The following is a 72,089-nucleotide window of genomic DNA, read 5'->3' as shown; positions in this document are numbered from 1 at the left end:
GGCGCTATATTTCTCTTGTTCGCGAACGCTTTGACAAATCAATAGGGCATGCAATGGAGTAAACTGCAACTTTTAAATTGGCATCTCCCTTGGGTTTTGCATTATCGTGTCTTTATTTCTTGAACGATTTCAACGAATGAGGTCTTAAATTTGAGCTGCAGCTATTGCCTGTTGGTTCCAATTATGACATATTCTGTCTTTGTTCAGGATATACAGGAGGTAAACATAACTGGTACCTTAATTATTTGGCTTACTGTATTTATCTGGTGTCAAATCTTCGAATTGCATTATCTGGACATTTGTAAGGGGAACGGGGCTCAAACTCGGAGGCAACAAACCTCATGACGATGGAAAGAGTTTGAAACATTTTGCAGGGGTCAGGTCAAAGCAGATCTGGGGTCAAATCTTAGAATTGTATTATCTGGACATCTGTAAGGGGTACGATGCTCAAACTCAATGACAACAAATCTCATACCCGGGGGAACATTTCGGAACATTTAGCAGTCGTCAAGTCAAAGGCCATCTGGGGATAAATATTAGAACTGCATTTTTGGACATAGGCTGTAAAGAGTACGGGGCTCAAACTCGGTGACAACAAACCTCAGTGTTGGGTCAGGTCAAAGGTCATAAACTACAAAACACCAACACGTCCCAGCTAGGTTTGTGGTCTATGACCACTTCTTGCATCTAGTAATATACAGCCTGTCTCAAAAAAAATTATGCAATTGAAAAGCGACCTCTTTGGCAAAATATTATTGTGAAGTGATACTTACATCAACGTCAAGGGCGCAGTCTTAGTTCTCAAATTCGTTTGTTCTGTTCAATTTGCTTATTTTAATCTCGAGATATGTTTAGTTAACAACGAAAGGGTAAAATTACAATTGTGTCACTTTTACAAGAGAAGAGAGCTGTACATTGTAAATTTGTAAATCAATGATAGCATCAAGTTTATCAAACGAATGCATCGATTACACAACAATACAAAACACTTTTTACTGTTTTATCATGATACAGGTATAATAATTATGTTTTCCACTTGAAACAAATTTCAAACAAGGATAAATAAATATTTCACATTCTGCTGTACAATTAAATACATGTACTTGTCAATGATTTTATCATGGTAAATACTGTTCTCTTTGTCACTCAAGACATGTAAAAAGACAAAGAAATATTGCACATTCTGTCAACGAAATATTGCATATCGTATACGTTTGAAATTTTACTGAGAAATTGTTACATAATGATACAAATGAATGTTCTTTTATTAACTGTACTGTATATTACTTGGATATAACATTCCATTCAATATTCTAAAATGTGGTACAAAAGGGTTGGCATACATTTGTGTTTAGTGAAGCAGATCTCTGGATTGCCGAAACCAAAATGAATGACACGGACGGTATTTGAAAGCTACGTCTGCTCCCTTGACGTTGATGTAAGCACCATGTTACAATAGTATTTTCTAATCCCCCCCCATATTTATCTTGCCACCCAACCCCACTTTTGAGGCAAAAACACCAACATGACGTTTTGCCCCCCCTGCAATTCACTCTGCCCCCCCCCGCAAAAAACTTCCTGGTTCCGCACTGTATTATATTATATTCAGCTATCTCTTGCAGCGAGCGATTGTGTCTAAATATTGTTGTGCAGGATATGCGTAACCCCATTATCCTACTTTAATAAGACAAGCATCTATGCAATTTAACACTCATCCTGTTTGACACTATCACTATAACAAATATTCTGTCTTGTTACATATTTGATGTACAAAAAAGCACTTAAAAACAGGAAATGCTATTCCCATGCTAATCAAGTTGCAATCATGCAAACTCAATGTTTGAACCTTAAAGTTATAAACTATTTTTAAAATGTTTATTAGTGTATCTCTTAGTTATCAATTTTAGAAACTCAACAAGCCGTCACAATATTGACATTTGCATGTATTTACACAGCATACAATTGGGACAGCAGAATCTACTTGACGGCTTCAGATGAACACTGCACAGTATTAAACACGATGCAAATAAAATGAAGAAAAACACAAACGGAGTTGTGACTGTATATACAATCATATATACATGTATAAGCACACCAACTCTGTACTCCAGAGACAGCATTTTATGTCATGGCACTGGCTATCTAATGGATTACATTAATCAGTTCTGAGGGTAGTATTCACAGGTATTATTTATCTAAGAATTTTGATTAGTGCGTCTGCCCTTATTCTCCGAACTGACAGGTCGTATGGCCCTCAAAGTTGCGGCAAAGTTGGTGGGTAAGCGGATGCAACTTGGTCCGAGCCAGGGGAAGTTAATAATTTTGCATTTGTTAGGTCATCCAATAGCAAAAGCAGTAGCGTAGCCAGCAGGGGGGGCAGGGGGCAGAGTGCCCCCTGACAAAAAAAAATTAAAGAAGAAGTGCCCTCTGACAAAAAATGAAAGAGAAAATCAGGAGGGCAAAGTAAAAGAAAAAGGGCAAGAAGCCCCTTTTCTAGCAAAATTCAGGGCCAAAATAGTGTAAAATACAAAATTTTTCCGCGCTACGCGCGCACAATAAAGCCCTTTTTTAGCTGGATAATGGGCGAAAATAGTGTAAAATACCATTTTTTTCTCGCTACGCGCGCACATCATCCCAATAAGGCCCTTTTTGGGAAGCTCGAAGACATACAGTGTCTATGTATTGTATGATGTAACTGCAATTTTTTTTCGTCTGTGCCCCCAAAATTTTATTTTGCCCCCCCCCTGACCAAGAAAGCTGGCTACGCCCCTGAGCAAAAGTCAGGTCAAAGGTCATATGACGTCAAAGGTCAAGTCAAATTCAAAGTTGCTCAGATTGGGCTCTAACTTATACAAGTATTATAGCTGTATTTATAATTAGACAGTCGTTGACGGAGTCACGACTGTATATTGTTTCTTTCAAATTTATGCATTACTTCTTATTGCCAATATACTTCTGCCACAAACAACATAGCAGGGTGATGCCACTTGCACACATGCATTGTTATTACCATGTGTCTTTAGGGTGTTCACAGATTTGGGGTCACAGGTCATTAAAGGGGAACTTCCGGTCCGGGACGAAATACCTTCAAAATGCTTTTTCTACCACAAACAACAAGTGACGCCACTTGCAAATATGTATTAAAATTAGCCAGTGTCTCTAGGGTATTCAAAGCTTTGGTGTCAAAGGTCATTAAGGGGTCACTTACGGTCCAAGACGAAATATCTCCAAAATGTCTCTTCAAGCTGCATCGAACAACATAGCAGAGTGATACCCCTTCCACACATACATTAGTCAGTGTCTATTGGGTGTTCTGACTGCCGATTCTTGGTCTTCATAATATAAGCGACTAATCAGGTCCACAAGATGACTTGGGAAACCCGACTTTTTCATAGTTCCCCACATCTTAAAGATGGCTAACACAGTCAAAATCTATGAAGCACATGTAAAGAGGAATCCTATGATCTCTGCGATCTAATCCCCTACCTTCACGATATCCTATATGTTCATCAGATATTTCTTCCTCCATTTTGTTCTTCATTCTCTTGATGATGATCTTCAGTAGCACTTTACTTGCATGACAAATCAGGCTGATGGTCCGGCGATTGACGCACTCTTTCCCTTATTCGGCAGTGGAATAAATACTGCCCTGCATCAGTCTCTCGGCCATTTCTTCTTTTTCCAGATGATACAACATAGAAGCCACATTAGGTTTATCCCTTCTTTCCCAGTTGCCTTCTCAGAAGCTACATTATCAATGCCAGGTGACTTAGCATTTTTCATTTGTTCCATAGCAAGCTCAACTTCAGATCTCAATTGTGCGGAGGTTCTTCCTCAATCGTTTCACAATGTACATACACCTTGTCATCTTGTGCCTCAAACAACTGGGAACTATACTAAACTCACCGCCTCTTGATGTCTTTGCTTTCGGTAAGAGTGTTACCTTTCTCATCATTTATAACATCCATCCTGGGGTCCACTTCTTAGTAAGTTCTTTGGCGAAACCAAAAGCTATTTTTGAGTCACCCCTATATCTTTCCATTTCCTTTCGATGTAGTTTTCTTTTTGTCTTCCTTAACACTGTTGGAGACCTCTTTCTATAAGCGTGCCCATTCTTCCTTTCCTCCATTTGCCTTTGCTCTCTTCCTTTCATTATTTAAGTTTAAGGTCTGCTGAGAGATTCAAGACTGTTTCTTCTTTCTGGGGATGTACTTCTTTGCTGTGCTCTGGACTGCTTCTTTCAAGTCTTCCCACAATTCATTGGGGTCTGATGCTGGTGCATAAACTTTTGTGATAGAAACTTTTAAGGATGTCCTTGCAATCTTACAGTCATCACTCTCTCATTTATTGGATGATATCCCAAAACACACTTGGCAGTGATGGTTCTTTCTATTATGAAACCAACGTCTCCTCGTTTCCTTCCACTATCTTTTCCAGAGTAGATGTACGTGAACATACATACATCATCTGTAGTGAACCTCCCTTGTCCAAGCCACCACAACTCTGTTACTCCTAGGATCTTAATATTATTTGTAACCATCTCACTCTCCACAACTTTAATCTTTCCTCCTGACATACTGCGTACATTCCATGTATCATCATTATTGGCTTCCTTAATGGGGTGCTGTTCCTTTCCTTCCTGGGACCGTCAAAAACATGACTTCCTGTAGCAGGCTTTAATCCTGATCTATCATCACCAACAGGTGTACTCTGAGCAGCATCTTTCTCTTCCCCAGTAGCCCTCCCAGTAGCCATTAGCGTATCTTATGGCCTGCGGGTCGCACCTTCCGATACTCTCGTTTTCTTTTGACTTTGTACTCATGTTTACAATCGAGGCCAAATAGTACGGTGGGTGACCAGGTGTTTCCGTACCAACACTCCAGGAGAGGGCCATACTTGAGATTTTATAGTACTAGCCTCTTCTTGATACAAACCATCTCCCTGGATGCCAGATAATAAGCTTTGTGTAATTGTGTTTTGTCGTTGACCATACCGTTGATTCTTTCGGCGCTACACTTACACCAATGCTGTTGATATACAAGGGGTGACCATAAATGGTACCTTAATTCTTTGGCTTACTGTAGTATCCCCGGATAGTATCCTAGGCAAACCATGTATTGAAAAAAATTGCAACAAACCAAGGTAAATGTTGGCTTACCTGTCCTATAGCAAACTGGCTTCCGAAAAAGAAGAACAAATAAAATTAGCGTAAGTAAAGTGATAAAAAGGAGTGAAGAAGGAAATTGAGCTAAGGAGGTATTATTAGTATTAGTATTATTATTATTATTATTATTATTATTATTATTATTATTATTATTATTATTATTATTATTATTATTATTGTTATTATTATTATTATTTATATAGCGCCTCTTCAATAGATCGAGGCGCTTTTACAGAATAATATAAAATACGATGCAAATATGGTATAGTAAAATTACACATAAATAAATGCATCAATTCAATATTACCGAATCAAGCATTAATTACAATCATTTATTACACTAAAGCAAAAATATTTAAAAACATTATATTCAAAGAAAGCTACTCTTTGGGGAAAAGATGAGTTTTTAATAACTTTTTGAATTTGTTTACACTGGGAGCCTGACGGATCTTAATGGGAAGCTGATTCCAAAGCTTGGGTCCAAGAACACAGAAAGCGCTATCGCTAATGACGCGTTTAGTAGATGGAACTTCAAGGCGCAAAGTATCTTATAGATGATCTAAGGCCAGCTCGACCAGGCTTATAATAACGAAGAAGGTCTTGGAGATACATAGGTGCTAATTTATGCACACAGTTATAAGGTAGAGGAAGCTAACATCCTCACTCTGGTAAGGAACCAGCCCTCATATGGGGTCAACGGTCAACTCTCATTACATACTGACCAGTGGTCAGTGACGCAGAAAGCTAATAATTGTGGCAATACCCATGATTTATGACAGTAGAGGGTCCATAACACTGTTTCTAATTTGTAACTAATGCTCTTTAGCAGTTATCTTCAATTTCAACTACCTGACATTTCAAATGTACTTTGCTTAATTTTCTGGTCATTTATCCAATTATATATACTTCATAAACGTTGCTTTTGAAAGCAAGAGATACAAATTGGGCTGCAAAGGCTATACATAATGCGAAGGTGTAGGAGTTTCATAACATGACTGCCATCTTCAATTTCAAAATGATTGGCCTATTTCAAACCCCGGTTTGAAACATTACATTACTTACTACAATGTATACTTATTGACACTGCCTTTGTTACCATTTCTGTGTACAGATATCGTATTTAACACAATATACAAAGGAATTAATTAAATCTAAGAATTAAAACTTACTTATAAGAAGTATTTATCATCTTCATTCTCATTACTGTCTGAAATACAGGCTCGGTGCTGGTGTTGCAACGTACTCACACGCATTATATTTGCAGAGTTCGGTACATTTCAAATTGCAAATGTTTTGCAAGTGCACCTCGTAACACAGTCATGATCTTATCGCAGTTACCTAACTTTTTTTGACGAGTTGTCAGGCATTTTCATATTTTCATTTCAAGTACAGCGAAATTAATTGAGCAGTTGGGTTCATTAACAAACAAAAAGAGAAGATTGGGGTGGTTACCATATCTAAATTTGCTAGTTGCCTAACTTGCATTTGACAAGGGCTGCAACTAATTCAGATGTTGCCTCCGGGTGTGTTAAGGGGCTATGCAATAATCATAATTTGTAAGCGCTATTTAGCAAAGTCATGAGTTTCATTGAATTTTCAAGCGTATGACAAAACAGGCGAAAATAGTAAATTTGTGCACAAGATTTGCAATTTAAAGAGAATTGGTCATTGCTCATTCTAATGACGCTAGTATATGGACAATATAAGTGTGCTTTTTCATTTAATGACATAAAATTTGAAAAATATTGTAAGGAACACTTGAGGTTTTTACTTTTAAAACCTACATTTTGGTCAAAAAATGCGCTTGGATATGTAGTTGTCAACAGATGTACCTCATTCGCCTTGCCATAACATTGAATTGCGTTATCAGTTAGGGGGAAGTGTTAGCTTTCGTTTGATATAAAAAATAAATTCTGATTGGATGAAGGGAACACTTTAGGTTTCGACAAAAACCAATCACAGAGGCCCATTTTCCAGCTAGAAGCTCCACAGCTCTTACGATGCTATGCATTCAACCGTGTAATGTTATCAAAGACTGTGTGGAGACAATTCACTGCTTGCTTGGCAGCGCTTTGACGAAAATGTGTGCTCAGGTGTATCGAGGTGGAAACTGTGCATAGATGCCCTCATTTCAAATATTTACCTAGGTGGGTTTACACCCACCTAGGTATTGAATCAGTCGTGTATTGTTCTTCCGCTGGCAACAGAGACTCATTTATCAGGGCACAGTTCTTGAACCCCAATATATTTGTATATTCATTGAATAACCTTTGACAAATTTGGGTACAAAAGAACTCATACTCTGTAACAAATTCAAAATGCTATGTCACTTGCACATATAATCATGGAAGTTAACTATATAGTGAGCATGGTCAGAACAGAGATCAAAAGTAGAATCACATATTATATATAGTACAATGATGTCATTTGCATATATGCATCGGCTATACCACACACCTATAACTTGCATACAGAATTGGGGTCAAAGGTCATTAAGGGGGTAAAATTGTATTATCTGGATATCTGTAAGGGGTATGGGGCTCAAACTTGGTGACGACAAATTTCATGACCAGGGGAACGTTTTGCAGGGGTCAGGTCAAAGGTCATGCAGAGGTGAAATTTTAGAAATGCATTTCCTGTACATCTGTAAGGAGTATGGGGCTCAAACTTGGTGACAACAAACTTAATGATCAGGGGAACATTTTGGAACACTTTGCAGGGGTCGGTCAAAGGTTATCTGGGGTTAAATCTTAGAATTCACTTTCTGGATACCTGTAAGGGGTATGGGGCTCAAATTCAGTGACAACAAATCTCATGACCAGGGGAACATTTTGCAGGGGTCAGGTCAAAGGTCATATAGAGGTCAAATCTTAAAATGTCTTTTCTGTACATCTGTAAGGGGTACGGGACTCACACTCGGTAACAACAAACTTGATGACCACGGAAACATTTTTGAACATTTTGCAGGGGTCAGGTCAAAGGTCATCTGGGGTCAAATTTTAAAATTGCATTTTCTGGACATCCGTAAGGAGAAAGGGACTCAAACTCGGTGACAACAAACGTCATGACCAGGGGAACATTTTTGGAACATTTTGCAGGGGTCAGATACCTCCACAACACCAACACGCCCCACCTAGGTTTGTGGTCTATGACCATCATTTGCAACTAGTTAGTTTTGGTTTCTCTTTTGTTCAGAAACCAAAAATCAAGGGATTAAAAAGTAGAGCTGATCTGGTCTGCAATCATAACACTATTATGCTGGGAGGACACAGTATAGGGGATATAACCAGAAGTATACAAAATCCTATTGTGCTAACATAATTATTATCATGATTGATATCGGAAATCTATCCTGCGGACGACAGTTGATGCTCTCTGTCGAAGGTAGGTGGCATATTACACTCACGAGTTCTAGGCCTAAAAATCATATACATGCGCGTATATTGAAGGATGGGGCGGGGGGGGGGATTTGTTTGTTTGTATGAAACATAAACGATGCATGGAGATGATTTGATTATGAATTAGTTTATTATCCCCGGGAAGCACAACCCATACCTCTTTAAGAGGGGCTCCCCTCCCTATATAACCACCTCTTCCCTAAATTACCCCCTTTCCCCCTCCTCCTCCCCTACATTCAATATCTTCATCTCGAGCTCTCCTCCCCTTTCTCTTTCACTTCCAATGCTCTCTCTCATCTGTTTCTCTCTCTCCCCGGCCCATATCCCCTTGCCCTCCAACCACCCCCCCACCACCACCACCACCACACACACACACACACACCCCCACACACACACCACACAATCTCTTTTCCCTCTATCTTCTACTTTTGCTGTAAAAATTGCTTCAGTAAAAGTCATTAGGTTATTAGAGGTCATATAATGGCCTTCCATCGATTCTGGTACATGGGATTATCGATTAAGGACATGAATCGATTTTGTTTATAGCACCTATACAATTACAATAGTGGCCCCTTTTGTAATGTCGAATGCAAATATTTCGATGGTCTATATTTTTTCACAGGTGAATTAGGCTAGGCTTATTCGGTTTTGTAAACCACGTCTTTCAATGTAGATTACCATGCTCGATTTCTCTCCTCGTGAATATTGCACTGCGAAATTTAAACATTTCTTTTGTATACTTAGAGTAGGTAACTTCAAATCAAATAATTTTACGATTCACACCACTTATAAGAAACTGAAACCAAAACCGAAACTGACTGACACAAATGTTCGGTTTTAAACAAAAGGTAGAAACAATGAGTTGGATATCTTATGATTCAAGTGGTTAGGCAGGACAATAGGAAACCACGTGACCAAAACCAAAACCAAAACTAAAACTAAATATTTGAAATGAAGCATGGTTTACAAGAGAATCGTTTTGTATAGAAAGCTTTCCATAATTATGAATGTGTACCCCTGGCCAATTCTCAAAATGGTTTGCCAAAAATTGCTTCCCCCCCCCCTTGGCCGTGTTTAAAATCTTTGCCACCCCCCTTTTTTTTATGTGCCAAAAATCTTTGCCCCCTCCCTTTACACACGCAAGATTTTAGGGAGCCCAAATTTAAAACCTTAAAATTGTCTTATATAAGAAAGGTAAAGGAGTCGAACCTGGACGGAGTGCCCATCTCTCTTTCGTTAGCGATAGTCAGGCTCCACCATGAGATGTTGCTGTGGGGGGATCGCCACACCTCCTCCACAGCGAGTCTGTTACCTTCCCAGCATTTAAGAATGCCGGTACCCATTTATACGCTTGGGTGGAGAAGAGTAATCAAGATAAAGTGCCTTACTCAATGGCACAACACAATGCCGGGGCTCGAACCCGCAACCTTCCGATTATGAGTCGGAGCCCGTTCCGCTCGGCCACCGTGCTCCCTTAATTATATAATGCGAGCGCAGGGAGCAGGAAATTTTGCATATTTGAAGGTGTTCCTAACGTTTACCTACACCTTTTTAGGGTATAATATAGAAACGGTGCCCAAAATATCTGTGCCAAAAGTCGCTTGCCCACTCCCATTCCACGTGCCAAAAAATCGCTTGACCCCCCTCTCAACAGGCAAAAAAAAAAATCTTTTCCCTTTTGACTTGCCAAAACAACTCCCCCTCCTATAATAATTCAGCACCCCTGGGTACATATAATTATAGTACCACCCCTAAAACAGGTAGGCCTACTAATATGTCGTTCCTTGGTGTTGACATTCCACCCAAAGTTTACAAGGATCTTTGGATATCTATCGGCAAATGTGTTGCCGAATAGCTCCGGATGTATTCTATTGCATTATCAACTGCTGCCATTAGTTTCTCTGGTGCAGTTTTCTTGCCTATTCCATTTATTCCTCCAGTTGTGTCGCACCGGGTTTATGGCATGAAAACCATGCCATGTCCCTCGATGGTCCAAGATGATCATAATATAGGTTTCACTACAGGCAAACTGCTGTCTGGTTTTGACTTGTACCTGTGATTATGTGCGAATTGAAACCTACTTCTGGCAACCTCCTCAAATTAGCACCCACTAATCAGTAGATTGAGTGAAGAAATCTACTTCATTACTAGAGTTGGCCATTTGAAGAACACGAACAAGTTCTTCTTGAGTGCTTAACCTGTAGTACATTAGAGATCTGTGTTCGTCAAAACATCCCTTCGTGTAACCATGCAATGTGCTTGGCAAAATGGCTTCACCCCGGCCTGCCAAAAAATGCTTGCCCCATAGGCTAGATTATTTGTGAATTTAAACTGACAAAATATCAAATGAAAATAGACGTTTCCGAGCTGTGAAATCACGTCGAATTGTCTGCATTGACAAGATTCATTAAAACACATGTTGTGCTCTGAAGTTGGAAATAAGTACCGTACCATATTTCTTTAAGTTGGAGTTTTTAACAAACCAATGCCAAAAAAATAGGAAATCGGCCCACGGGAAATTTATGAAATCGCGTCTGCAAAAAAAGTGCGTGCGCTGAAATGCAACATCACATACTAGTACGAGCCTATTTACATGCTCATCCGGACGATTGTAGAAATTATCAAAATTCAGATTGGTACCTTTGTCATTGTCATAGATGACAGCTGTGTATAAAGATAAAATGTGAGTACTGGATGTTTCAAGAAAGTTTCTTTGATAATAGTAAAGAAATCAAATAAAGTTCTTCTGTTAGCCAAGATGTTACTGATTTCATTGCATCATACGTTGTTACCGTGATCTCCGGTTACTTTTTTCTAAAATGCGAAATTCCCTTCATTTAGAGACGCTAAAAGTATATGAATTGATAAGTATGTCATAGATGGAGGTGAAAAGTTCATAAGTGATTCATAACTTGGATTTTGCTAAAATAGGTGGGTAAATAGTTGTGGATGAAATAGGAGATATAAGAATTGATAATTAAAAACTTTAATTCTTAAGGAGGCTGGAGTCAGTAGTCCCTTCAATTAGAGACACTAAAAGTAAGACAAAGAAGTATGTCATAGATGGAGGTGAAAAGTTATAAGTGATTCATAGATTGGATTAAATAATATGGTATTGGAAAATTGAAATAGTATCAAATATAAAAAAATGTGTAAAAGTGAATGAAATAGGAGATATAAGAATTAATAATAAAAAAGGCACTACCGGTTTCGATCCTATTTAATAGCTATCTCGTCAGGTGTAAGGTTTAATACCGAATCTCTCTAATTTAAGATTTGTGTTATGAATTGAGTGTTAGAGTCATTCAGTTTGAAGTTCCATAAGAAATTTAGAAAGCTTTTTTTGGTCAAAACGGTTCACTGGGGAGAAGAAAGAAGTCCACTTTGCACAAAATTGCCCGACCCCTTGCAAAAAAAAAAAAATCCATTTTTTTTCTCCAAAATCAGCACCAAACCCACCCCCCCCACACACACACACACACACACACATAAAATCCTGGCTACGGGCCTGAGTATTTGTAAAACAGTGAGCCTGCTAGCTCCTGCTGATTCGTAGGCCTACATAACCGCTCACTTCCCTAAACGAAGCTAAACGAATTACCGCACACTTGGCTTGCCATAGCTTGGTGTGGTGCTCCGTGCAAAGAGGAATGCAATTGCATGGTAACTTACATCGAAGAAAACATGGCAGGATCTATTGCTGGTTTTAATGGTAAGAGCATGAATTTCCATGAAAGATATTTCTTTGTTCTTTTGTGCAATTGATTTAGTCATCTAATGGCCCAAAGATCAATGTCGGATAATTAGTGAAGACTGCGGTTCGAAGTCTAGTTCGGGGCAAGAAAATAATAAGCTTACCATTGGCATTGCCAATGCATGTTCACAAAATTTTCAAGTAGGATATTTCACATGGAAATTATTTTGTTTAAAAAGGTGATTATTTAACTTAAAAAATGAGGGGTCAACCATGTCTGTAGGTCAAAAATTAGCGAAGTTATGGGCAAATGTCTGTTTTTAAAAAAAAACATGTAAGGCTATTGAAACTTGATGTTGAGTTTAGCGTCCCATTTTTTCAGCTCATAATGAGGCAACTATTTCATTATTCATTATTCATTATTTTCAAGGTTTCATTATCAGCGGCCTTTTACCAATGCTTATGCACTTTTGTTCACTCTAATTGGGTATCGCCAGTCGCAATATAGTGTCACAAACACACATAAACATTTATAAAAGTATAATTATCTTGCTTTTTGTTTTTCAAGTTTTAAAACAAACTAAATGTATTCCAAAGTATACCATGCCAGTCTTCTTCACTCCAATTTGTACTAACCTCTCCGTATACATTTGAGGATAGGTGGAAAATGGGGGGGGTATTGACTCAATACACAAATAACAATCATGTGCAGAACATTATGAAATAAATTTTTGGCACCAATTTGTAAAAACTAGGTCTTTCCTAGTTAAATTATTTACAACATCAACAATCTGGTAAAAACATTTTGGCTAGGTTAAGTTCACTTCTAGTCTACCCTGGTATCCCAAAGGTATAATTGAAATAATTGGATAGAGCAAGGGTCAAAAACCTGTATATTTTTAATGCTAAAATATTTAGATGGATTCATCGAATAGTTCTCAAGGCTTTCTATAGTTTTTGAAGGGTTCAAATACAAAAAGAGGGGTTTAAAAATTTTGCAGAACAAATTTTCTTTCTGGTTTAGTAGTAATTTGCAAAATAATGAATTATTTTCAGATTTTACATCTCAAACGCGGCACAAAATTCATAACGCGGGCGGGGGACGCTAAACTCAGCATCAAGTTTCAAGTGCCTAATGCATCATTTTTCACCACGGCACGGCGATCCATTTTTACACAAAGGCGATTTTATTTTATGAAATCTAACTTTCACTGCATGCTGACTTCTGTATCAAGGATAAAGTACCGGCACATTTTAGACTACGTCGTCAAGTTTCTGGTGTCCAAATTTCAAATTTTTGTATTTCCCTTTTTGGATTGAATGTCGCCCTCTATAATAAGGAATGTGGACATGTCAAAAAAAAAAACAGCATTGTGATTGTCAAGACTCGCTTGGAATGGATTGGTAAGCTTATTCTCAGGGCTGTCAACTTTTTGGAATTGCTTGGCGTGAGACGGAGGCGTACCGGGATTTGCCGATTCCAATGTTCATTTTGTACCATGATTATTTGACTTTTGAGCCACGGCGCTCGAGAATGTGAAAAGCGGGGGGGGGGGTTGGGTGGGGAGCAACAAATTATTCATGACAATACGTGAGATTGTACTCATTTTCCAGCTTTTTGCGTGAGATTTATTACATACATGTAGGCGTGAGATAATACTACCTTGGCGTGAGACCGTGAGAAAGTGACCCAATGGGCCCAATGCGTGAGACTCACAGCCAATGCGTGAGAGTTGACAGCCCTGTTAGTGTTATTTTTTTTATTACTTCCGTGGTCTGGGTACGCGATGGTAAATTGCAATCGTGTAGAAGTGACAAGGTCGCCTACTACGCGCCGCGCCGACGACCAATGCAATGGGTCAACCAACGCCGCTTGTAGCCTTGTTGGCAAGTGCGTTGTCTGTGATCAGCCAATCAGTGTGATTGTTTATTTCTTCTGTGTGTACGCTCGTCTACGCTTAGCGCCAAGCTTGGACCACCGAAGTAATAAAAAATTAACTTTAGTCTTTGCAAGGCCAAGTTTACTGTACGCACAATCCAGGCCACTGATAATGGACGATGGATATGAGCATGTGAGGATATAGAACCAGGCCCCTGCCTGACAGTAAATGCTTAGCATGTGCAAATATAGGTTAGTGTATGTGCGACGTCCATAATTCGGAAGTCACATGAAGTAGGTATGCCAGGCAAACCTTAGTTAACACATTTGCTAGTCAGCCAAATCGCCGACAATGTCAATGCATATTTACATACAAATTTAAAACAACTGGCCGAAGAAGGAAACCTACATAAATATTAGTCCGAATAATCAGACCCAGAACAAAATATTAATTTCTGACATGATCCTGTTCTGGGTCTGAACTGTTTCCATATGAAATCTTGATGGCAAATAGGACAAAAGAAGCACATGGTTCTACTTGACAGCTTTTTAATCCCTATTCATGTTACGTGAATCACGCTATTGTGGACCATCCTTCTGATACTTGAGTGTTTGGACAAGCGGAACGGTCTTTTGTCTACCTCTCTGTTTGTAAACAAACCAGGAGGTCGAAATCATCCTCCTCGCCGAATACGAAAATCAGCGTAACAGTACGGCACTGCATAAATATGTTTTCTATACTTCACTTGACCCAAATATATGATTTTTTATGGTGATAAGACAATCGCACATGGAATTTTAGAGGGATTTTGATAGCAGTTCCATTAAAAAAAGCTGCTAAATAGTGCTATCATAATGAGACTAAGATCTAGAAACACCCCCGAAATGCCATTTTGGGGAATTTTGCTAGTTGAATCTTTTTGATGAAAGTCTATCTTTGACAAGATGTAACTTTGCTACGGAAAGTGCTATGAAAAAAAGGTTTTCAGTTTTGGCTTTGTTTACTCAAGGGCTTTAATTTGATATATAAAATGATGCAGTTTGATGGCAAATTTGAATTCACCTAGCATACAGGTCTACGTAAAGCTGTTGGTCCCGTGTACAGGAAGAGTCAAACACTGTGCCCAGGGGGGTCACTCCTATTGTGGCCTGTACACCATCCGCGATAATAAGAATGTGTAAAAGGGTAGTTTTTGTGGGTAGGCACGATACGCGCGTATCGTGTTTTTAATAGTTGTAGTCCTTGCCCCTATAATAAACATATCTTACTTGTCACCAATGCGCTATAATTTTTGAGAAAAATGCAAAAATAGGCACAAAATTTAACTTAAACATAATTATCATTTTATTTTGATTTCAGTGCTCCCTATAAGGCTCAACAGAAAGAGTCAATCTGGTCATGTTTTGTATTATAAGGAACATAACATCAGAGGAGACAGTGCTAGTTTACCACCAGATAGGACTATCTTTGTACTCAATGTACCTCCATACTGTAACAAGGTCAGTACAAATCTATCTTTGTGTGTGCTAGAGTGCTAGACATAGGCTTCAACATAAAAATTTGAGATTTGAGATATTTTCTCAAAATATCGAGAGCCAACTTAACAACCACTAAACCAATAGTAGGCTTGTTTGTACTCATGTTGATGTAGTTTTCATGCTGATTCCAAATATGGTCATGAGGATTTCCAGTTCTGAAATTTTTTAATTAAAACTTGTCGTCTGCAGTTGACACATGTGTGCAGATGGTTAACAAGATGGATTTGAGCTTGGGGACTGATTTCACTGAAAAAAAAGGCACTTTTCTATGGTGAGTTCTCGCCAAAAAAAGTAGACTTTTCATGAGCCAACACTAAAAAGTGGTACCAACCATACATGTGGTACCATATGTACATTGTATATGTTTTGGGTACAGCAAATCCAAAAAGGTGGACTTGCTGAATTGTCCAACTTACTCCATTTTGGCAAACCATTTTTTTTCTCCAATTGAACAACTCAGAGGCACCCCCTTGCTAAGTCCCTGAATGTTGGTAAAATGATTTAGAAATATGACCTAAAGAACTATTGAAGTTCTTCTGTGATACGGTTCTTACAAATTGGGTCAGGCATGGCCTGGCTAGCACTTGTTCAGTGCATAGGGGACCATGACAAACCCTCTCTGACATTACCGAAACCCGGTGCAAGTGCCTCATTGGCCACAGTGTGCATTACCTTGACTTACACGCAGTATGTAAAATAAGGCTGGCCCTCATGCCCAAACCCTTAGAAAATCACAGCCAATATGCTTCCTTGGGGCCAGGCAATACGCTACCTTGGGCCCATGAAATTTTGTCATGAAATCTACAATTTACAGACTAAATGCTAGGCTTCAGTCTCCAGGGCTGAAGGCTGACTTCAACATCAATCCTTGGCATTACGTGGCATTGATTTACAAGTAATGCAAGCAGCATGTTTGGAAAGCTAGTCTTTTCAACATACATGTATGGCACAATTTTGAATTTGAGTCCTGTGAAAATAGATTTCATACCCAAGCTCCCAAATATAAATTGACCACTTAATTTATATTTGTCTATTATACAGGGTGTCCCAGAATGATTTATACCGAGAAAGATGGAATTTTTTGGGTATGAACGGCATTTCTATTGGTCATATTGTTTTCCATTTTTAAGTTCTACATATATTTAGCTTTCTCAGATTTTTAGATTTTAAAATTGGACGTTTCTAGTAGAAGTTAGAGAATTATGTAAAAATAGTGAATTCCAAGTTTTGACAAAGCAACCTATTTTGAAAATCTGTTAAATTACTAACCTTTCAGCACAAAGTAATGTTATGCAGTATATTGTTGTGTCCTGTTCTTACTTCAACTAAATAGTCGATATCTATCGCTTTATTTATGATATTACGAAGCAATCATTGTATGGAATAAAGGATCTGCTACGCTTGAGTGACCTATAACTATTCTTTCTTTGGCGGCAGTTTTGAAGAAAATTATTGAGGTGTGCGAGTTTCATCATTTAAAATGCCGGCAGAGGTGGATTTTTCTTAAAAGTATAGAGAAGGTTCGTCCTTAGAGTCATAGCATGTATTTATGTCCACAGTATATGGGCAAACCCCAGCTACGTAATCGAAGAAGATTAAAATTTACTGCGGAGGATCCTTGAGGAAGTTATATCCTCGGTAATAATGATATTTTTGGGTAAAAATTGTGGTACAAATCACATAAAAAGTATGTTTTTCAACCTAAATATCTGATGTCATATTGAAATGTTTCACTTAATCCCATATCAAGCATTATTTAGCATTGTAAGCTCTACATCTGTGCCAAATTTGGTGTATTTCCTATCAAAGAATGTAGGGTTTCGCCAATATATTGCACAGTGCGGTTGGACGATGGTGATAAAGGATCCATGTTTTGTGATGCCTTTGCACTCTAAATTACACACATGCAGTTTTTGTCCATTTTCAGTAATAGCAATGTCACGCCAAAATGAATCAAGCTATTTCCATGAAAGTCACAGAATAAGTAGGAGACATGTGTGGCATAGTATTGCACTTATTAAAATTAGATACACTGTTGACTATATATTTTTGATATTTTATTCAAACACGGTATAAATCATTCTGGGACACCCTGTACAAAATTTGAATTATCAGGTGTTTTTGTGCTCAAGTGTGATTGTTTTTATTTGATTTATTTTTACCAACAGGAATGTTTTGTGAGACTATTTAGTGACTGTGATTGTTTTTATTCGATTTATTTTTACCAACAGGACTGTTTTGTGAGACTATTTAGTGACTGTGGCCGAGTGGATTCTGTTTACTTACAAGAGAAACCTACATCAGAGCTGCTGCCAAAATCAACCACAAAGTACTTCTCACATGAAAACATATCTCAGGTGAATTTGCATGTACATTTTATAATAAGTTCTATAATGTTGTTGGGCAGGAAAAACCTACTTGTGGCCCTTGAACATGTTTAACGCAAAACTACCAAGAGTTTACGCCTTAAACATGTTCAGGAGACAACGATACATACAGGGTGTCCCAAAAAAAAGAGGCTCGTTATTGCGCCCTCTTTTTCGCCTATTTCTGAAAAGTTGATCAAATATATTTTGATATGTAAAGAAACCTTTAATTGTTAGCTTTAATAAACCAAAACAATTATTTCAATCGGCTCACAACTTTTGAAGATATGCCCTTTTAAAGACAAGTACCCGTTTTTAACTCTGTCCACGGATAGCAAACAGAGTGTTTGGGATGGGTCATGCTGTGGATTCAAGATTCAAGATTCAACTTTATTTAGCCACGGTGGGCCCACTTCAACCCTAGGTTGTTCTTCCTTGGGGCCGTGGATACAAACTACAGTACAAACAAATATTTAACAAAACATGTTTACAAGAGATATGTTATACAAAATATCAAATGAATTGTTAAAAGATACAAAAGATCATATAAACTTACAATGTATATATAGGTTACCTTGTAAAACTGTTTACAAGCGACACTTCATAAAAATATCAAATGAATTGTTAAGCGATACAAAACATCATAAATAAACTTACATACAAGGGGAAAAAATGAAAGAATTTATAAACTTATAAACAAAACTGAAAAGAATTAAAATGAAACATCTTTCAGCATATTTTTGAAAGTAAATAAATTAGGTGAATTTGTGACCCTATCATCAAGACTGTTCCATAAGATTGCACCTCTATATGATAAGCTACGTTTTTTGAAATCAGTTTTAGGCTGTGGGATGAAAACATTATTTTTACTTTGCGAAAATTGTATTTATTATTAGAAAACGAGGAAACAGTTGAAAGGTAAGGAGGTGCTAAGTTATTTAAAATTTTATAAATCCAAATTGAGGTATTATACTGATGTCTATGAGAAAGTGGCTTCCAATTGAGCTGATCTAGGACAATAGCACTGGAGGTATCCCATGGAGCTCCACAAATAATGCGAAAGCAGCTCTGTTTTGGATAATTTGTAATCTCTTTGCTATAGACATACCACAATTTCCCCAAACAACATTACAATATTCAAGGTGAGGAAGTACAATTGCATTATAAACCATATTCAAAATATCTGTAGAAATAAAATTAGATTTGCATTTCTTCAACATAAACATACCTTTAAGAGATTTCTTACGAACTTGATCAATTTGCTGATTCCATGTCAATGTGTCATCAATGATGACACCTAAATGTTTACATTCATTAACTTGTTTAATATTAGCACCATTTATAGTTACAGAAACATTGTGAATATCATCTTTAACAGATTGCAAACGTTGCCTAGATCCTATGAGCATGAATTCAGATTTATCAGTGTTAAGACTAAGTTTGTTGCTTTTCAGCCAATTACTTATTATATCAAGATCCTCATTTATACAATTCATGATTTCCTTAGTTGAGTTAGAAGCATAATAGATTACAGTATCATCAGCATACATATTAACCTTACAGTGTGTGACATAATTTGGCAAATCATTAATATAAATAAGAAAAGCAAGTGGGCCATCGATTGACCCTTGTGGCATTCCACATGTTATTTCACATGTATCAGATAGAGTACCATTAACAGTAGTACATTGAGAACGTCCTGTTAGATAACTTTCAAACCACTGAATACAATGTTTACCAATACCATATAATTTAAGTTTATCTAAGAAAATTTCATGGTTTACTGTATCAAAAGCCTTCTTTAGATCAAGTGAACAAAGACCAATTAGATTTCCCTTATCTATTTCATTATACCAATCTTCAGTAATGTTAATTAGGGCAGAACTGGTGGAGTGAGATGGACGGAAACCTGATTGATTAATGTTGATTAATTTGTTATCATTTAAGTAATTATATAACTGATCAAAAACAGCCCTTTCAGCAATTTTAGAAATAACAACAAGAATTGAAATTGGCCTATAGTTGCTAGGGTCACTAGGATCCCCAGCCTTAAAAACAGGAATTATTTTAGCTCTTTTCCAACAACTTGGGAATTTACATGTTGTGAAAGAGTGATTAATTAGATGAGTGATTATTGGTGTAATGACAGGAGCAGCTAATTTAAGTAGTTTAGATGGTATATTGTCCAAGCCAGTGGCTTTGTCATCAGATAATTTTGTTAATTGATTGAATACATAATCATCATTCACATGAACTAAGTTAAAGGTAGGTTTCTTAATATTACTAGTTTTCTTATAATCACAAAAATCATTTTCATCAATATTATCAGCAAGTTTTGAACCTATTTCTGAAAAGAATTTATTTAATTCATCAGCTTTGTCTTTAGATTCAGTTACAGGACCATCTTTAGTATTAATGGAGGAATTTTGGTATCTTTATTTTTAGATGGAACAACATGTCTAAGGTGTTCCCATGTCTTTTTAATGTTATTTTTATGTTTATTGAAACCTTGATTTAAGAATTCTTTCTTTTTACTCTTTACAATCTTATTAGTATTATTTCTAGCTTTCTTGTAATTTTCCCAACAAGAGTGATCATTACCTGATTTAATAGCTATAACCTTCAGTCTGTCTCGCTCGCGCATCATATCAAGAACCTCATTAGTCATCCATGATGAAGTTTTCTTACGAATTTTACTCTTTTTAAACGGTACATGTTTGTCAATAACATCTAAGAATATTTCCCCAAAAAGTTCAGCAGATACTTCAACATCACCAGTATTAATTACAGGATTCCAATCAGTTAGAGCTAAATCTTGCAAGAAGTCTTGCTCATTAAAATTCTTATAAGAACGAGATATTTTATAATTATGATCATGCTTATTACTACTGTCTATATTTACTTTACTACCAACACTATTTTTAATTTTACCAAGAATTGCATATGTAACTGAATGATCACTTATACCAGCATGTATAACACCTGACTTACAAACTTTGGAGGCATTAGAACAGTAAATTACATCAAGAAGTGTTTCACTAGTTTCAGTTATCCTGGTAGGTTCTGTTATAATTTGTTTGAGATTAAAACTTTCACTGATATAATTAAGTCTTTTAGTATAACAGTGGGGTGTGGTTGTCAAAAGATCGCAATTAAGGTCACCCATTAGGATATAATCCTTTCCTTCAGATTCAATAACTTGAAGAAGTTGTTGAAGATGATCAAATAAATCAATACATGAACCAGGCACTCTATACCATAATACAACAATAGTGGGTTTCCTTTTCAAAGGCATTAATTCAATAGTTAACAGCTCAAGTTTCTCAGAACTTAAATCATCTCTTACAACATGCGTACAATACTTATTTACATAAAATGCTACACCACCTCTGTGATTAGTATTGCACTTTCTATCCTTCCTATAAACATAAAAGTTATCAACATTAATATAATTATCAGTAACATTATCAGACAGGAATGTTTCATTAAGTCCAAAAACATCAAAAGAGTTGGAACTTAAAATATGCTTCAACTCATCAAAGTGTTCAATCAAGCTACAAATATTGAGTTGTCCAATAATTAGACCAGTACTTAAATCACGAAGAACCTTGTATGCATCTTGGATATTAATGGTTGAAACAGGATTATGGGATACATTTTGAGAACTATTTGTTGTATTGTCAGCACTTATCTGTTTACCAAAGTCATGTGAGTCAACAGAAATAACAGTATCTACATGTACATCAATACTACCAGTATATTGGTTGGATACACTATCAATATCACTTGTATTGCTATCACTGTAATTATCAATATCATTATTTATTAAGTTAGTGGCCTGCAAGATCACCAGACCTCACACCACTTGATTTCTTCATTTGATCCAAGATCTTTGCAAACGTATTACTGCTATATTCGTAAGTATCCGGCGCACGAGGTTGGTACGCAACGCAATTGATGCAATGAGGACTAGGGCTGAAACCTGTATTTGTCAAGGAGGCAACCAGTTAGAGGGCAGAGCAGCACAGTAAACACACTTCAAAAGAACCAAAGACAAACTAAACAGCCCTTTTCAGGGCTACCTTTTATTCCAAAAAGAGAAATGACTTATGTTGTCAATAAAAAGAAAGCAAGAAACAATAAAGTAAGAAACATAATAAAACAAAAAGGCATAAAATAACCGAGAAAAACATAAGTAATTGCAAGTATAGCAAAAGAAGTCCCATCCCACATCAATTTCGCCCAAATTAATGACACTTAACAAAATCCATAACCCATAAGGCCACCAGTAAAGCCTGTTCCCTAAAATAAAGTTTTTATTTTATAAAGTTATCATCGAGGATTCAAGGAATGTTTTATATTCATGCATGGTACATGTATATGCACTTGTCAATCTTTGAAGTAGCCAAACCTCCTCCATGGACAGAGTGAAAAACGGATACATTTCTTTAAAAGGGCATATCTTCAAAAGTTATGAGCCGATTGAAATAATTGTTTCGGTTTATTAAAGCTAACGGATATAGGCTTCTTTACATACCAACATATACTTGATCAACTTTTCTGAAATAGGAGAAAAAGAGGGGGCAATGAGGGGCCTCTTTTTTTTGGGAGACGCCCTGTAGGAGGTTATTTTGTGAACAGATATTTTTGTGATTTGTAACACACAAGAATTTTCAAGTTGAATTGGGGTTGGGGTTCATTATTTTATACTCCCCTGTATATGGCTTTACCTACATGTATATCTTCTACAACTGGTGTAAGTATTTAAAATGGAATTTACCCAGTTGTCTATTCTATTTGAAAACTGAATCTTCCACAGAGTGAGTGAGGATTTCAAATGGAATTGCCCGTTGCCTCTACTCATTCTCTATATTATGTTCAAGTGTCTTAATTGTGCCAATTGATTAATTTTCATGAAAAAGTGAGACAAGATTTTTATATCCATCCTTACAGGGTTTCAAAGTTGCCTATGTTGTCTTCAAAAGTCCTTCAGCTGTAGAGAAGGCCATGAATCGCAAGCATTCAGAGCCATACATATTAATATCTGATGATCAACCAGCATTAGAAGCAGGATACAAAAGTAAGTACCGCTTCACATCTTTTTGTATATAATCTATGTTCCCTTGGGGTATCCAGGGTACCAAATTATAGCATGAAGTGAACTCATTGCAGTTTGTGCCCCTGTTATCTTGTAATTGATAAGTGAGAACATTACAAATATTGCTCCCATGTAATGGCCTACTTTCCTGCCTGAAAACGCCAAATAGATTGGGCACAAAGATTACTGGACTCAAAAGAGGCTTATGTGTCATGCTATGGGACATACTCCAAACAATCACCACATGTCAGGGCTGTAGCAAGCGGGGTGGCCGGGGATGCCATGGCTGCCCCACTTTTTGAAAATTTCATTATGTTTTTCTTAATCTTTATTTCAATTTGGGCATATATATTTGTAATTTGGCCGCCCCACATTTGTGATGGCCGCCCCACATTTTTCAACCTTGCTACGGCCCTGCCACATGTATATAGGCCGATTTGATTGTAACATTTATTTATATTCTTTCTATCTTTATTCTGGTAAGCTCTTTCAGTACATAAGTGCTGATCTCCCAAGAGGTACAGATTAGATTAGCATAATAAAACAACCCGCTCTAATGTGTAAATTACTATCTGTGTCTAAACAAGGGAAGAGGCTTACGCATCATACACTGGAACATGGGAACATTACAAACTAGCACACAAGATCAAATTAATGATGCTTAGCTGTTATTCTTAATATATCAATATTACAGGGGAAAGAAGAATTACGCATCGCACACTAACACATTTATACATTAATTTACAAATGTAAATTATCTTTAGTAATTTATGTGTGTCTACTGCTAGCAATAAGAAAAAAAAGTATGAACATACTTTTATTCCGTCTTCATTTTGATGTCCGATTTTGACTTTAACAAATTGCTTTCATGTTTATCTTAAGTCTGCTTCAGTATAACATGTCTATACTTGTTCTAAAAAATGCACAATTTGGATGAATATTACAAGTGTCCTAGTTCAACAAATTGCTGCATATATGTATTCTTTTACACTGTATGTTAGTTAGTTGGATTGTTAAATAAATATGTATATGCTAATGTATTTATATTTGTACAGAATGGTGCACAGAATACAAATCTGAGAGACCAAACTTGAAAGATTTACAGAAAGAAATAGATGAATTTATGCAAACGTATGACCAGAAAGTATCTGAGGTAGGTGTATCAGAGAAGGTATCCAAAGGCAGTTTTCATAGCATGGCTAATGGTCAGGCTTACTAAGCCATCAGGCTTAGCCTAATTAGTCCTCTTTATAGTTCTTACAATTTCACATTCTACATCACCTATATCCACATTGGTAGGGCTAGCCTGCTGGATTAGGAAACCTAACCACTAGCCTAGCTTCGAGAAATCGGACCTAGGTGTATTAACACCTATGAACCTGAAATCGGACCTAGGTGTATTAACACCTATGAACCTGAAATCGGACCTAGGTGTATTAACACCTATGAACCTGAAATCGGACCTAGGTGTATTAACACCTATGAACCTGAAATTGGACCTAGGTGTATTAACACCTATGAACCTGAAATCGGACCTTGGTGTATTTACACCTATGAACCTGAAATCGGACCTAGGTGTATTTACACCTATGAACCTGAAATCGGACCTAGGTGTATTAACACCTATGAACCTGAAATCGGACCTAGGTGTATTAACACCTATAAACCTGAAATCGGACCTAGGTGTATTAACACCTATGAACCTGAAATCGGACCTAGGTGTATTAACACCTATGAACCTGAAATCGGACCTAGGTGTATTAACACCTATGAACCTGAAATCGGACCTTGGTGTATTAACACCTATGAACCTGAAATCGGACCTAGGTGTATTAACACCTATGAACCTGAAATCGGACCTAGGTGTATTAACACCTATGAACCTGAAATCGGACCTAGGTGTATTAACACCTATGAACCTGAAATCGGACCTAGGTGTATTTACACCTATGAACCTGAAATCGGACCTAGGTGTATTAACACCTATGAACCTGAAATCGGACCTAGGTGTATTAACACCTATGAACCTGAAATCGGACCTAGGTGTATTAACACCTATGAACCTGAAATCGGACCTAGGTGTATTAACACCTATGAACCTGAAATCGGACCTAGGTGTATTAACACCTATGAACCTGAAATTGGACCTAGGTGTATTAACACCTATGAACCTGAAATCGGACCTAGGTGTATTAACACCTATGAACCTGAAATCGGACCTAGGTGTATTAACACCTATGAACCTGAAATCGGACCTAGGTGTATTAACACCTATGAACCTGAAATTGGACCTAGGTGTATTAACACCTATGAACCTGAAATCGGACCTAGGTGTATTAACACCTATGAACCTGAAATCGGACCTAGGTGTATTAACACCTATGAACCTGAAATCGGACCTAGGTGTATTAACACCTATGAACCTGAAATCGGACCTAGTGTATTTACACCTATGAACCTGTGCATTGGCACCGGTCAATGCACAGGTTCATAGTTCTGATCAATATGAACAGACTTTAGCACTGGTTGCCAAGCAACAAACATCATACTGGCAAATCACACATAACGCTCATTCTACAAAATCCGGTGCCAATCCACTATAAAAATTGAAAAAATAAAAGTTGTTCAAAAAGACCTGCTTTTTGTGTTTTTTAAGAGTAAATGTATCACTACTTTCAGATGTAAAAAATTGCCAACACCACTTGCATATTTTTCCTTCAGGAAGTCATGATGTTTTTTAACACTAAAACTCAATGTAATGTGAGCTACGTTACCGACTACAAAATGGGCTGGTTTTACTCAATCCAAGGTCATAAAAAGCAAACTTAAGATCACTTGAGTGAATTGTAAAACAGATTTAACCATTTCATAGAAGTTTTGAAGATGCGTAAATGAGTGTGTAACGTAGCTCACAGTAACATAGTTCACTGGTTTTTAATGTTTTTGATGTGATTTGCGAACGTTAGAACGTTATGTCGGTTAATTCTAATATAAATGGGGTTCGACCACTGGTAGCTTTCACATATTATTAGGAAGTACATCTAATACAAGTGCCTACTATAGAATCCTGGTAACGTAGCTCACCAATCTTAACATGGTCGGTCCAAATTTCAATGTTTACAACATTTCTATGCCAAAAATGCTACAGCATCACGATTTTTACTGTGATTTTTAAAAACCTTTATTTTAGAATTACACAAAGACGTTTTAATCACTAAAAAATAATGTTGATAAACAATATGATGGTGCGTTATCTAATTAAAAAACAACAAATATGTAAAGAAATCGCATTTATTCAAAGAAAATATTCAGGGTTAGATGTGACACTTGAGCAGTGGAAATGCATTTTAGCAATTTTTGAGCCTTTGCAAGGGTTAATCAGGCTGAAGAAAGCATTTAAAGTATGGAAAACTATATATGTCCAGGCCCGTACGCAGGGGTCCACTTTTCACAAAATTGCCCCCTCCCCTGGAAAAAGGTCCACTTTTTCAAAATCAGCACCCCCCAAATGAAATCCTAAATGCGGGCTCAGAGTATGTCCGTGTAGATCTCGCTGAGTTCTACCAGAAAAACAACATATTTGATGCCCTAAATGCTCGACAAAGTGTTTGTGGACCAAAGAATGGAAAAAAGGCTATTGGCACCGGATTTTGTAGAATGAGCGATATGAGCCATGGAGATTGCTGGGAGATGCTCAAAGTGTGCTGAGGCTTGCGGATCAATGTCTAGGCGTTGTGCCTGTGCGTAGCGCACTATAAATCACTGCGCTTTTCTTCTTTTAACAATGCAGAAAATAGGTGAAATCACTTATCTCACAGGCATTGATGATAAGTCCAGTGCAATGTTCCACACGTTAGGGAACTGAAAGTAGCATGAGCAGACACAATCTTCTACACAGGGAGTGGGAATTTCAAATGGGGCCACCCATTCAGTGTCGTCTGCTCCAAAATGGGTTATTCCAGTTGAAATCCATACACCCCCTATAGAAGACTCAACCTTGATCTTCTACACAGGGAGTGTGAATTTCAAATGGAGCTACCTGAATGGGTGATTCCATTTGAAATTTACACCCCCTGTGTGGGATTAAGATTAAGTCTTCCATGGGTATGCGTATTTCAGCTGGAATAACCCATTTCATGGTAAACAGTGGACTAATAGAGCCAAGAGCCTGCTACGTTTCCCTTGATTGATGCCTAAACAAATAGAACGCATTTCTGCTGACACAGTCTTATAGGGGCCTAAAACTTTGCTGGTTATTCCAGGCTGTTTATACTCCCTGCCTGGAATTCATGAAATGACAGTATCAATACCTGAATGTGGAATGATTAAAGACATAATATTCTCTATAACCACTTATTATTAGACCTAAGAGAGTCAACAATGATATTAAAACTGAGTGATTTGGAAGTAAAACTGACATTGTTTACTACATCAGATGGGCAGGTGTGCGTAATTAATACTTAAGTTATCTACAAACATTTTATCACTTGAAAAGTGAGAAGTCCCATATCAGTGTGGAACACCTTGATCAGAATTCTACTGGGACCGGGTAAACTAGATGAAACTGGATGTGTTAACCCCCATGAGTACTTTACCAATCAGTAAAGCTGTAAGAAAGGCAGTGGATGTCAAGGGGTTAAGAGAAGAGAATTGAACTTATATTTAGAAGCTGTATTTAGATTGGTTACTCAGATGAATAATTATAACTAACCAATCAGAAACACTGTACGATGTAATATCAAAAATGCTGTAAGAAAAGCAGAGTGTTTTTGGTTGTAAATATTTAGAAGCAGTATGTATTTTGATTGGCTACTCAGAAGAACATCACATGTAATTAACCAATCAGAAACACTGTAAGAAATAAAATGCTGCAAGAAAGGCAGTTTTTTTGGTCTTCAATATCTAGAAGCTGTATTTTGATTGGTCACTCAGATGAATAATTCACATAATTGATCAATCCACAAGGCAGTACTCAGGGGGTTAACCTTCACTTACATCAAATCAGAAATAAGTTTCAATAGAATTCCTTGCATAAAATAAACACAAGTCAAAATAGAAAAGAAAAATAATATGTGATGCGATCAGGCAAAATCAGTCAGAACTCGGAAATATTTATTTTGAGATATAGCCAAACAAAGATAATTTCCTTTTGTTTCCTGTTGTTTTAGAAACTGTTTAATTGCTCATATCTTTGGAATTGGTTGTTCAATTTTAATGGAGTTTTCTGCAAAATACAGCTTTGTAAATGCTTTTTACTATCATCTAAGAAACTGAAAATGTAATATTTCCGAGTTCTGATTGATTTTGCTTGATCGCATCACACATATGTCAATACCCTAGATAGAATGGGAAGCTTCTGGTTTGAAGTACTGTATTTGTTCCATTAACCGCCCAGGGTGCTTAACAAAGTCACTTTGGGTGGGCGCTTATTTTTTTACATTGTTTACATAATTGCATACATACAAAATGGAAATATTCATCCATCGACTGCAGTGTGCCATATTTTTCAGACCATGATCCAGATTTGCATGAATTAATAATATCACAGTTTACTTGTTGTAAAGTCACTGGGTGAGCACTTACATGGGCGTGGGCAGATAATAGAATGAATATGGTACTAAATGGGTCTTTAATATGTTCAGCCTTGTTGTATAGTTTGACCTCCACACAAAACAAGAATTATCTCTTGTGTTTTGAATTCCATGAGATTGCATTCCTGTGATCCTCTATGATATCAGTATGAGTTACCTGATAATATAGTGCATTTCAGGTCATTAAGATAGATATCCAGCATTGCAATGGAGATTTTTTATTTACCATGGAAAGACAAATTGTGATGGACTGTCAGAATGTTTACTAGTTTTTAGTGAACATTATTTCTAGGAATGCATAGTTCAGGGATGGGGTATGAACGTTTGGACAGTATTTATTATGGGACATTAGAGCACATCAGACATATCGAATTGCATTCTGAATACGAAGAATGTCCTTCTGATATCAAATAATTTTTTTTAATTCGCAATGTAATACCCATTTTATGGCAAATGATTAAAAATTGATATTTTCTATATTTAACAGTACTCGAAGTAAACTTTATAAATCTGATGATTTATACTTAAAGTGTATGTAGGTGGGATGAAAAGCCGACGATCAATTGAAAATTTTGACCTTTCGCATTGAAGATAGGGATTTTTTTCCCAAAAAAAATTGGGTCTTTTGGGGAAAAATCCATATCTTCAATATGAAAGGTCAAAATTTTCAATTGATCGTCGGCTTTTCCTCCCAGCTACATACACTTTAAGAATATATCATTAGATTTATAAAATTTACTTCGAGGACTGTTGTATATCAAAAATGTGAAAAATATTATTTGATATCAGAAAGACATTCTTCGTATTCAGAATGCAATTCGATATGTCTGATGTGCTCTCATGTCAAACAAAAAATACTGTTGAAACACTCAAAACGCTCATTCCAGATCCCTTAAGATGATCAACACATTGTGGTAGAAACAAATTGAAACTTTAGATAGCAAGTGAAATCATCTTTTTAATGAGTGTCCACCATTTTTTATATGTCAGTTTTTTGCCCACCTGCAACAATATTTTGGGATGGGATTATTTTATCATGTACATTGAAGGTTGGTCATATCATGTTTGTCATGATGGATGAATGGCTGGGTTAATGGATAAATAGATGGATAATCATATAAGCTCATATATGAGGTGAAAAATTGTTAATCCAATCTACAGCTTCAGGGCAGCAGCCAATGAAATTTGGTAGGGTGATAGGGAACGTGGTGTCAAGTTTTCTCTTTATTTATTATTTTAAGGCCCATGTCAATATTCATATCTTGTGTCTTGTTTTATCTTGGGTCCAACTCGTAATTTTGGGGTATTTTTCAAATTAAATATCTCACAAACTAATGAATGACCCTTGGGGTGGAGTTAAATCAAAGACAAAAAAACAAAGAATACAATTTAAAAAAACAAACAGTAGTTACGTTCCTAGTGGTTATAAGTTGTACCTCTTTTTGGGTATTTTCCAAATGAAATGTCTCAAAAAATAATAACGGTGTGTCTCTCCCATGTCAAATGAAAAAAGCAAAATAAATATCTACAAAATTACAAGAGATGTGATCCAGATGGTGTCAGATGAAAGAGAAATAAAATCATTTAAAAAAGCGAGCGTTCTTCTCCCAAATGTTTATAAGTTGCGCATATTGGAGTATTTTTCAAATTAAATATTTCAAAAACAAATTTACAGTTGAATGCTGTAGTGTATGTACTTTGTTGAGTAAAGCCTTTCCTTTTGTCTCGATGTGCATGAAAACAAAAAATGGGGTATTGTGGCTGGAAAAATTGAGTAAGCTTGAAATTCCCCTGAACTTAATGCTACATCTCATTGTAACCCGTACCAAACTCTGGCAACTCTGGCTGCGAAGGTCAATTGTGGAATGACTAGAATGTGCGCTTCTGAGCAACAAAGACGCTGAGTTGTTGTTAAATGGTTTATGGAATGGTATGGGGCCGTAGTGGTCAGAGACAACTTGTAAAGTGTGCTGAGGCTTGTGGATCAACATCTAGGCGTTGTGCCTATGCTTAGTGCACTATAAATCATCAGGTTTTTTGATCGCATTTTATGTTTTTTACACAGGATATTCAGAAAGCCAAAGAAGAAGAAGGCACACCAGATGATGAAGGGTGGATAACAGTGACAAGGAAAGGCTCCAAGAAGCAGAAACCAGTAGCTAGAAAAGAACATATTGAAAAGCAGCTGAAAGCCAAGGAGAAGAAAAAACGTGAAGACAAAGAACTGGTTAATTTTTACACGTTCCAAGTGAGAGAGACAAAACGAGAACGTAAGTTGGGATATTTAATGTCAGTGTGATGATAACCATCCTGATGGTTATAATTTTGTTTCCCTTTCAAGCTTCCTACAAATATAATGGTCCAAAAAAGGAAATAAAATTGTATGGTTTGTACCTCTGCTGGTAAGCTGTCAACAAGGGCTCATAAGTGTGACCACTAACTCAACATTAATCATTCTTGAGGCAATGAGCAATTGTTGACCAATACCAGGACCAGTGATCAATAAATGTGACAGTGCAGAGTGGTCACCATCAAGTGGCATGTGTCTAATGGAATAATTTTGATCACATTTTAACTATATATCAATTCCTATAGATGAGGTGACTTTTGGTACACCCTCTGTTGGCCTGAGATAAAAACAAAATACAGGGCAAAAGACCCTATAGTCTACATGGAGGAAGGATTTGTTTTGCATTATCTTTGGTTTCAAAGTATATTTTACCAAAACTGTTATCAAACTTGCTTACAGGTGCTACACGCTATAGCTAAAAAATAAGGTTTTGCAAGTTGGGTTTTGAAAAGCTTTTATAGGCAAGGTTGTATCATTTTGCCTTTAGTGAAACAGGGCATCCTCCTGGAAGTATAATAGAGGCCGTCAGCCTTTTCCGCGGGATCTGCCATCTTGTGGGTACTGCCGTTCTGCATGTCACGTGTTATACATTACGCCCCCGATAACGCGGAAGTCGCAGCGCGTGACGCACCTTTTCAGTCAAGCGTCAATGCAGTGATCTTAGCAACAAGTCACTCCGTACCCACAAGATGGCGGCGTTGACGTCACAATGACTACCTCTATTCTCCAGGGAGTGTGAAATGGGGTTACCTGAATGGGTGACTCCATTTGAAATGTACACTCCCTGTGTGGGAGATTAAGGTCATGTCTTCCATAGGGGGTGTATGGAATTTAACTGGAATAGCCCAATATGGTATAAAACCTGGTAGGAACTATACCAGTGCCATCCGGAAAATCATTATCAAACTAATAATTGCTTTTTTATTTCATTGTTCTCTCACAGATATAGCTGAGTTGAGACGCAAGTTTGAAGAAGATAAGCACAGGATAGCACAGTTGAGAGCAGCAAGAAAATTCAAACCTTATTGACACCTTATTGGACAATCTTAGACCTAATGTTTGTCTGTGGGTGTAATTGACTTTTGAATTCAATGTTGAAACTATTTAAACCATACAAACCTGTTGCATTATCAACAGATACACATGTGAAAATTTACTGAGGTGTTAGTTATTTAACAGTAGCTCTGAGCTGAAATGAATGGCTTGACTTCAATAGAATAATGTAAAATTCTTTTCCACTGCCCTCAATACAAGAGATTGATGGTGTTTCACATGATGGGGCTATTCCAAACTGGAACAAGATAACACATCCAACACCAACCACCTGTGCATTGATGTGGGAATGCAATACTGCCCTCGCTGTATTGTAGATGAAATACTACAGTGGAAACTCATTATAACGAAGTTGTCAGGGACAGAGAAATTAGTTCTTTATATCCAAATTTCATTATATCAGGGTTGTAAAAACAATAAATAACAAAAGAATTTTGTATCTTGGTCCCGGGGGCACTCAAATATGACAGTGTACGCATGCGTGACCAAATTTTTTCAAAAACCCCTAAACGAGTTTTACCCTACCAGCAAATTTAGCCCTTAATAAGGTAATTTAGTGAGAATTTACCCCCTAATGAGTTTTTGGCTGGTGAAAATGCAACAAATGTACCTTTTTTGGACTCATAATTTACCAAAAATTTGAAAAGGTACCCTAAACAAGTTGTCCAGTTTCAGAAAACTACCCTTATTCTTGAAAATCACTGTTTTTAGACCCTAAACGCGTCACGCATGTAACTTGCCTTGCCTAAAAAAAACACCCCTTTACTTGTTTTTTGGTCACGCATGCGTACAGACCATTTATGTGAGTGATCCCCCCGGGATCTTGGTTCTGGAAAAATACTTCTTTATAACAGGGTTTTTCTTGTATCCGATTTCGTTATAATGAGGTTTTACTGTACTTTATTTGCTTCCAGTTTATGGTTTGCCGTTGCTCATAATCACTTGGTATGAGTATGAGAAATCTTGAATGCCTACCTAGTTATTGACTTGATTACTTAAAAATTAAGAAATAAATGTAATGGAATTTCAATATGTGTGCTGTTCGTGCTTGCTATCTACTTCCATTTCTACTCAGGCCTTGGGCCAGACCCCATATGTGACCCGGCAGCACAAATAAGCCGTAAATTCCCTAAATTGTATTCCGAGTTACGGTGTAAATTGTGTACGAAGGTCATATTCATCGGTAACTTCAGCTGGCCCGACATCCGTCTCATTTCGATAGTCAAAAACTAATCAATAATCCTATTGTTGAAGTGGATAATAAGCTTCTACCTTCGATGGCTATAGAACTTTTAATAGCTCTGGTCTTTGTTTGCTTATATTGCTAAATCCTGTTCAAGTGGTGGGTTACCAGGCATTGTATTTTGTACAGGTATGCATAACCAACAATTAACAATGAGAGAACTTTCTTAAAACCTCGTTGACTTGGGGATGATTTGAAATGACCGCCAATTATGACTGATATTTATTGCCAACAATGTGGAAAAAGAGACACAAGCTATAATATTGTTGAAGGAGCAAAGTTTAACAAACCATAACCCCGCTTCTGGATATCGTTTGAAGTCAAATGATATACCATTTTTATGTTTATGATGTTTATTTTTTAAACACGAAATAAAACAAAATTGACCGGGGGAGGAATTTACGGCTCATTCGCCGTGGACGGTCACATATACAGCTTAGCACATGCAGATATTTAAGGTAGTGTATTTCAGAAGTCATATAAAGCTGTTGGTCCTGTGGACGCTAAGTGTCTGAGCTATTCGAAAAAGAAGGGGGACCATTCCCAGTTTTGATATCTGCAATCAATCTAAAGTTCCAGGATAATGCATTATAAATGAGCACATAAAGCAGTTATGATACATGTAATCCTCAAACATTGAGGCACAGCAAGTATATAGGAATTGAATATTGACATTTTTTTTAGTGGTGCTAGGTGGAATCTCTGTTACTAGTCCGAGCCTGGTCTGAGCAATCTCGGACTAGTAAAAGAGATGCACTTGACTTTCCTAAAAAAAAACCTGAAAAAACTTTAAACGCCACTTGAAATTAGGCACATAGTACCACAACCAAGTTGAAATTAAATAAAGTTGCATAAATTTTGACTAAAAAATCCCTGAGAATTCTCATGCCTGTCAGACTGATATTCTCCATAATTTGGACGTCGTATGGAGTGGAGAAGGCTAGAGAAACTCAGCTACTCTAGTATTCTCATTTTTTTTAAATCTTATTTTCATCACAAAATGTGAGGCAGATGCTTAGTTTGACATCTGTTTCACTGCTTTGTTTCCACAGACCCATGCATCAACATCTGGTTGTTTACTGGACTTATTTGATGGGAAAATACATTGACAAACAGGTGAAACTTGAAAAAGAAATTAGAGTTGTATTAAATATTTCCTGGGGGTATGGGTGGCCTTGGATTTTTGAGAAATAAAGTATTACCAATCACTTAACCCAAATGATGTTGTGATGACAATTATGTATTGTGCTTCAAGATTATTCAACATGACTCCTTAAAAATCCACAAACATTTAAGGCAGCGATCTCTGAACCCTTATTTAAGTTCATTATTCATACAGCACTGACAGCTTCCTCCAACACTGGTCTTATACAGCCTGGTTGCATAGTGGGCTCAATCATGAACTACAAATTTGTGTTAGCCCAGATCTTTAATGATCATAGCCCACCAAATCCTCTGAAGATCCAATGACCAGCAGATAATATAGGGGTGTGAAATCTCCTCTTTTAAGCTGAATAAGCCAAATCGCTATTGTAACTTCCGGTTTTTTTTAGGACACTTTGCCCTTTGACCTATCTGGAAAATTCGGGTTTTGTGCGTACAAAATATAATTTAAAACTTGTTACTAGAATAAAAACAAACTTATATAACATTATGACAATAATAAATAAATTATTAATAATTACAGCAATTTTCCCGATAGGTCAAAGGACAAAGTGTCCTAAAACTGCAAAAACTGTCCCACAATGCATTGCAAACTTCCAATGCCGATTGGGCTTATTCTTCTTTTTGGAAATTTCTTTGAGGCAAAATTTTAGCTTTTTCTTTCATTTTCAGCCCATTTTGAGCATATTTCAGTGCTATTCCTCTTTTTTCAATAGAGGTCATTCGCACCCCTGATAATAGCCTTTCTCATGACCAGCAGGGGCAGAAAGTTTCCCATACAATGTACCCTGTAGAAACACAGATGGAAGCACATGATCCGCGCCCCATGAAAAGGACGTCTTGCAACCATTCTTACATTTGAGTTGGGCAAAAAAAATATGTTTGGTTGCCCTCAGAGACCAACAAAAAAATTGGAAATCTTGGGTCAGGTTTTTTTTCAATCAGTTTTTTAGAATAAAACTTAAATTTGGACAGAATCAAGCATATTTTGTTATTCACTCATTTTTATTTATTTTAATAAAAGCATATTTGATGTATTTCCATTTAAATCCAAAAATGCACAATTTTCAAATAGTAGGGAAAATGGAGGAAGAGCCCATAAAAAAAAAAAAGGATTGACCTACCGACCCAAATTTTTGTCTTGGAAGGGCAACTAAACAATTTTTTTTGGGGGCCTTATCTTGTTTTAAAATTTGTTTATCAAAATTAACTCAGGTATCCTACATATTATAGCTAAAAGATGGGGTACTCACAAATGTAAACACTAAAACACATTTTTCAATATCACCACATGTATTGGCTCACAATTTTTATGGGATACCTGACAGTATATCATTACAAATTTGACAGAGTGTCAAATCAAGAATTTGACCAAATGAATTAATAAATAATAATAAACATGATAAATGGTTCTTTTAAGGTGCAAAATCTTCCGAGAACTCTGAGCCTGCAAAAACATGACAAACAAAAAAAAAGCAATTGATTTTGTGATTCTGGAAAAGCTTGACGAAAGAAATAGGTTTTAAGCTTATTTTTTTCCAACTCAGATTTTGCGTATTCGGTACGCTGTTGAACTCATGACGATATATTGACACTATGACGATAGCACTGATCTTCCAGGACCTGTGGTATGAGCAAAGCAATTTAGAGCAATAAAGTGCTTCTTTTTTTCATTATGTTTAAATGTGATGTGCAATGTGATGAGAGGAATTGGTACATGAATTGGCCTTGGTTGCCAGTTGTCAAGGTTAGTAGCAGCTGCAGGGGAGTATGATCTAGTTGTCATAGCATAGGTCATCATGCAAAGCAAATAGGGGAATACACAAGGGGGGCTTCAACAGCGTGGTAGTTCCGATTTGATAATAAATAGGCATGTCAGTAGGGTTATAGGTCCAGAAACATTTGTATGTTATATAATTTAAAACACTGCCACAGGGGTTGCAGTGGAAGCAGAACTAGATCTGGAAATGGTTAGGCAAATCGCAGTACTGTTTTTAACTTTTTTATTGTTTTTTAAGGGTCTGTCAAAATGAGCCAGGTTGTATGACACTTTTCATTTGGCATATTAGTAATCATCTCTGTATGACTGCATCATTTGACGTGGGGGTGGATGGAAGTTGAGGTGGAGGCACCGTTTTTGTTTTTTCAAAAAACAGTGTTTGGGGCCGAAATAGGGTAAAATAGCAAAGGACACATTCATTTGGGGCTGAATTAGTCTGAAATTGAAAAATAAGTCCCTTGCACTAGGGTCCACTTTTTGAGTGAAATTTGTGCTTGAAATGTTAGCCAAAATCAAACAACTACCTACAGAATCAATTCTCAGTAATACACAGAGCCATCAAGTTTTCAAGAATGTTTTTGGAATGTTATTAAAACGCTTTTATACCCTTTATTATATAACCCCACATTTAAAAGTGGAAATATTGGGTCTGTGCTCAATAATTCAAACCAGCCAGGGTCTGTCAGCAAACCAGCTGTCATCAGGCTGACACTGGCCTGTATATCACATTGCCATGATAATTTTGCTTCTGGGGGGCAAGTGTGATTGACAAAAGGTGAAAGGTCTAGCAAAGTTTCTGGGGGTGGATTGGGAGGAAACTCCTGACCACTGAATTATTTTATGGCATTTTGATGCAAATAATAATATTAATAAAACAGTATTTATATAGCGCATTGTGAATCTCAGATTCCTCAATGCGCTTTACAGATTTAAAAACTACCGAACTTAATTTACAATGATAAGTCATTTTTGATGATAAGTCTAGAAGAAAGGGGGGTAATGATAAGTCATTTTTGATGATAAGTCTAGAAGAAAGGGGGGTTATTGGGTATAGCCAAACTTTAAAAAAAGGGGTCATCGGTCATCAGGTATAGTCAACTTCAGAATATTGACAGACCCATACCTGTCCCTAGCTGCAAGAAGCTTGTGTTGTTCATTTATAGTGTGTCAAGGTTTGTCTGTTCTAACTTCTAAGTATATTTTGCATTGCATTTCATAGCACACTGCCAAATACACCTAAATAACCATCCTATACTAGCCTCATTTGGGGGTAAGTAGACAACCTGATTTATGTGAATGTTCATAATAGAATATTTCCACTTCAAAACAATACTATAAACAACACAAATCACCTGGAAAGAAAAAAACATAGCATTTATTTGTTAACGGACAAATTGTGTGCCCTGGGGAAAGAAACAAACAAATGGGATATAATTCAGTAGTATACTATAGGACTGAATAGCTCTGAATCAAATGCCAGATGTGACATCTGTTTGGAGTTTTATTCCACTTCTTAATACTATGTACAGCTTCAGGCTGAAGGGATATGTGAGTGGTCAACTAGAGCATATTAATGTCATTGGCCAGGCAGCCAGGGGGTTCTTCATTTTGGATTGTGTAGGAATGTGCAGCTGGGATTCAGAAAACCCTCAAATAAAGACAAAATTTGATGATAAAGAAGCCCTATACATCCCAGGCTAAAAATGTACTACTTCTCTATTTACCTGTTCAAAATTACATGCGATAAATTTGCCTCTATTATTCCGGATCAAAATTTTAATAAATTTGCCCAATTCTTGACAATGTTTGCAAATTTTGCCAAAAAAAATAATGAAGAATCATCACTTTTTCCAGATTTTTTGGAGAAAATTGTGAAATAACAGCCCATCTCTGAACATCAGCAGCAGAACCGGAGAGGGGGTGGGGCTGGGCTTCGCACTAAAATTGTACACAATAATACTGTAGTACCAAAATAGTCCACCAAATGGCTTCAATTGGGCCTTCATTTTGCAAAAAGTTTCTTACTTGTGAGTGGGCACATCCCCACAGACATCCACCTGCATTCGGGCTGCGTTCACATCCACTAACTGTCCCCCTTCTTCAAAATGGTTCCGCCACCGCTGACTCTGAACCAGTTGAGGCCTACTTGTTTTATTTTAACCCAACTGCCATGCCTCTCTGCTTTTTGCCTTAGAAGTGGAAGGAACAGGGATGAGATTTCTCCTCAGATAGGAGAAATTCCTCATAATTTAAATTTTCATCTCTGTACAAAAGTAAAGGAGATCATTTATTTTCCTCTTTTTTTTTACCTTTTCCTCCTTTTCAGCAAACTGCTGTCTCATTACCAGGGAAAACAACTTTTCTCATCATCTTCCTTCCTTTTTGCCGTTGAGGCAAAAAACAGAGGGAGTTAGGGTTAAAGAAAGGAGGAATAGGTATACAAATGGTAAAATGAGACTGGTGTATTAACCACAAGGGGTGGCAACTGGCAACTTTCACTAAGAGGGCAAAATTTGACAAAAATTGGCAGCAGAGACCTAAAAATCTAAAATAGCCTGGGGAAAAGATGTCTTCCTCAGAACCACTGACTTTCACACTGAAAAACGATATACATTTCACATGTTATAACAAAGTACTTGTTCATTTATTCATTATCATACACATGATAAAAATACTTCCAGTACTGTAAAAGTGGAAATATTCATGGGGTACATTAATTTTTATTGCGTAACACAGCTACCATGAAAATAAAAAACACACCAAATATGTTCTTTTAATGTATATAGGACTATGAAAGAAAACTGAAAATCACAAAAAACAAGCAATGTAAACTGGCCTCAAAAAGAAACTTATAATTTTTCACAAGGTCATATCTTAAAATCCTCTCCATAAAATGAACAAAAATTGCACACAGGATTACTTCAATACTCTACTCTAAACACTGGTCAGTAACCAAACAGTTGTCCAACTGACACAACAGCAAAATGCACTGACATGGAACACCTTCCTGGACCACATTAACAGCCCAACAGACTGCTTTTGCTGGGTTCCAATTATTCACCTGTACATGAACAAAAATTACACACAGAACAGCTACCGGGACCGCATTCACAGGCGATTAATTGGAACCCAGCCAAAGAAATCTGTTGAGCTGTGAATGTGGTCCAGGAAGGTGTTCCATGTCAGTGCATTTTGTTGTTGTGACAGTTGGACAACTGCTTGGTTACTGACATGTGTTTAGAGTAGAGTATTGAAGTAATCCTGTGTGTAATTTTTGTTCATTTTTATAGACAGGATTTTAAGATTTGACCTTGTGACAAATTATAAGTTTCTTTTTGAAAATTAGTTTGATAGTACAAAATCGCCAAAAATTATGTGTGAAAATTACCACTTTACCAGTATCTTTACAAATTAACATCAGTGTTACATCCAACTAGTCTGTATTCAACATCTACTATAGCTTACTATCACAGACAATATCTTACACTTCCCATAATGCATTTCTCCCAATTCAATTTTCTGTTCCAATGGAACCTATACAAAGTAATGGGAGTGTTCATTTGATAAAATCAGGTTATATATCATGTTGAAAAGGATTCTGGGAAGGGTATGATACCTTCTCTGATACACTTATATAACTATATTTACTATAAAAACTGTTGAATTAGTCTCAAACATGGTATACCACAGTTAATTCAATAGTTTTTTGATGATTTCTTCTGAAATATACTGATTTGGAACACCTCATTTCAGTATGTTAAATGTTAAAATATGAGCTTTCACCTGATACCAAAATCTGCATTTTGATGGGGTAAATTGGAGGCATGAGGCCGTCAATCATGTTACCCACACTTTAAAATGGAAAGCTGAGGCATATTTGGCAAATCTGCACTGATCACTTAACCAACTTGTAGCATAGCTCCTGGGGCAATCTTTCCATTATCTTTGTGGTGCAAAACAAGATGCAACAACCTGCAAAAAATGCACAGAACATGTTTATGGTAAGCAGAAAATTAGAGCATTTCCAGACAAATTGTACTACTTCTATTTGGGCCACACTCATTAACCAGACAATACATTGTTTACAAAATTATGAGCAGTTTGAAATGTTTTATTATTCTCAATTTTTAAATACAAAGCTTATTTAAAAAATACTGTTTTGAATGAAAAATCTTTGCAAGGCGATGAAACAAAACCTATTCTGCTGGCCCAACCGGCACAGATTTTATGTTTTTGAGATTTTCTGTTGCATGTAAAAAGCACTCATTTTGTGATTTTTAATATAAAAAAGCAGTTGAAGATTTTAGTGATTTTTAAGGGTTTTTTAATACATGTAGCATCATTTTGCAAATAATAATTAAAACACTGACTGACCATAGGTTAGTCCATCCCCCTGTAGAACAAGGGTGTTGTTTGTGATTTTGATATAAATGTACACAATACAAACTTATCTTTAATACCAAAATTATATATGAATACTTTTCAAGATAAGATTACTAGTATTTTGTAAAAATGATACCAGGATATTTTGTCCTCATTTCTTTTCCGAGAAATGGTCAATTACTAGTTTTCTGCTTTACACAAGAATGAGCAGGGATTTGCCATAGTTCAACTGTTAATTATTGATTATAATCCTCTTTTCAATCAGTACTTTTAAGGATTTTAAGATGCACTTTTAAGACAGTAAAATACTCCCACAGTCAAATATCATGACATTAGGAATTAGAAATATTTTATGAGAATGTCATCTTTACATACCTATTAATTCAAAACATTTGCATGTTTTGTGGGAGTGGGCCACATATTTAATAATACAAGTATGTTTAAATTAAAATGCAGGTTTGGGTGAAGAAATTCACCCCGGAAAAAAACTCTTTTTGAAAATCCACTTTAAATTAAGAATGATAAGGATTTGCAAGTGTGAAGTATAGCAATTTTTGCATATTAGGTTGTCTATTGGGTCTTTGGGTGAATTTATCTTGAAAAGACCAAAAAGTATACCCGATAAAAGAAAACTTTCTATCCGAGGCAGTCCCTTTCTCAAAAAACAGTTCTTAGCTCCCAAAAATTAGTCCTCTATCCTGGATACACCCTGCCTGCTTGAAATTTAAAATTAATGAAACAATACCTGTTTTCGGGAAGTCCAGAACAGATATTCACCAGTTTGTCTGAAATATGAAGAAAGTTTAATAGAATAAATCATAACATGTACATGTGAAAATACAGCACGGATACCCATCAAAAATACAATGCCCCCTCCCAGGCCCGTAACCAGGGGATGGATGCCTCCCCCCTAATAAAATAAATTGCCAAAGGGCCAAAAAGTCCCATATGTAAGGGTAGCGAGCGAAAAATTAGGGGTTTTGTATGCCTTTTTGGTCAACAAAGGTCCATATTTTGAAGAAGAAAAAAAAAAGTCCACTTTTTCAAAATCAGCCCCCCCTAAAAAAGCCAAATCCTGAATACAGGCCTGTCCCCTCCCCACAAGGGGGCTGGGATTTGTACTTCCCTGAAGGATACAGTCAGCATTTTAGGAACATTAATAGCCCAACATGGCTATCACACAATCATTTTGTCAAAAATGACAAGAAATGATGTACAGCAAGTTTTTTTTTGGCATTAATGTATCCTACAGGTGACCTGTATAAATGTGAGTGTACTTCAAAAATTAATGCAGGGGCCTACTAGTACTAAATATATTGTGTTGACTTCAAACCCTTATTGGTGCTGACAACTTGACAAGATTATTAAAAGTAACACGTATGAAAATTCTGTGATGTTAATTAGTGCGATTTTAGTTGTAACATTGGGATTACGAAGGAGAAAAAGAAGTTGAGAAAGTGTGTTGGGGTAAAACCCTGGATTAAACAATGTGAAACGTTTGGAGCATATTATGCATTGCTCAGAGAACTAAGGGGCTGTGCAATAATTATGTGTACCCCAGGGTGGTGAATTCTCAAAATGGTCTGCCAAAAATCGCTTGACCCCCCCCCCCCTTCCCTTTGGCCGTGCCAAAAAATCTCCCCACACCCCCAGTACACATAATTATTGCACCACCCCTAAGAGCAGATGATAGGGGTTGAGATACGGATATAAATTGTTGACTTGACTTCATGAAGTTATTTTGATAGGGAGATATACAATGTCTACTACAAGTACTCGGCCTACAGATAAACAACTCAGAATATAATTTTTCATAACATTCCAAAATTTCTTGAGTCATAATTTGCCAAAATTCCCTTGATGGTAAATAATTACCATCATTTTCCAGTAGAAAGTAGGACAACATCTATTTTCACATCATTTTAAGTCCCTAAAGACAAGGCACCAGAGTTTCATTTTTTCCTAATTCACATAGTCATTTTGTTTATCATTTTTCATCATTTTCTAAGTACCACAGATGGGCACTATTAATCATATGTGACTCCTCGCCACAACTGAGCCCGGATGTCGCCAGTGCCACTATTGAGATATGCTCCATCGAACTTAACAATAAACAATAGGAAAGAAAGGATTTATTGACTGTTTTATTGATTTTCACTACTTAAATGTCAAGTACTATAGACATGATATACATCATTTTAAAGCTAATTTCAAGCAGAATATTTTGGTTGAATATCTCAAAAATGATGATTGGCGACATCCGGGCTCAGTTGTGGCGAGGAGTCACATATGGTATTCCCCAGTTGAAAATGAAGGCTAAAATGACTTTAAAACTCATAACGAGACCAATAATATTGGGCATATAAAAAAAGTATCATTTATCATTATCATGTTTTGGATCCCATATTTTCACACACTTGGATTCATCAAAACATAATAATAAAAATTGAACACCTTTTCAGTTTCCTATACCTCAATTCATGGTGCATGACCATAAATTAAACTAAAATTAATTAATTAAAAACAAATAAGTCCAAATTACATGGATGAAAGTCAACCTTTGATAAAGAGCCTGGAAACAGTGTGAAAATGATCAGAATGACCCTAAAATGGGCTAAAAATAAAAGAAATGGCAAAAATCTGGACTACAAAAAGTCTCTGATTTAATTTCTTTGGGTTTTTATCAGTCCAAATTACCAACATACCGGTATACAAAATAATGTGAATGTACATGAAATTCTTTTCAATAGTATTTCATGTTACATTTCCACATAAACATGATAAAAGTAGAACTTCATTTAAAATACTGTTCTTATAAACATATTAATACTTTCCATGTCTGCTACCCCCTGAGACTACCAAACAACTACAACCTTGCCACAGTTCTGACCTATGCTACCATGGATCAAATGTGAAAGCAATTTTACCCTAAGGGAATGACTACACAACAGGAAAGGTGACCATGGTAATGACCCCAAAGGTCACCAGTCCATGTGTGTTTGTTTCTCTATTCAGTGGTAGGGGTATTGCAAAGAAGGGGGTAACATGTGTGCTTCATAAAAAAATTCAATCCCTGATTTCAAAAAAAAAAAAAAAGGTTGGTGGTGTGGTCTTATGCAGTAGTAGACTGTAATTTTCAGATTATACATTGTAACTTCACTGATTCTACAAATTTCAGAAGCTGTCAGGGGCTGTTCAATAATTATGAGCCCTGGGGAGGATAAAATTGGGGGCAAGAAACTTTTGGCGAGCGAAAGGGGGCAAGCAATTTTGGCACACATTCATGGGATACCTTTTAAATAAACGAAAACAGTACGGAAACGCTTTAATAGGCAAATTTTCTGGCTCTCTGCGCTCGCAATATATCTAAAACCATATAAGGTTTGCAATGGGATATCAAAAAATTGGCATATGTGCAAGGGTGGGGGCAAAGATTCTTTGGCGGGCCAAGAGGGGAGGCAAGCAATTTTTGGCAGGCCGAGGGGGGGGCAAGTGATTTTTGGTGGGCCGTTCGGAAATTTTACCCCCCAGGGGGGACTCATAATTATTGCCTGTGAAACAACTGACATTCTTATTCAATGGGTGCGTCTTGTAAAGAATTCACGTAATTTGATTGGTTTTCTGGTGTATAATATCTCACAATAGTTGATAGTGATATTAGTCAGGGCGCGGGCCGCCACGCAAAGGCGGCACGCTTGTTGCTCCTCAATGAATACACGCAAGGAGAACTAAGAACGCGATTCGGGGCTTAGATGTTCGTGATGGTTTCGTTCATTTAAAATAACGGGGTTGTCTTCACTAAAGTATCTTTATTTTCGTCTGGACAAAGGTAGTGCGTCGGCATCCACTACTCAAAATATTGGCTAGCCCATCCATTATGACACGATATTGGATAGGCAAAAGACAAAATCCTATCTTTTATTCTCTAAAAATCAGGTACATGAAATCACTGTTCTTGTTTTATCCCCGTTTTATCTTCCTTTTCCTTAGTACTATAGTAGGAATTCCAATTGAATGAACGCCTCTTTCAAAAGCTGTACTTGATCCAACCGCGATCATATACTGTATTCATTCCAATAAGCGCCCAGGGCACTTAAGGGCTGGGGTATGAACGTTTGGACAGTATTTATTTTGGGACATTAGAGCACATCAGACATATCGATTGCATTCTGAATACGAAGAATGTCATTCTGATATCAAATAATTTTGAATTTTTGAAATTCGCAATTTAATACACATTTTATGGCAAATCATTAAAATTGATATTTTGATATTTAACAGTACTTGAAGTAAACTTTATAAATCTGATGATTTATACTTAAAGTGTATGTAGGTGGGTTGAAAAACCGACGATCAATTGAAAATTTTGACCTTTAGTATTGAAGATATGGATTTTTTTTAAAAAACACAAAAAAAAATTAGGTCTTTTTGGGAAAAAAAATCCATATCTTCAATATGAAAGGTCAAAATTTTCAATTGACCGTCGGCTTTTCCTCCCTGCTACATACACTTTAAGAATATATCATTAGATTTATATAATTTACTTCGAGGACTGTTATATATCAAAAATTGAAAAATGTCAAATTTTTATAATTTGTCATAAAATTTGTATTATATTGTGATTTTCAAAAATGAAAATTATTTGATATCAGAAAGACATGCTTCAGATTCAGAATACAATTCGATAGGTCTGAGGTGCTCTCATGTGCCACAAAAAATACTATCGAAACGCAATAAACGCTCATTTTAGATCCCTTAACAAAGTCATTTTGGCTGGGCGCTAATTTTTTTACCTCATTTACCTAATTTTTTCATAAGGGGCGATTATTTGAGACAAATTTACGTAGGTTGTAAAAGGGTCTTGAGACGTTCTAGTAGCTTTTCTGATGCAGAAAATGTATTTCAAGTGTACGCAGGACTTGTAGTCTGCAGCTATTTCACTGTATCGACGTATATCTGTCACTTCAACATTAATGGTACCCTTTAGTAAATATTGAAAATACCCTGGGTGGGCGCTTATTGGGGCATGGGCGCTTATTGGAACGAATACGGTATCGCATATTTCAACCTACAACGCAAACGCACGATGTTGGATACAATTTTAACCAATCATGAGTGTGTTGCCATGGTTGATTCACTTCCGTGTTACTCACGCCAAGCGTTGCACACGCTGACGAACATAATGCAGTGTACCAGGGGTGGAATTTCGTAAAGTGCCACAGGAGTCCAAGTGGATTCTCGCAAGAGAGTTTTGCGAGAGTCCATGGATTCCCGTAAATGGATTCTCGTTGTACAATCTTGCGGGAGTCCAATAGGTATTATATATGTAGGCCTACGTAAAATGCATTCAAACAAACAAACTAACAAATAAACTAACAAAGTTAAGTTTTTAATATATGTGTCATCATACTCTCACTTCCATATATTATGTCATTGCATCTTTGGTGACTTTTCCTTTATATTTTGCAGGCTTTGAGTTTTAAGGCGTGTTGAACTTAAACGTAAGTTCGCTGATCCGATCATTTCCAGCGAGAGTCCACATGGACTCTCGCAATAGGATTTTACGGGAGTTTCTGCGAGAGTCGACTCTCAGACTCCCGCGAAATTCCACCCCTGGTGTACGCAAAAAAAACATCACGCTATTGAATGCTGCGTTCATTCAATTAGAATTCCTACTATAGTAAGTGATACTGTAAAAGTAGAAATTTTCGCGAAGTTTTTATTTTCGCAATTTCATGAGTGGACATAAAATCGCGAAAATAAAAACTTGCGAAAATAACCTTTTGCATTAGGTTTCTATTGTATCAATATCAAAACCGTGAAATTTAATTCTCGCGCAATTGACAATATCTTCAAAATCGCGAAAATATCTTCTCACGAAAATATTGACTTTTACAGTAACATGATAATGTTTACTGGAATAATCACTGAGGATGCTAATGTTTTGCTGATAATGCTAAATGTTTTTTGAATATTGACAGTTTTGATGATTGCCAATTTCTCCAAAGTGATCATCTTAATGTGCTTGTTAATTGGAGTAGCACCTGGGAGTTAAATTTTTATCCCTCCAAGTGTCAAGTTATTTCGGTCACCAGAAAATGAAATCCATCTCATGAACAACATTAAACTTTAGTTCTGTTTATCCATTTATATCTTGGAATTGAAATATCTACAAAACTAGACTGGAATACTCCATATCAACAATGTAGTCAAAAAGTGCAATAGAAATAGCTATGCTCTGTAAATTCACTATTTTTCTATACCCTATTTCCTTGAATAGTCATCCCCGGGGCGTTGTATTTTCCAAAAGGAGGGCGTTTATTGGAGGTCATTTTTAGAATGATAATTCCATGTAAAATCATAAGGTAAGCTTAAAATGAAGTTGAAACTAGGTAATGACAAACTATGAACTTAGGAACGATGACTTCCGGTTCACAGCAAATAAATTACGGATCCAAGCATATACAAACATTAAACGAGTATTATTTTAAGACCAATCTATTGTATTGCCATATTTATGCTCGTCTTGAATTAATTTAGCTTTCATCACAAAACACTATGCTTGTAAACGGGGTTTTACAGTATGGGTCGAAATATACCTCAATGAAAAGAGCATATCTAGATCTTGTAAATTGTGTATTTATGTTTATTTCTAGACTATCAACCTAATGTTTAACCAGTCTATTCTCAAAATGGAAACAAATGAGGTGATGTATCATGTTGCAATGGATTCTGGGAAGGGTAAACCAGCATAGAACTTGGGAGAGTATTTCAATGGCAATTAACTCTGCACAAGCAAGTAGATTAGTAAATTACAGGGTGCATAAAGTGTGTCTCCGCCAGATGGGTGCTTCTCTGGTTTTCACGATTGTTAAAAAAAATGAACATATTTGCTGTTTTCATGCTGTCTGGACAGCCAGTGCTGGTATCTGCGAACACTCCATGCTGGACATTTCAGGAATGCCCCTAGGAAAGTTTAAGGGAAGGGGTATGAACGTTTGGACAGTATTTATTGTGGGACATTAGAGCACATCAGACATATCGAATTGCATTCTGAATACGAAGAATGTCCTTCTGATATCAAATAATTTTGATTTTTGAAATTATAATGTAATACACATTTTATGGCAAATCATTAAAATTGATATTTTTGATATTAAACAGTACTTGAAGTAAACTTTATAAATCTGATGATTTATACTTAAAGTGTATGTAGGTGGGATGAAAAGCCGACGCTCAATTGAAAATTTTGACCTTCAGATTGAAGATATGGATTTTTTTCCCAAAACACAAAAAAAAATAGGTCTTTTGGGGAAAAAATCCATATCTTCAATATAAAAGGTCAAAATTTTCCATTGATCGTCGGCTTTTCCTCCCAGCTACATACACTTTAAGAATATATCATTAGATTTATAAAATTTATTTCGAGGACTGTTATATATCAAAAATTTGAAAAATATCAAATTTTAATAATTTGTCATAAAATTTGTATTATATCATGAATTTCAAAAATGAAAATTATTTGATACCAGAAAGACATGCTTCGATTCAGAATGCACTCGACACGCCTGAGCACGCCTGAGGTGCTCTCATGTCCCACAAAAAATACTGTCCAAATGCCATAAACGCCATTCTAGATCCCTTAAGGGAATGGTAAATTTGAGTTAACTACACCAAGCAACCTGACATACATAATATTCAAAATCGGATGTTTTCTTGTTAATTGTCTCCAATCCTCCTAATGGAGACGACCAGTGAAGTACAACACACCCAGCTAGAAAGATTTCTTTTATATTGTGAACACAAGTGAAATGGTAAAATAAAATCCATAAATAATGCAGTTGGAGTTTACAAATCCGGATTTTCTATGCTTGCATTTATAAGAAACATTACAAAGTACATACGTATATATATCAAAAAAGCTCAATTTCTAGAAAGGAACAACATCTATAGTGCACAGCCGAGTTAACTTTCAGTGGCGTGCACAAAGGGGGGGCCCCACTTTTGTTGGTCATTCAGGGGAAATCAGTCATTTCCCCCAAAATGACTGATTTCGCCCGCACCTTACACTCCTAATCAGACTCCATTCGGGGGAACCGAACAACCTGGCCCCCACTTTCAATGTGCTGCGCACTCCACTGTGAACTTGGACATACAATAAAATTGATAGCTACTACACTTTGTTTCACCTCAAGTTTCATATTGACATCCATGCTTGTAGAGGGTTACTTGCACTGCAAGCGTGCTGACAAACTGCCACTGTACATGTATACGACTATCTCTGCGAGATTAGGTTAGCATGTGCGATTCGATCATTGTGACCAGCGAAATACGCACCTACGTCATTTCTACACTTCAGGTGAAACAAAGTGTAGGATACATTTTATTTCAAAACCTACCTCTTGAGGAATGGATCACTCCTGTTGCCAAGGCAACCTGGATAGCTTGTGCAAACCTGTCCAATGCCATCTGGACCTCTTCACTTTGCAAAGGTAGATGCTTCAGCTTGATGAGTTTGCTGACATTCTGTACCATTCTCTTAATACTCTCTGTAGTGATCATTTCAGGACATCTTATATACTTGAGTCTTGCTAATTCGGCCTGCGAGTACAACATCGATTGCAACACACCCAAAAATAACTTGGAAAACATCAAACCTGTCTTTGTTCCTCTTGATGGTTCCTCTAATGGGTTCCCAGACTCCATGGCTCCATTTTGGGCAGAAAGTAAAGGAGCTATGACACAACAGTGTACAAGTCCAGCGATAGGTCCTCGGTTAGACAAATAAAGGATGTCAGGATGAGTTTGTTGCTTGATAGGTGTATAGAATGAAGGCACATGAGGCAGACGATTTGTTATGTGTTCAATACAAAGAAGAGGGCTGTCTGTTACCCATGTTGTGACAAGTTCCAGGAGTGATTCAGGTAATATAGCAGCACCTGTACAATTAAAATACAGTAGCATCAATTCAAATGTTTGCATGTTCATCTAATAAACATTATTATTATATAATATGAAGCTTTTAGCTATATTACAAATTATAATACTGCACAGTAATACCGTGCAAGATATTTTGATACTGAACTAAGCGTGCACATTTGCATTGGTGAGTGTAAAGTCCCAGACGAACAGCCACATAGACAAATCGTCGGCAGAGTGCAACACTAACGTAAGTGCAGTAGAATACAATAGCTGCCTTTTGTAAAACACTTATTGTTTGCAGCACAATCCCCACATCATGCTCATTATATAAAGTGTTGATGTTCTGTATACTTTCCTGATGACCACTAATGTTAATAAGTTAACTCAAGATATCACCTTTACATGTAGTTGGGTGTTCATTCTTGTGTTATAGGTTAAAAAGTAAAGTGTGCTGAGTCTTGTGGATCAACGTCTAGGCGTTGTGCCTGTGCATAGCACACTATAAATCACTGCTTTTTTTTTTTAAAGTAAGTACATTTATTGAAATGTTGCAAATGGCAGCTATTGCATTCTACTGCACTTACGATGTTGTTGCACTCGTGTTTATTATTCTCTGCCGACGAAATGACTTTAAGTGCACGTAGTGAAGTCAACACTGCATAGCGACAATTTTGGCAAGAACGTAAACAAGCTATGGTGATATCCCCACGATAATGATGCAGCAATCACGCAAATGAGTGTGTCCTTCTTCCCAGACATGTACATGATTTTTCTCCATGCATAGTAACTCCGTCAATCCATCAAAATCACCACGGATATGAAGCTTCACCACCTGTTGTGGTAAGGGATGGGCACTCATATTATTCTAGGAGACATGCCTATGTTCTTCACGACCTATCCTGCTTACCTTTGTCAGTATTGGAGTTAAACACATACATTACAGCAGTGAGAAACTGTGATGTGAACTGTGGGCAGACTTGGACAAGGTCTCCCAGCACACCTAAAGATCCTGGTACTAAGGTGCAGTAGTCTTCTACAAGTCTTGAAACAAGGGTTGTGCAAACTGGTGAAAAGCCCTGAAATAAACACACAAGTCATGGTAGAGATTAGCCAAAACCTGTGATGGGTATCATTGAGTTTTGGTAAATTTATCAATTATGTTTTAGCAAACAACAATGACTGTAATAGTATGTGACTATGAGACAACATAAAGTAACTTAACTGCATAGACTGTCTGGAGGACACAAGGATAAACTGTCTTTGTTCAACACATGCAGTTGATATTTTGTGGTCCAAGCTGTCAATATGCACAACAGAAACTAAATCAATACCTTTAAATTGAGTAGAAGCAGCTTAGTCCGTGCAATTATGGTCTTGTTACCTTTTATGTATGGATACATGAATAATGTTGTCAAATATCTTTTTTATAACTTATTAAGGGGTCACTTCCGGTCCGAAACGAAATTCCTTCAAAATTACTCTTCTGGCACAAATAACTTGAGTGATGCCACGTGCACACATGCATTGACATTAGCAAATGTCTATAGGATGTTCTGAGATTTTGGGGTCAAACATCATTAAGGGGTCACAACAGTACAACACGGCTGTGTTTGTGGTCTTAGACCACAGCTATGTCTAGTTACATTTATTCCTATTTAATAGTGACTACAAACACATGTGATATTTCACACGGACGGAAGGACAGATCCTGATTCTATAGTCTTACTCTATTCTATAGCGTAAGACAAAAAGCAATGATATTGATATCAAACAAACCTGGTTGTAAATCCATATGGCTGCACATTCCAACACAGAAACACTTTTAATGGATATTGCCAAGGACACCAGTTTACCAAGCACCTCCAATCTGTATTCATCCACCTTGTTAAGCTGCTTGGGATTACAACCAAATAGTCCTTCAAATAATACATGCCTCATATCCTGATTTCTGTCATGGTGAGATTGCTCTGAATCCTCCTCCTTGTGCTGCATTTCTTTCAAACTGTGGCACAATTCTTCTAAGAGGCGAAGTTCTCGAAGAGGATTCGGCCTCTGGTTTGAAATATAATAAGATTAAATGAATTTAAATCCACAGAGGCAAAGTTCTCGAAGAGGACTCTGCCTCTGGTTTGAAATATAATAAGATTAAATGAATTAAAATCCACAGAGGCAAAGTTCTCTAAGAGGATGAGGCCTCTGGTTTGAAATATAATAAGATTAAATGAATTAAAATTAACAGAGGCAAAGTTCTCAAAGAGGATTCGGCCTCTGGTTTGAAATATAATAAGATTAAATAAATTAAAATCCACAGTGAGTGGTAACAAAAGTATCCACTAATAAAAATGAAGAAATAAAATGAAACTTTTCAGTAAATCTCATAAGCCTTAGCGTTGGACCCCAACATGTCAGCCTGATGTGCACAGTTCACCAACAGTAGGCTGAGCAGTAACTGAGTACCAATGTTCGTTATTGAGTATGCGCATCAGCTTGATGAATCACAAAGGCTTCTGGGACTTAACCAAAACGGTCAATTCATTTTAATAACAATCTATATTTTGATATCCAAAATAATGGAATCAGTTCAATTTCATCACATTTTACAGCTATTTTTGAAAGCATTTAATTCAATGTGTTGTTGCAAAAATTGTTTATGTTTCTACAGTAAAACCCAGAAAATATCCTTTTTAATGAGGAGCCTATAAATGTGATTGGGCTATTCCACTTAAAATCCATTTACCCTCTGGAAGATATGTCCTCAATCTCTCACACAGGGGGTGTAGATTTCAACTACATTTGAAATTCACACTTCATACATGTGTGGAGGATAAGGTCATCTTCCACAGGGGGTGTATGGATTTCAACTGGAAGAGCCCATTTTAAGCTAACATGCATGGATAATACAATTATAAAGATGCCATCTTTACCTTATGTGAGCCTTCCGGGTGATTGAACACAAACTCAGCAATGAGTTGTGAAACACACTCTTTATTAGGGAATTTCCCAGGAGGAAAATTCTCACATTGTATGAAGTACTTCTCAAACCATGAAAACAGCTCAAATAAGGCCACTGGAAGTTCTTGGTGACTCAGAAAATCTCGCAACTCTGGCATACGTTGAGGAGTATTGGAGTACCATAGACAAACTGGACCTGAATAAGACATGCAAAAAGGAAACAAAAATTTGGAAATATGTACTACACATGTATGCAACCAGCTCAAACCCCATCATTCATAAATTATTTTCATATTACCGTCCGGTACTTAAAAGTTGTCTCAGAGATGAATTCCCCAAGTCTTTGTATATGTATACGGTACCGTAAAACCTTGTCTACAAGCATATAGGGTTTTTGATTTGATTTTAAAGTTAAATTAGTACAATGCGTAAATATGCCAATACAATAGATTGGTCATATAATAATAGGCCTACTTGTTTTTATATGCTTGGATCTGTAATTTATTTGCTCAAATTCCATAATAGCGCCTGGATTAATTTAGCTTTCATCAGAAGCACTCTATATGCTTGTTGACGAGATTTTACGGTATTACTTAACTTTAGACCAATAATTTGGCAGTTATGAGGCCAAAAAAATTCCATAATTCCGGGGTTAAGACCACCCTTAAATCTGTCATTTTGTCCAGAATTTAGTTTCTTGCAAGTTATGTGTTCAAGTGATGATGATTTGCCTAAAATTACAACATATCTGTAAGAATAATATCCCACCCAACACCAAGGAAATGCCTTTGGAGTTAAAGACACAAAAACCTATGAAAAACCATCATTCATAAATGCGGAGAAAACAACTGAAAATCGATGGCACTTTGGCCCCTTTTCGTCGAGAGTTGCTCGAGAAGTCTAGCCACGAATTTGCTCACCGATGAGCTTCACATTCGAGGCTAGAGATACATTTTGTACAGTTGACTCATCAAAATAACTTCCATCTAAAATGAAATGTCAACATTAACAAAATTACATCCATTGCAAAAAATGTCAATGCTGACCAACGTAACATACTCCAGCATCGATTGAGAATTTCTCAAGTAACAAGAGAGGTATCACGAAGCGGAGTTAGTGCGCCTGGCTTCATTAGAATCTGCGAGTTTCCGCCATTTTAGGCACGTCGTAATAATAAGGGGCTCTGCAATCATTATGAGCCCTATGGAGGGTAAAATTGAATTGAGGGGGCAAGAAATTTGGGCGAGCCGAAAAGGGGGAGGGGGCAAGCAATTTTGGCAAGTCAAGAGGGGGGGCAAGTGATTTTTGGCACACATTCATGGGGAGCCTTTTAAATATTTTGTAAAACGCTCTAAAAAGGCTTAGGAAAACTGTACAAATATAACCCCCCCCAGCTCATAATTATTGCACAGCCCCTAGTAACTATAATCAAATTAAGTATTTCTTGGCCAAACTGGAACACTGTGAACGCTAATCAAGTGGCTCACGACAATCACACACCTAATATAGCGCGTTCACCAGAAAGTATACACGACCTTGCACTGTGTACACGCTTTACGTGGGCGCAACATGTACCAGAACCACCGGGTATAAGCCCACCCCCTAGATGGGCGATTTCACTCAAAAAATGGGGTGGGCTTATACCCGGGAGGGCTAGTATTTATGAAAAAAAAAATTTAATTTGTATAATATTTATGCCCGATTTTTTTAATTAAAAAAAGTGATCATAATAAAGTTATCTAGTCAAGCAAAACATGCACAGTGTCATTGTATCAGCAGTCATACACAGACCACAACCCCCCCCCCCCACGCCAGTATCAAAAGCTAAAACCTGGCTCAAGTTTGTGCTATGCATGTACCAGTACATGTACAATAAAATGTTTTCAATTATGCTCCCCAGACCACTTTTTCCCAGACCCGAGAAGGCCCCTATAGAAAGACCATGAGGCCCGGGTATAAATGCCCAGGGTTTAGCTAATGCCACGTGCTTAGACCATGAAGCCCAGCCAATCAACACTCAGGTGGATTACTAACGTTTTAGTGGGTGGAGCATAGTGATTGACAAGAAGCACATGTGTAAACACATATTTACGTGCTCAGACCATGCAGCCAGGCTATTCAGCCAATCAATACTCGGGAGGGTCACTGGGCGGAGCATAGAAGCATGCTGTAAATCAGTCCGGGAAATCAGTAGCCAATTAGAGCATCAGTCATTGATATGCAAAACATTTGATTGAACATTGAAGCAATAACAAAACATTGCCAAATGATAATGGAGCAAATCCAGGTGCATGACCTTTCATGGTCGTGTTTTGACATGTTACGATATTTTATTATGAAATGCATGAATGGGGTTGTTAAAACAAATTCAATTGGGATGCTATTAGAGTAAACAAACACAGGGACAGACTTTTTCTTGTTTTCTTGCTAACATTCTTTTTCAGTAAAAAAGGATAATTAAAAAAAAAGACCTGCTACCGTCATAAATATTTTTGTGTACTTTTTGCTTTTTTGGTCAAACAAAAAATGGAAAAAATGGAAAAATGACTAAAATTAAAAAATTAAATCAGACAGAGACAGTACAGGACAACCTTGCAATGCTATCAATTTATTTTGATGCAATCTAGCGCAATGACTTGGTTTTCGTAATTTATCAAACATGTTCTTGTTGGTGTTTTGTTTACTTACAAAGTGATTAAATTTTAATTCCAATTTCAGCAAGTGGGCAAGTTAAGGATGTTATAAACTGTCCAAAGACGTGTCTACTGGGCGGGGCTTAAGGGCATATCTGGAGCATCGAGCGTGTGGTCTAGCAAGATCGCAAGTTCCAGCAAACTGAAACCAGTTTGGGTGATTTGGGGAAATACCCTAGCTGCTCACATATCATTATCATAACTGCATTCACTGTAGCTCACTGTTGTTTATAAATTTGAGCATAAATTGGCTTAATAAAACCTCAAAATAAAGAGGAAAAACAAACTTAAAATGAAATTATTCAACAAGATTTGTTCAAGAGATGTCATATTTATTCATTCACCATTGATTTGATGGTAGTATTTGGTCAAAATTAGTACTGGACTTATACCCGAGTGCACCCTAGTTTCTCAAATATTTTGAAAAATAGGGGGTGGGCTTATAACCGAGAGTGGGCTTATACCCGTGTGGTTACGGTATGTTCCACTTTCGCCAAGAAATACTTAATTTGATTATAGTAAAGTCTCATAAAATGCATTAAAAAAATTAAAATAAAAATTCATTAAAATTTGCATAGAATCAATGAATAATTGACATGATTGAGCAATGTGTCTGTTTGTTTTGTATTGTTGTTGTTTTGTGTTATATTAAAAACCCGGTAGAGTAAGATATGTACCGTAATATGTTTAAGGAATGAAAATTTGATTTGCCGGAGAAAAAAATAATAAAAAAAAAACAATAGCAAACATGAAAAAAAAAAGATTGAGCAATGTGAGCAAGTAAGTAAGAATATAATCAAATACTTCTGAATAGGGGGCAATAGCCACAAAAAAAAATGTCCTATACCTTAGTGGTTCATGAAACAACAGTGTCAGGCCAAACATCAAGTACAGAATCGAATGGCTTGTAACATGTGTAATGACTGCCGAATTCAACACCAACATCTTCTTGACATGAGCAATTCGAGCATCCAATATGCATTTTGACACTCTATTTTGCCATATCCTTAACAGTTTTAAATAAAATATTAAGTGTACAACATTGTGTACGAATATAACTTAAACATTCGCTGTCTAAGACGAACAAATCGGTGCAATATTTTCATGAACTTACCCGAATGTTTGTCCCTGTAGGCCGCCATCTTGTTTTGATGATTATCATATCCCATGATGCACTGCGATTATACTTTTCAACTTCAAAACGAGGCTCTGAATACTTTCTCAAAGTTTGGTATACGTTCTATGTAAGAATAGAATATGCATGCAAATTATGTTCAGCCATTTTCTTATTAATATGCAAAAATATTCATGAATACTCATTACTATTTTTGAATTTATTCTAGTATATTCTAGTACATTGTACTACATTCCAGGACATTCTTGTACATTGTAGTACATTCTAGTACATTCTAGTACATCCCAGTACATTGTAGTACATCGCAGTACATTCTAGTACATCCCAGTACATCCTAGTACATCCGAGTACATTCTAGTACATCTCAGTACATTCTAGTATATCCCAGTACATTTTAGTACATCCCAGTACGTTCTAGTACATCCCAGTACATTATAGTACATCCCAGTACATTTTAGTACATCCCAGTACATTCTAGTACATCTCAGTACATTCTAGTACATCTCAGTACATTCTAGTACCTCTTAGTACATTCTAGTACATCCAAGTACATCCCAGTACATTCTAGTACATCTCGGTACATTCTAGTACATCCTAGTACATCCCAGTACATTGTAGTACATCCCAGTACATTTTAGTACATCCCAGTACATCCTAGTACATTATAGTACATCCCAGTACATTCTAGTACATCACAGTATATTCTAGTACATCATAGTACATTCTAGTACATCCCAGTACATCCTAGTACATCCGAGTACATTCTAGTACATCTCAGTACATTCTAGTATATCCCAGTACATTCTAGTACATCCCAGTACGTTCTAGTACATCCCAGTACATTATAGTACATCCCAGTACATTCTAGTACATCTCGGTACATTCTAGTACATCTCGGTACATTCTAGTACATCCTAGTACATCCCAGTACATTGTAGTACATCCCAGTACATTTTAGTACATCCTAGTACATTATAGTACATCCCAGTACATTCTAGTACATCATCAGTACATTATAGTACATCATAGTACATCCCAGTACATGCTAGTACATCTTAGTACATTCTAGTATATCCCAGTACATTCTAGTACATCCCAGTACGTTCTAGTACATCCCAGTACATTATAGTACATCCCAGTACATTTTAGTACATCCCAGTACATTCTAGTACATCTCAGTACATTCTAGTACATCTTAGTACATTCTAGTACATCCAAGTACATCCCAGTACATTCTAGTACATCTCGGTACATTCTAGTACATCCTAGTACATCCCAGTACATTGTAGTACATCCCAGTACATTTTAGTACATCCTAGTACATTATAGTACATCCCAGTACATTCTAGTACATCACAGTACATTCTAGTACATCATAGTACATCCCAGTACATGCTAGTACATCTTAGTACATTCTAGTATATCCCAGTACATTCTAGTACATCCCAGTACGTTCTAGTACATCCCAGTACATTATAGTACATCCCAGTACATTTTAGTACATCCCAGTACATTCTAGTACATCTCAGTACATTCTAGTACATCTTAGTACATTCTAGTACATCCAAGTACATCCCAGTACATTCTAGTACATCTCGGTACATTCTAGTACATCCTAGTACATCCCAGTACATTGTAGTACATCCCAGTACATTTTAGTACATCCTAGTACATTATAGTACATCCCAGTACATTCTAGTACATCACAGTACATTCTAGTACATCATATTACATCCCAGTACATGCTAGTACATCTTAGTACATTCTAGTTCATCCTAGTACATTCTAGTACATCGCAGTACATCCCAGTACATTCTAGTACATCTCAGTACATCCGAGTACATCCGAGTACATTCTAGTACATCTCAGTACATTTTAGTACATCTCGGTACATTCTAGTACATCCCAGTACATTCTAGTACCTCTTAGTACATTCTAGTACATCCAAGTACATCCCAGTACATTCTAGTACATCTCGGTACATTCTAGTACATCCTAGTACATCCCAGTACATTGTAGTACATCCCAGTACATTTTAGCAAATCCCAGTACATCCTAGTACATTATAGTACATCCCAGTACATTCTAGTACATCACAGTATATTCTAGTACATCATAGTACATTCTAGTACATCCCAGTACATCCTAGTACATCCGAGTACATTCTAGTACATCTCAGTACATTCTAGTATATCCCAGTACATTCTAGTACATCCCAGTACGTTCTAGTACATCCCAGTACATTATAGTACATCCCAGTACATTTTAGTACATCCCAGTACATTCTAGTACATCTCAGTACATTCTAGTACATCTTAGTACATTCTAGTACATCCAAGTACATCCCAGTACATTCTAGTACATCTCGGTACATTCTAGTATATCCCAGTACATTCTAGTACATCCCAGTACATTATAGTACATCCCAGTACATTTTAGTACATCCCAGTACATTCTAGTACATCTCAGTACATTCTAGTACATCTTAGTACATTCTAGTACATCCAAGTACATCCCAGTACATTCTAGTACATCTCGGTACATTCTAGTACATCCTAGTACATCCCAGTACATTGTAGTACATCCCAGTACATTTTAGTACATCCTAGTACATTATAGTACATCCCAGTACATTCTAGTACATCACAGTACATTCTAGTACATCATAGTACATCCCAGTACATGCTAGTACATCTTAGTACATTCTAGTATATCCTAGTACATCCCAGTACGTTCTAGTACATCCCAGTACATTATAGTACATCCCAGTACATTTTAGTACATCCCAGTACATTCTAGTACATCTTAGTACATTCTAGTACATCCAAGTACATTCCAGTACATTCTAGTACATCTCGGTACATTCTAGTACATTCTAGTACATCCTAGTACATCCCAGTACATTGTAGTACATCCCAGTACATTTTAGTACATCCTAGTACATTATAGTACATCCTAGTACATTATAGTACATCCCAGTACATTCTAGTACATCACAGTACATTCTAGTACATCATAGTACATCCCAGTACATGCTAGTACATCTTAGTACATTCTAGTTCATCCTAGTACATTCTAGTACATCGCAGTACATCCCAGTACATTCTAGTACATCTCAGTACATCCTAGTACATCCGAGTACATTCTAGTACATCTCAGTACATTTTAGTACATCTCGGTACATTCTAGTACATCCCAGTACATTCTAGTACCTCTTAGTACATTCTAGTACATCCAAGTACATCCCAGTACATTCTAGTACATCTCGGTACATTCTAGTACATCCTAGTACATCCCAGTACATTGTAGTACATCCCAGTACATTTTAGCAAATCCCAGTACATCCTAGTACATTATAGTACATCCCAGTACATTCTAGTACATCACAGTATATTCTAGTACATCATAGTACATTCTAGTACATCCCAGTACATCCTAGTACATCCGAGTACATTCTAGTACATCTCAGTACATTCTAGTATATCCCAGTACATTCTAGTACATCCCAGTACGTTCTAGTACATCCCAGTACATTATAGTACATCCCAGTACATTTTAGTACATCCCAGTACATTATAGTACATCTCAGTACATTCTAGTACATCTTAGTACATTCTAGTACATCCAAGTACAACCCAGTACATTCTAGTACATCTCGGTACATTCTAGTACATCCTAGTACATCCCAGTACATTGTAGTACATCCCAGTACATTTTAGTACATCCTAGTACATTATAGTACATCCCAGTACATTCTAGTACATCACAGTACATTCTAGTACATCATAGTACATCCCAGTACATGCTAGTACATCTTAGTACATTCTAGTAAATCCCAGTACATTCTAGTACATCCCAGTACGTTCTAGTACATCCCAGTACATTATAGTACATCCCAGTACATTTTAGTATATCCCAGTACATTCTAGTACATCTCAGTACATTCTAGTACATCTTAGTACATTCTAGTACATCCAAGTACATCCCAGTACATTCTAGTACATCTCGGTACATTCTAGTACATCCTAGTACATCCCAGTACATTGTAGTACATCCCAGTACATTTTAGTACATCCTAGTACATTCTAGTACATCACAGTACATTCTAGTACATCATAGTACATCCCAGTACATGCTAGTACATCTTAGTACATTCTAGTATATCCCAGTACATTCTAGTACATCCCAGTACGTTCTAGTACATCCCAGTACATTATAGTACATCCCAGTACATTTTGGTACATCCCAGTACATTCTAGTACATCTCAGTACATTCTAGTACATCTTAGTACATTCTAGTACATCCAAGTACATCCCAGTACATTCTAGTACATCTCGGTACATTCTAGTACATCCTAGTACATCCCAGTACATTGTAGTACATCCCAGTACATTTTAGTACATCCTAGTACATTATAGTACATCCCAGTACATTCTAGTACATCACAGTACATTCTAGTACATCATAGTACATCCCAGTACATGCTAGTACATCTTAGTACATTCTAGTTCATCCTAGTACATTCTAGTACATCGCAGTACATCCCAGTACATTCTAGTACATCTCAGTACATCCTAGTACATCCGAGTACATTCTAGTACATCTCAGTACATTTTAGTACATCTCGGTACATTCTAGTACATCCCAGTACATTCTAGTACCTCTTAGTACATTCTAGTACATCCAAGTACATCCCAGTACATTCTAGTACATCTCGGTACATTCTAGTACATCCTAGTACATCCCAGTACATTGTAGTACATCCCAGTACATTTTAGCAAATCCCAGTACATCCTAGTACATTATAGTACATCCCAGTACATTCTAGTACATCACAGTATATTCTAGTACATCATAGTACATTCTAGTACATCCCAGTACATCCTAGTACATCCGAGTACATTCTAGTACATCTCAGTACATTCTAGTATATCCCAGTACATTCTAGTACATCCCAGTACGTTCTAGTACATCCCAGTACATCATAGTACATCCCAGTACATTTTAGTACATCCCAGTACATTCTAGTACATCTCAGTACATTCTAGTACATCTTAGTACATTCTAGTACATCCAAGTACATCCCAGTACATTCTAGTACATCTCGGTACATTCTAGTATATCCCAGTACATTCTAGTACATCCCAGTACATTATAGTACATCCCAGTACATTTTAGTACATCCCAGTACATTCTAGTACATCTCAGTACATTCTAGTACATCTTAGTACATTCTAGTACATCCAAGTACATCCCAGTACATTCTAGTACATCTCGGTACATTCTAGTACATCCTAGTACATCCCAGTACATTGTAGTACATCCCAGTACATTTTAGTACATCCTAGTACATTATAGTACATCCCAGTACATTCTAGTACATCACAGTACATTCTAGTACATCATAGTACATCCCAGTACATGCTAGTACATCTTAGTACATTCTAGTATATCCTAGTACATCCCAGTACGTTCTAGTACATCCCAGTACATTATAGTACATCCCAGTACATTTTAGTACATCCCAGTACATTCTAGTACATCTCAGTACATTCTAGTACATCTTAGTACATTCTAGTACATCCAAGTACATTCCAGTACATTCTAGTACATCTCGGTACATTCTAGTACATTCTAGTACATCCTAGTACATCCCAGTACATTGTAGTACATCCCAGTACATTTTAGTACATCCTAGTACATTATAGTACATCCCAGTACATTCTAGTACATCACAGTACATTCTAGTACATCATAGTACATCCCAGTACATGCTAGTACATCTTAGTACATTCTAGTTCATCCTAGTACATTCTAGTACATCGCAGTACATCCCAGTACATTCTAGTACATCTCAGTACATCCTAGTACATCCGAGTACATTCTAGTACATCTCAGTACATTTTAGTACATCTCGGTACATTCTAGTACATCCCAGTACATTCTAGTACCTCTTAGTACATTCTAGTACATCCAAGTACATCCCAGTACATTCTAGTACATCTCGGTACATTCTAGTACATCCTAGTACATCCCAGTACATTGTAGTACATCCCAGTACATTTTAGCAAATCCCAGTACATCCTAGTACATTATAGTACATCCCAGTACATTCTAGTACATCACAGTATATTCTAGTACATCATAGTACATTCTAGTACATCCCAGTACATCCTAGTACATCCGAGTACATTCTAGTACATCTCAGTACATTCTAGTATATCCCAGTACATTCTAGTACATCCCAGTACGTTCTAGTACATCCCAGTACATTATAGTACATCCCAGTACATTTTAGTACATCCCAGTACATTCTAGTACATCTCAGTACATTCTAGTACATCTTAGTACATTCTAGTACATCCAAGTACATCCCAGTACATTCTAGTACATCTCGGTACATTCTAGTACATCCTAGTACATCCCAGTACATTGTAGTACATCCCAGTACATTTTAGTACATCCTAGTACATTATAGTACATCCCAGTACATTCTAGTACATCACAGTACATTCTAGTACATCATAGTACATCCCAGTACATGCTAGTACATCTTAGTACATTCTAGTAAATCCCAGTACATTCTAGTACATCCCAGTACGTTCTAGTACATCCCAGTACATTATAGTACATCCCAGTACATTTTAGTATATCCCAGTACATTCTAGTACATCTCAGTACATTCTAGTACATCTTAGTACATTCTAGTACATCCAAGTACATCCCAGTACATTCTAGTACATCTCGGTACATTCTAGTACATCCTAGTACATCCCAGTACATTGTAGTACATCCCAGTACATTTTAGTACATCCTAGTACATTATAGTACATCCCAGTACATTCTAGTACATCACAGTACATTCTAGTACATCATAGTACATCCCAGTACATGCTAGTACATCTTAGTACATTCTAGTATATCCCAGTACATTCTAGTACATCCCAGTACGTTCTAGTACATCCCAGTACATTATAGTACATCCCAGTACATTTTAGTACATCCCAGTACATTCTAGTACATCTCAGTACATTCTAGTACATCTTAGTACATTCTAGTACATCCAAGTACATCCCAGTACATTCTAGTACATCTCGGTACATTCTAGTACATCCTAGTACATCCCAGTACATTGTAGTACATCCCAGTACATTTTAGTACATCCTAGTACATTATAGTACATCCCAGTACATTCTAGTACATCACAGTACATTCTAGTACATCATAGTACATCCCAGTACATGCTAGTACATCTTAGTACATTCTAGTTCATCCTAGTACATTCTAGTACATCGCAGTACATCCCAGTACATTCTAGTACATCTCAGTACATCCTAGTACATCCGAGTACATTCTAGTACATCTCAGTACATTTTAGTACATCTCGGTACATTCTAGTACATCCCAGTACATTCTAGTACCTCTTAGTACATTCTAGTACATCCAAGTACATCCCAGTACATTCTAGTACATCTCGGTACATTCTAGTACATCCTAGTACATCCCAGTACATTGTAGTACATCCCAGTACATTTTAGCAAATCCCAGTACATCCTAGTACATTATAGTACATCCCAGTACATTCTAGTACATCACAGTATATTCTAGTACATCATAGTACATTCTAGTACATCCCAGTACATCCTAGTACATCCGAGTACATTCTAGTACATCTCAGTACATTCTAGTATATCCCAGTACATTCTAGTACATCCCAGTACGTTCTAGTACATCCCAGTACATTATAGTACATCCCAGTACATTTTAGTACATCCCAGTACATTCTAGTACATCTCAGTACATTCTAGTACATCTTAGTACATTCTAGTACATCCAAGTACATCCCAGTACATTCTAGTACATCTCGGTACATTCTAGTATATCCCAGTACATTCTAGTACATCCCAGTACATTATAGTACATCCCAGTACATTTTAGTACATCCCAGTACATTCTAGTACATCTCAGTACATTCTAGTACATCTTAGTACATTCTAGTACATCCAAGTACATCCCAGTACATTCTAGTACATCTCGGTACATTCTAGTACATCCTAGTACATCCCAGTACATTGTAGTACATCCCAGTACATTTTAGTACATCCTAGTACATTATAGTACATCCCAGTACATTCTAGTACATCACAGTACATTCTAGTACATCATAGTACATCCCAGTACATGCTAGTACATCTTAGTACATTCTAGTATATCCCAGTACATTCTAGTACATCCCAGTACGTTCTAGTACATCCCAGTACATTATAGTACATCCCAGTACATTTTAGTACATCCCAGTACATTCTAGTACATCTCAGTACATTCTAGTACATCTTAGTACATTCTAGTACATCCAAGTACATCCCAGTACATTCTAGTACATCTCGGTACATTCTAGTACATCCTAGTACATCCCAGTACATTGTAGTACATCCCAGTACATTTTAGTACATCCTAGTACATTATAGTACATCCCAGTACATTCTAGTACATCACAGTACATTCTAGTACATCATAGTACATCCCAGTACATGCTAGTACATCTTAGTACATTCTAGTATATCCCAGTACATTCTAGTACATCCCAGTACGTTCTAGTACATCCCAGTACATTATAGTACATCCCAGTACATTTTAGTACATCCCAGTACATTCTAGTACATCTCAGTACATTCTAGTACATCTTAGTACATTCTAGTACATCCAAGTACATCCCAGTACATTCTAGTACATCTCGGTACATTCTAGTACATCCTAGTACATCCCAGTACATTGTAGTACATCCCAGTACATTTTAGTACATCCTAGTACATTATAGTACATCCCAGTACATTCTAGTACATCACAGTACATTCTAGTACATCATAGTACATCCCAGTACATGCTAGTACATCTTAGTACATTCTAGTTCATCCTAGTACATTCTAGTACATCGCAGTACATCCCAGTACATTCTAGTACATCTCAGTACATCCTAGTACATCCGAGTACATTCTAGTACATCTCAGTACATTTTAGTACATCTCAGTACATTCTAGTACATCCCAGTACATTCTAGTACCTCTTAGTACATTCTAGTACATCCAAGTACATCCCAGTACATTCTAGTACATCTCGGTACATTCTAGTACATCCTAGTACATCCCAGTACATTGTAGTACATCCCAGTACATTTTAGCAAATCCCAGTACATCCTAGTACATTATAGTACATCCCAGTACATTCTAGTACATCACAGTATATTCTAGTACATCATAGTACATTCTAGTACATCCCAGTACATCCTAGTACATCCGAGTACATTCTAGTACATCTCAGTACATTCTAGTATATCCCAGTACATTCTAGTACATCCCAGTACGTTCTAGTACATCCCAGTACATTATAGTACATCCCAGTACATTTTAGTACATCCCAGTACATTCTAGTACATCTCAGTACATTCTAGTACATCTTAGTACATTCTAGTACATCCAAGTACATCCCAGTACATTCTAGTACATCTCGGTACATTCTAGTATATCCCAGTACATTCTAGTACATCCCAGTACATTATAGTACATCCCAGTACATTTTAGTACATCCCAGTACATTCTAGTACATCTCAGTACATTCTAGTACATCTTAGTACATTCTAGTACATCCAAGTACATCCCAGTACATTCTAGTACATCTCGGTACATTCTAGTACATCCTAGTACATCCCAGTACATTGTAGTACATCCCAGTACATTTTAGTACATCCTAGTACATTATAGTACATCCCAGTACATTCTAGTACATCACAGTACATTCTAGTACATCATAGTACATCCCAGTACATGCTAGTACATCTTAGTACATTCTAGTATATCCCAGTACATTCTAGTACATCCCAGTACGTTCTAGTACATCCCAGTACATTATAGTACATCCCAGTACATTTTAGTACATCCCAGTACATTCTAGTACATCTCAGTACATTCTAGTACATCTTAGTACATTCTAGTACATCCAAGTACATCCCAGTACATTCTAGTACATCTCGGTACATTCTAGTACATTCTAGTACATCCTAGTACATCCCAGTACATTGTAGTACATCCCAGTACATTTTAGTACATCCTAGTACATTATAGTACATCCCAGTACATTCTAGTACATCACAGTACATTCTAGTACATCATAGTACATCCCAGTACATGCTAGTACATCTTAGTACATTCTAGTTCATCCTAGTACATTCTAGTACATCGCAGTACATCCCAGTACATTCTAGTACATCTCAGTACATCCTAGTACATCCGAGTACATTCTAGTACATCTCAGTACATTTTAGTACATCTCGGTACATTCTAGTACATCCCAGTACATTCTAGTACCTCTTAGTACATTCTAGTACATCCAAGTACATCCCAGTACATTCTAGTACATCTCGGTACATTCTAGTACATCCTAGTACATCCCAGTACATTGTAGTACATCCCAGTACATTTTAGCAAATCCCAGTACATCCTAGTACATTATAGTACATCCCAGTACATTCTAGTACATCACAGTATATTCTAGTACATCATAGTACATTCTAGTACATCCCAGTACATCCTAGTACATCCGAGTACATTCTAGTACATCCCTAGTACATTCTAGTATATCCCAGTACATTCTAGTACATCCCAGTACGTTCTAGTACATCCCAGTACATTCTAGTACATCCCAGTACGTTCTAGTACATCTCAGTACATTATAGTACATCCCAGTACATTTTAGTACATCCCCAGTACATTCTAGTACATCTCAGTACATTCTAGTACATCTTAGTACATTCTAGTACATCCAAGTACATCCCAGTACATTCTAGTACATCTCGGTACATTCTAGTACATCCTAGTACATCCCAGTACATTGTAGTACATCCCAGTACATTTTAGTACATCCTAGTACATTATAGTACATCCCAGTACATTCTAGTACATCACAGTACATTCTAGTACATCATAGTACATCCCAGTACATGCTAGTACATCTTAGTACATTTTAGTATATCCCAGTACATTCTAGTACATCCCAGTACGTTCTAGTACATCCCAGTACATTATAGTACATCCCAGTACATTTTAGTACATCCCAGTACATTCTAGTACATCTCAGTACATTCTAGTACATCTTAGTACATTCTAGTACATCCAAGTACATCCCAGTACATTCTAGTACATCTCGGTACATTCTAGTACATCCTAGTACATCCCAGTACATTCTCCCAGTACATGCTAGTACATCTTAGTACATTCTAGTTCATCCTAGTACATTCTAGTACATCGCAGTACATCCCAGTACATTCTAGTACATCTCAGTACATCCTAGTACATCCGAGTACATTCTAGTACATCTCAGTACATTTAGTACATCTCGGTACATTCTAGTACATCCCAGTACATTCTAGTACCTCTTAGTACATTCTAGTACATCCAAGTACATCCCAGTACATTCTAGTACATCTCGGTACATTCTAGTACATCCTAGTACATCCCAGTACATTGTAGTACATCCCAGTACATTTTAGCAAATCCCAGTACATCCTAGTACATTATAGTACATCCCAGTACATTCTAGTACATCACAGTATATTCTAGTACATCATAGTACATTCTAGTACATCCCAGTACATCCTAGTACATCCGAGTACATTCTAGTACATCTCAGTACATTCTAGTATATCCCAGTACATTCTAGTACATCCCAGTACGTTCTAGTACATCCCAGTACATTATAGTACATCCCAGTACATTTTAGTACATCCCAGTACATTCTAGTACATCTCAGTACATTCTAGTACATCTTAGTACATTCTAGTACATCCAAGTACATCCCAGTACATTCTAGTACATCTCAGTACATTCTAGTATATCCCAGTACATTCTAGTACATCCCAGTACATTATAGTACATCCCAGTACATTTTAGTACATCCCAGTACATTCTAGTACATCTCAGTACATTCTAGTACATCTTAGTACATTCTAGTACATCCAAGTACATCCCAGTACATTCTAGTACATCTCGGTACATTCTAGTACATCCTAGTACATCCCAGTACATTGTAGTACATCCCAGTACATTTTGAGTACATCCTAGTACATTATAGTACATCCCAGTACATTCTAGTACATCACAGTACATTCTAGTACATCATAGTACATCCCAGTACATGCTAGTACATCTTAGTACATTCTAGTATATCCCAGTACATTCTAGTACATCCCAGTACGTTCTAGTACATCCCAGTACATTATAGTACATCCCAGTACATTTTAGTACATCCCAGTACATTCTAGTACATCTCAGTACATTCTAGTACATCTTAGTACATTCTAGTACATCCAAGTACATCCCAGTACATTCTAGTACATCTCGGTACATTCTAGTACATCCTAGTACATCCCAGTACATTGTAGTACATCCCAGTACATTTTAGTACATCCTAGTACATTATAGTACATCCCAGTACATTCTAGTACATCACAGTACATTCTAGTACATCATAGTACATCCCAGTACATGCTAGTACATCTTAGTACATTCTAGTATATCCCAGTACATTCTAGTACATCCCAGTACGTTCTAGTACATCCCAGTACATTATAGTACATCCCAGTACATTTTAGTACATCCCAGTACATTCTAGTACATCTCAGTACATTCTAGTACATCTTAGTACATTCTAGTACATCCAAGTACATCCCAGTACATTCTAGTACATCTCGGTACATTCTAGTACATCCTAGTACATCCCAGTACATTGTAGTACATCCCAGTACATTTTAGTACATCCTAGTACATTATAGTACATCCCAGTACATTCTAGTACATCACAGTACATTCTAGTACATCATAGTACATCCCAGTACATGCTAGTACATCTTAGTACATTCTAGTTCATCCTAGTACATTCTAGTACATCGCAGTACATCCCAGTACATTCTAGTACATCTCAGTACATCCTAGTACATCCGAGTACATTCTAGTACATCTCAGTACATTTTAGTACATCTCGGTACATTCTAGTACATCCCAGTACATTCTAGTACCTCTTAGTACATTCTAGTACATCCAAGTACATCCCAGTACATTCTAGTACATCTCGGTACATTCTAGTACATCCTAGTACATCCCAGTACATTGTAGTACATCCCAGTACATTTAGCAAATCCCAGTACATCCTAGTACATTATAGTACATCCCAGTACATTCTAGTACATCACAGTATATTCTAGTACATCATAGTACATTCTAGTACATCCCAGTACATCCTAGTACATCCGAGTACATTCTAGTACATCTCAGTACATTCTAGTATATCCCAGTACATTCTAGTACATCCCAGTACGTTCTAGTACATCCCAGTACATTATAGTACATCCCAGTACATTTTAGTACATCCCAGTACATTCTAGTACATCTCAGTACATTCTAGTACATCTTAGTACATTCTAGTACATCCAAGTACATCCCAGTACATTCTAGTACATCTCGGTACATTCTAGTATATCCCAGTACATTCTAGTACATCCCAGTACATTATAGTACATCCCAGTACATTTTAGTACATCCCAGTACATTCTAGTACATCTCAGTACATTCTAGTACATCTTAGTACATTCTAGTACATCCAAGTACATCCCAGTACATTCTAGTACATCTCGGTACATTCTAGTACATCCTAGTACATCCCAGTACATTGTAGTACATCCCAGTACATTTTAGTACATCCTAGTACATTATAGTACATCCCAGTACATTCTAGTACATCACAGTACATTCTAGTACATCATAGTACATCCCAGTACATGCTAGTACATCTTAGTACATTCTAGTATATCCCAGTACATTCTAGTACATCCCAGTACGTTCTAGTACATCCCAGTACATTATAGTACATCCCAGTACATTTTAGTACATCCCAGTACATTCTAGTACATCTCAGTACATTCTAGTACATCTTAGTACATTCTAGTACATCCAAGTACATCCCAGTACATTCTAGTACATCTCGGTACATTCTAGTACATTCTAGTACATCCTAGTACATCCCAGTACATTGTAGTACATCCCAGTACATTTTAGTACATCCTAGTACATTATAGTACATCCCAGTACATTCTAGTACATCACAGTACATTCTAGTACATCATAGTACATCCCAGTACATGCTAGTACATCTTAGTACATTCTAGTTCATCCTAGTACATTCTAGTACATCGCAGTACATCCCAGTACATTCTAGTACATCTCAGTACATCCTAGTACATCCGAGTACATTCTAGTACATCTCAGTACATTTTAGTACATCTCAGTACATTCTAGTACATCCCAGTACATTCTAGTACCTCTTAGTACATTCTAGTACATCCAAGTACATCCCAGTACATTCTAGTACATCTCGGTACATTCTAGTACATCCTAGTACATCCCAGTACATTGTAGTACATCCCAGTACATTTTAGCAAATCCCAGTACATCCTAGTACATTATAGTACATCCCAGTACATTCTAGTACATCACAGTATATTCTAGTACATCATAGTACATTCTAGTACATCCCAGTACATCCTAGTACATCCGAGTACATTCTAGTACATCTCAGTACATTCTAGTATATCCCAGTACATTCTAGTACATCCCAGTACGTTCTAGTACATCCCAGTACATTCTAGTACATCCCAGTACGTTCTAGTACATCTCAGTACATTATAGTACATCCCAGTACATTTTAGTACATCCCAGTACATTCTAGTACATCTCAGTACATTCTAGTACATCTTAGTACATTCTAGTACATCCAAGTACATCCCAGTACATTCTAGTACATCTCGGTACATTCTAGTACATCCTAGTACATCCCAGTACATTGTAGTACATCCCAGTACATTTTAGTACATCCTAGTACATTATAGTACATCCCAGTACATTCTAGTACATCACAGTACATTCTAGTACATCATAGTACATCCCAGTACATGCTAGTACATCTTAGTACATTTTAGTATATCCCAGTACATTCTAGTACATCCCAGTACGTTCTAGTACATCCCAGTACATTATAGTACATCCCAGTACATTTTAGTACATCCCAGTACATTCTAGTACATCTCAGTACATTCTAGTACATCTTAGTACATTCTAGTACATCCAAGTACATCCCAGTACATTCTAGTACATCTCGGTACATTCTAGTACATCCTAGTACATCCCAGTACATTCTTCTAGTACATCCCAGTACATTATAGTACATCCCAGTACATTTTAGTACATCCCAGTACATTCTAGTACATCTCAGTACATTCTAGTACATCTTAGTACATTCTAGTACATCCAAGTACATCCCAGTACATTCTAGTACATCTCGGTACATTCTAGTACATCCTAGTACATCCCAGTACATTGTAGTACATCCCAGTACATTTTAGTACATCCTAGTACATTATAGTACATCCCAGTACATTCTAGTACATCACAGTACATTCTAGTACATCATAGTACATCCCAGTACATGCTAGTACATCTTAGTACATTCTAGTATATCCCAGTACATTCTAGTACATCCCAGTACGTTCTAGTACATCCCAGTACATTATAGTACATCCCAGTACATTTTAGTACATCCCAGTACATTCTAGTACATCTCAGTACATTCTAGTACATCTTA

General features: G+C 36.8%; 2 protein-coding genes across 2 annotated transcripts; one reads left to right on the top strand and one right to left on the bottom strand.

Moving 5' to 3' along the window:
- Positions 1 to 12,147: 12,147 nt before the first annotated feature.
- On the top strand, positions 12,148 to 32,238 carry LOC140160912 (ribosomal RNA-processing protein 7 homolog A-like). The gene is made up of 7 exons (XM_072184251.1): positions 12,148 to 12,274; positions 15,496 to 15,635; positions 17,906 to 18,031; positions 22,994 to 23,120; positions 24,194 to 24,291; positions 30,795 to 30,999; positions 32,023 to 32,238. The coding sequence occupies exons 1-7, from the start codon at positions 12,223 to 12,225 to the stop codon at positions 32,106 to 32,108; spliced, it is 834 nt and encodes a 277-aa protein (XP_072040352.1). The 5' UTR covers positions 12,148 to 12,222; the 3' UTR covers positions 32,109 to 32,238.
- A 7,169-nt stretch (positions 32,239 to 39,407) lies between these two features.
- On the bottom strand, positions 39,408 to 56,496 carry LOC140160892 (integrator complex subunit 15-like). The gene is made up of 7 exons (XM_072184229.1): positions 56,384 to 56,496; positions 52,549 to 52,772; positions 51,401 to 51,676; positions 50,532 to 50,700; positions 49,102 to 49,641; positions 41,448 to 41,487; positions 39,408 to 40,291 (listed from the first exon to the last, which is right to left on the bottom strand). Exons 1-7 carry the CDS (start codon positions 56,436 to 56,438, stop codon positions 40,219 to 40,221), a joined length of 1,377 nt encoding a protein of 458 aa, XP_072040330.1. The 5' UTR covers positions 56,439 to 56,496; the 3' UTR covers positions 39,408 to 40,218.
- Between the last annotated feature and the right edge of the window lie 15,593 nt (positions 56,497 to 72,089).

Source organism: Amphiura filiformis, chromosome 1 (assembly GCF_039555335.1).
Source record: "Amphiura filiformis chromosome 1, Afil_fr2py, whole genome shotgun sequence".
Lineage (NCBI taxonomy): Eukaryota > Metazoa > Echinodermata > Ophiuroidea > Amphilepidida > Amphiuridae > Amphiura > Amphiura filiformis.
Note: the sequence above shows the minus strand (reverse complement) of the source record. Positions and strands in the feature narration are given on the sequence as shown.

Coding starts and splice junctions, on each gene's coding strand:
- LOC140160912 (XM_072184251.1), top strand. CDS start 12,223: ATGGTAACTTACATCGAAGAAAACATGGCAGGATCTATTGCTGGTTTT. Junction 15,636..17,905: donor TACCTCCATACTGTAACAAG/GTCAGTACAAAT, acceptor TTTTACCAACAG/GACTGTTTTGTGAGACTATT. Junction 18,032..22,993: donor CACATGAAAACATATCTCAG/GTGAATTTGCAT, acceptor CCATCCTTACAG/GGTTTCAAAGTTGCCTATGT.
- LOC140160892 (XM_072184229.1), bottom strand. CDS start 56,438: ATGGGATATGATAATCATCAAAACAAGATGGCGGCCTACAGGGACAAA. Junction 52,773..56,383: donor CTACAGGGACAAACATTCGG/GTAAGTTCATGA, acceptor TGTCTTATTCAG/GTCCAGTTTGTCTATGGTAC. Junction 40,292..41,447: donor TCTGGACTTCCCGAAAACAG/GTATTGTTTCAT, acceptor CATTTTTTGCAG/GTTGTTGCATCTTGTTTTGC.